Source organism: Saccostrea cucullata, unplaced genomic scaffold, assembly GCF_032062105.1.
Source record: "Saccostrea cucullata isolate Sc308-1 unplaced genomic scaffold, CSIRO_AGI_Scuc_v1 ctg2855, whole genome shotgun sequence".
In the NCBI taxonomy this organism is placed as follows: domain Eukaryota; kingdom Metazoa; phylum Mollusca; class Bivalvia; order Ostreida; family Ostreidae; genus Saccostrea; species Saccostrea cuccullata.
In genome coordinates, this window is record NW_026939560.1 from 1 (window position 1) to 72,089 (window position 72,089).

Sequence of the window (72,089 nt, forward strand, 5' to 3'; positions counted from 1 at the left end):
TAATATTTGTGAAAGGACATTCTCAGACGGCTAACCTTAATGACGACATCTCTGTATCCATGGCAATGCTGTTGTCGGCCAGCAATAGGACCGAAAGCAAAACACAATATCAAATATCCATTGGCAATTATAATCATGATTTTTAACGTTGTCTTTGATACGAATGAACATGGTCCGTGTGGAATGGCAAAAAAGGCATTGCTGGTCTTTATGAATTTGAAATGGTTTATGCGAAATAATGCACTAGAAATATAAATTTTGTCAGTTTTAACTACACAAGGGTATCTGATAAATGAATTATTTGAAGGACTTATCAAATTCAGTCTGGTTAATCCAGATGGTAGATCATCACACTCTACCTATATCACTGTGTGTTGAGAGATGCAGTAGATACCGATCTGAGAGAGATCACAGATAACCTTGTGGTCTAGGGGCCAAAACATCCAATCAATATCTGACTCTAAAAATCTTCATCCCTCACGTTTACTCCCACTAAACATTCTGTAAAGTCCTCGAATGATGTCAAAAGGCTTTCTCAACATCTCCACGGTGTCCATAACTTCCCTCCTGATCCTCACTTCTGTAGGACTCCCTTTTTCACGACACAATAATCCTACATAGACCGCATTTTATAATGGAGGTATGTGATTCTTTTTCTTTTAATTACATAAACGTAGAGAAAAAAAAAAACATTTGTTAACACTTGTTTGATAATGTCGAAAGGAACGTTAAACAACAAAGAAACAACAAATGAACATTGATATTTTCAAAAAAGATAGAAGATATAATCGTATACAATCCATAAGTGTATACCCTGAAGGTGACTTTAGAAGATTTACTAATGCGATGGGAAATCCCCATTTGTACCTCCAGTTTGTAATATCTTGTATTTACTGGTACTCTATCAAGGAGTATTTTTTAATCATCAAAATCAATTGCGTAATTTTTAATAAGGAAGCAGAGCAGAAGGGTAAAAATTCACATCATTTTTACGTTCCACTATTTTATTTAATCACTACAGGTGATAATTGAATATAGAAGAGCAAATAGATCACGGCTCTGATTTAAATCAAATTGGGAAAATTTAAGAAATCAATCTTCACTCTACAAAATTTACATATACAATTCCTCCAATTTAGCCATATAAATACACATTCATGACGCAATATTAAAAACTTTCAACTGAGGAAATAATTTAACAACATTTTGAGAGGTTCTATTCAGATTAAGATGCAAGGATAGATCGAGAGCAAGATGACTTAATAACTCTTTTTACAGATCAAAATGTTTTTTAAAATTCGTTCAAATGTTTCCCAACAAAAAGTCATAAAAGATTGCTGCCTGTCTCCCTAAAATAATCCGTATGTGGAAATATTCAAACAAAGGGATGTAAATTTTTTGGTGAATGTTGCTTTGAACAGATGTAATCTCATATTTATTAGCCCCAAAACAGTTATAACGCCTAGTAGAACAACAATTCTGAGATGGGTCTGGTAACAATAAAAACTCTTTGCGCCAACCAGCACCGCACTGCAATTTTAGCATCCTGTGAAATGGAGCTCTGCATCTGCCTGACATTGTTGCCACATGGTACCTTTCACGAGGTGACAACAAACTTCTTCTTGGAGGATTCTTTAGTGCAAAACTGCGCAAGTGCCGAGTATTATTGCTTCCATGTGAGATAAAGACTTTGTGAATTGGCACCGCTGTCAAACACTACACTCCTTACATTAGTTTAATCTTTAGAGTCCTATTGTGTCATCACAGAATTTACCTTGTGTAATGACGTATGACAAACTTTGCAGTGGAGAGTTTTACCGCCAGTAGTTTTTATAACCCTACCTTACTTATTAATATATGAATGATATTTCAGTTCAAAATAAAATCTTAAGTATTTTTTTTTACCAAAAAACTGTTAACGATGATTGCAAAAAATATAAAGAATTCCACAAATTCTACACATTTTTATTATATAATTTAAATCAGTATTTAATAATAAATCATATAATGTACATGCCTCTATATTCATAGAATCATGGAAAGGAAAAATAAAACAAAACAGGAAAATCTGAGAGAAATCACTGCTGGTAGCATAGTAATTTCAAATTCAACATCCGTCCGTACTTTGTGTAAAATGTCTTCATAATTTAAAATAGCATTTAAAGGATTTTTTTTCCTTGTCAATTGTTCTTTGCTTAAAGAAAACCTTAACATACGAGAAAAATTCTTGGACAACTGTCATATTTTAAATTTGGAAATTTACCGTATCGAATCAATTGGAAACATAAAACTATGCATACTGAGGATATGGGTAAATTGCTGCATAAATAAGGAAAAATAGAGGTAGAAAACTTGAAATTAATGATTAATAAGTAATAAAAAAGTAAACTTTTACTATTCACATCTTTGGAACTTTGAAACAACTTAATTGAAAGTTTTAAACAAAAACTAAGAATGGTTTATTCATTTCCATCAATACTTGCCTTTGGCTTTCCTTTAGAATCTACGAACTCATCCCTTAAATTGAAAATACAAGTAAAACAATGATAATGACAGCATAGAGAAATATGTTGATAATAAAGATGATATTTCCACTCATTGACATTTACAATTGCAACTGTAAATCTACTTTATATGACGTTTAAAGAGGTTATTATCATTTAAAGGGTAATGTCCGTGAGTTAAAGCTCTAAGATGTTTCTAATTGGTAAAAGTTGCACACTACGGGAATTTCATTCGCGCACGATTCATTTGAATATTCTTGTCCATCTTGTCAATTTATCTTCTTCCCGTCTTTAATCTTCTGCGGTCCATAAGATTATTCGCTTTTCTTTTACCTGTATCATTCATCACTGAGAACATCAAAAAAAAAAAAAGAAAGGAAAAAAGAAAGAGCCACTTATGGCCTTTTTAGCCTTGTGAAATTTTGAGAAATCAAAACTGATCAAGTTGGGTTGAAAACGCAGTATTTATCACTAAGACTGTTTGTGACCATGTATCTATTAAACATGACGTACGTTTCACTCTAGTCAATGCATTATTACGTCAGAAAAATGTGCCATTGTCCTCATTTTCTGTTAATTTGTTTGAAAATGGCCAAATGTTGAAGCGGTTTTTCAATATATCGTATAAAGCACAACCTCTGATCCAAAGTATATAATCACACAATGAAAGATCTATTTCAGAAAATTAAAGAGCATGTTTTTATTTTCGGATCGTAGACTGTGCTTATATTTCAGTTCTTTGCTGATGGTTGTCATATATACGAAAGCCCAGAAGGCTCACTTGAGATTCAAGTTTCGAAATACGAGATTCGAAATTCGAGTTTCCAGATTCAAGATCCAGACTAACTAATCAAAAGCGGGTTCAACATTTGATTACTCCCTTTTTTATGTTCTTACTATCAGGAATCGTAAAATATATTTTTAAAAAAATGGGTCATTTGATAATATTAAATGCAAGAATGAGTGTTATCAATATTAGAAGAAGAAAAATTAAATAATTATTGGATTTTTGATCAATAAGATATTCTTCAATTTATATTATAGCTGCTTAGATATTAAACAGATTACATATATCATATATATATATATATATATATATATATATATATATATATATATATATATATATATATATATATATATATATATATATATATATATGTCCATTTTCTCAAAGCCTGTTTTACAACATTAAGATCAAAAAAGAAAAAAAAAACGTATAGGAAATGAAATTAATAAGTCTCTAGTTTATTATGATATATGAAATAGGAAAGAGGATGATAGTTTATTAATTGATATATGGACAGCGCCATTTTATGCATTAAGTTTACCTAGCTCTTTCTGCTTGGTTATTCATAATTTATTACTTGTTCATACATAAAAACATTTCCGTTATAATGTTATATTTATTTTATTATCTTCCTAATAACAAATAATAATAAACAAGAGTGTTATCAATGGATTTTAAATTAAGAAGAATTCTTGATATTTCCAACTATGGATACATTGATTTTGGCGGTATTTGAGTTTCGGTACTTTAGAAAAATAATAATTCTATATGGGTATTACATGTACTTTATATTCTTTTCAAATCGGTATTTTTATTAAATTGTACTTCATTTGTTAATACATTCCAGCCGGAAATTCCTTTAATGAACTGGAAAAAATTATTGATTTTAGTATTACAAGCTTTGATTTGTCCTTAAGGGCTTCCAATCCTCTTATGATGTCATAGGTTTTGCAAAAACTCGTATTAATTTAAACTCATTCCAAATAAAACAAAATATTTTTAAAGAATGCTTTTCAATAGGTGTAATGATAAATCTTGTTTAAAAAAAATTAAAATGTTTATTTTCGTTATTTAGTCAATTAATCAATCTTTTAAAAAATGTTGACAAGGCAAATAACTTCTTCTTTTATCTTCATTCCGACATTTTCTCTATTGTACTTCTAATGTTACATAATTCCCTGATACTCACAATTCAAAGTATCTTATACGTAGCAAGTATTTTGGAATTTCAGCATCATAATTATGCATTTGAACCAGTTTTTACATTATCATTATTATAGCATAGTTTACAAAAAAAGATGTAAGACTTTTTCAATGTTGACAAATACTTCTGTTTATTTATGACTCATATCTTATATAATATTGCGACCTATATTTTTTTTGGTAATTATTGGTAAATAAAACGTATATTAAGGTGGGTCCTTACTCCTGGATTTTTCTGTTTTAGGTAGCGTTTCTTGGTTAGGAATCAACAGAATAATAGCAATGGTAATTAAGAATTGCAAAATAATTGAAATGTTTACATACAAAATTCCAAAGGAGACTCGACTGAAGTCATATACCCAAACAAAGATTTTTGTGCAAATCACTGGTAAGGTTTTTTGTTGTTATTGTCGATTAAAAACAACAGTTTATTTTGAAATTCCACTAATTAACAAGGATACATGTCAATAAGAAAATCACAAGTCATTTTAAAAATACATGTGTATTTATTTACGTGTATCAAGTTTTTAGAATAACATCTGCACATTTATTGAAAAAGTGTTACTCTACGAATTCTTTAAAAAGTTGAAAATTCGGGCATAATCTCACAATAACACGTTTTACATATATTTTTCTGTGTTTAAATAAGCAGATATACATCTTTTCCACGCATTTATGAAAAAAATCTACAGCTTTCCATGTAATTCAAAATCTATAGCCATGGAGTATGTGTACCCTCATATAAAAAATCAGAAATCTGGCACTACAGAGATTAAAATTCGTTAAAAATAAATATTTGATATATTAACTTCATATTTGGTTTGCATACCCTAATTAAGTTCTTTAAAATGACACCAAGGTCAATGACCCTGTGACCTTTTAAATACAATGTCATTAAAATCAGTTTCAGCAGTTATGCTCCTTAAAGCAGATCTGGCAAATCTAAATACAACAAGAACAAGCAAAGTCGTGAGCATTGTCTTTTTCAGGAGTGTATTCATCGAGATCCTTTCTGGAGTTCTCTGTGTCTGATGTTATCACTTTTATAAGGTAACATATTATTGGATCCATCCTTCGTCAGAATCACCCCTTCTGATTGGAGGCACTAAATGAGTTTCAGAAATCAAAATCAAACAGAAGGTGTTTCTAATATAGGGAGAATGGTCTCAAATTCTATAAATTGAAAATTTAACTACAAAAATATTTTAATTTATTTTTGATATAGTGGTTTAAACCACTGAAAAATCTCTGCATGTTTATTATATGTATATTCCAAAAACGAAAATGGAAAACATATTTTCCCGCTGTTTCTCATTATTAAGGTCTCTCATCGAAATTTACACTGCATGAAAAGTCGGGTTTACTTTTACCTTAAATGCAATTTAAATGCTGCGGTTTTTTAATGTTTAAATGCATAGTATAACATATTGTGGGATCGTAAACGTTAGAAAATAATAAGCGTTTAATACGAGTTTAATGGAAAATTAAAAGAACAAATTTAATAAAGTTTGGAAAATTGTAAACTTACTAATACGTTCGGATTTAAGTTTCCCGTAAACAAATATTATACATCGAGTATACAAAATGTATAATTATTATTAAACATGCCGATAAAATAAAAGTTTTATGGTTATATTAAATTTGATCGTTTAATAAAATTTAATGTAGAACATTACCTCATTATTTTTTTGTTTAATTCACTTTTTACTTTATAATACTTCCAAAAATTAAGTTATATACGGAGAATTGTAAACTTACTACATGTAATACGTTCAAATTTTAATCTTTCATCAACTTATATTAAATCTCTTGTATATGTGATGAAATATATGGATAAAACCTTCCCATATCATTAAGATTTATGGTTGTATTAAATGAAATTTCATATAATTATATTATTGCATATTATTTTTTTACTTATTCCATCATTATTTTGTATGGTTTATAATTGTGTTTTTGCAAGTATTTTACAATACACAAATCCACTTCTCATTCAATTTTATTTCATGCTATCTCAATAGTGTACAAACAATGAGTTTTAACAAAGTATAAGATATTTCAAAATTAATGCCTAAATGTCAGCATTTAAAAATTTACAATCATGAATGTAGCTCAATTATAATGGAGTAAATATTACATACTAGTTGTAGGTACTAAATAATATTTAAGTAAATGAATAATTTTGTATTTTACAAAACACTTAATATGGAATTAAAATTTTATTAATTTAAGATACCCTGACAACGATGGGTCATCATGTCCAAACAAATCAATAACAATATAATTATAAAAATAGAACTGTTTGTAAAATTTAAATGTGCAATAAATCAGAACACAACGTGTAAAAAATGCAGTCATTCTTGACTCCAAAAGACTGCAAGATCTGTGACTGAAACTGTCCCTATTAAAACTGCTGCATGGGTTGTAAATGGTTTTTCAATTTCTCACAAAAAATCATATCATACTTTGCATAAAAGAATAAAAGTTGGCAATAAAAATTGCCCATTATTTTTACATGTACATCTATTAAGACACACTAAGCCACTGACAGAGAAGCCTCACTCGCCCACAAGCAAGAGCAAAAGGATCGGTCAGAGACGCCACCTTTCTCTTACTCGGGTATCAAGATCTGCAACTTACTGCCAGCAAAGCTCTTCAGACTACCGTTATATTGTTTCCCAAGTATTTCCACAATAGATGTCCATGCACTAATTATCAACTTGTAAAAACATGGCAATAAATCAGAGATTAAAAGTGTACGTACATGTGTGCGACACAATAAGCCAGTCGATCTGGCATCATTAAAAAATATGACAGCTTTTAAATCTTTAACCGAGTACAGTAAATACTTTATGTTGACTGTGTAAAATACAACACCAAAAAAATCTTATATATCATTTGGTTATGTCAATTCAAATTAAAGAAAAGGCATCACAATTACACAAAATAGTAACAGCTGATAATTTGTCTCTAATACCCCATATCTGTTCCAGCTGCTAGGTTTGTTGCTTGATGATTATAACTTTAACATATCCTCATTTTACATTGGAATGCAAGACATTTTGATAGTGATAATTTTTTTCAGTCATTAATCTTCTACACTTTGCCTCCAAATTTCAAGAATGAGCTCTGAAACATGTACATGTACATATAAATTATCCTGTATAAACATATGTACAAGTATATTTAACAATTTTTTTAGCCATAATTACAATTTAATCTTAATGCAAAAAATTCATGTCATAAACTCTTTTAGTTCATATGGAAGGAAACAAATTAATATTTCACTCTTGCAATTCTCATTACTCTTGCAATATAATATTTATTAAAATCACAATTCACCCTTTTTTACTCAGAAATGTCTCTACATCATCTGCTTAGTGAGCCTCAGTCTACTTTTTACATCTATGACACACTAAGCCACTGACAGAGAAGCCTCACTCACCCACAAGCAAGAGCAAAAGGATCGGTCAGAGACACCACCTATCTCTTACACTGGCTGGAACGTTATTGTTGACAAACCAATCGTGTAGAATCGTTCTTGTATCGTGAGTGATCGTTCGTGTAACGTATGAGATCGTTCGTGTATCAGACTCAATCGTGTGCGTTTTTAATCGTGCGAGATCGTGCGTTTAGAATCGTGTAAATTTTTGTAAGTTTTTATCGGAATGTTATTTGTAAAATAAACATTTCCCTTGTTTGTTTTTCTAAATTTATTAATTAAAATCCAAATAAAAAGAAAAAGAGCAATTTACATAATAGAATGCAGAACGAACTAATTTTCGCCCTTAAACAAGCAATATAGTAAGTCGTACAATATTAAGTTCTCGTCAAATAGCGCGATCAATATTGTGATAAACCGTACTTAGATCTCTAACGCCTTTTTGAAAAATCTGATTTTAACTATTATTTACTTCTTATTGTGGTCAAGATAATCTTGAAATCAATTCATTGAAAATAAATATTCTTTTTTACAAAGTTATAAACATTTCTCAATGCTTACATGACTAGTTAGTCGACAAATATACATGGACACGGCATGATTTTCGGGAGTTTTGATTATCTGTGTTTATCTCTTGAGCTTATTTGTAATTAATTAATTCCAAATTTCTGCAAATAAAAAAGTTAAATAATTGGCAAGTTTATCAGACATTGAATCAATGGAAACATAAGGATAAAATTTGAAATTGTATTTTAAGTCATTCCATGCTGCCATTTTTGTTCAATCGTATCCCCCTTTCTGCATAGCATGATATCCAATTCAATCAAATTATACGACCCACATACATGTACATCGTCTAATAGAACGAACAAAACCCGTTTTTTAATCGAATAAAAACATTAGAAATAATTATTTTTAATCTAAAATATTAAGTCTTGCTTATATTTAGTTACAGAAATATCAATTTCCGTTTTTTTTCTTGTCTATAAATAAAATTGATAATTCTTTGAAATCTTAAATAAGTAATAAGCCGTATTTCGTTATGAAAATATTGATTCCTAAATATTTTTAACTATTTTGAGTGAAGAAACGTGCGTTTGCGTTAACAATCGTGTAAGATCGTGTAACGTGTAGATTCGTGAACGTGAAAGATCGTTCGTGTAACAGGTTTAATCGTGCGTTAATCGTTCGTGTAACGTGATCGTTCTTGTAAGTTGTCAACAATAACGTTCCAGCCACTGTACTTGGGTATCAAGATCTGCAACTTACTGCCAACAAAGCTCTTTCAGACTACCCTTGATTGTCTTATTTTTTCCACAATAAATGTCTATGCACTTATTATTTAAGTCAAACTTGTATATATATATATATATATATATATATATATATATATATATATATATATATATATATATATATATATATATATATATATATATATATATATATATATATATATTATAAATCAAATTTAAAATGTATGTGATTGCATACTACACAATAAACCAACATTGCAAATATAAATGCAAATAATAGCATTTACAGCATTTAACATGTTAAGACATACGTATCTATAGTTTCAGACCAGCAATCGACAGCTTTTGTGGATGTACATGTAAATTGGGGACTAGTGACTTTTTGCCATCTTTTTTTGAGCATTTTACCAGTGTTTACCTGCTTGACCTTGAATATGTTGAGGTGCCCTTTTCTCCATGTTCCTCCACAATATTTTATTTGATTTAGCAGAAAGATGCTATGGATAAAAAAATATGAAAAATCAATAACAGGTATGGCATTTCATAAAAAAAATGTACAAACAGATGTATTTATGATTAAAGCAATTAGATAACATTCATACAATAATAAAATCCTTAAACTTTTGTGATCAAGTTCACCGAATTATTTCAAAAACATATTATAATATGTATCAGATCAAATTTAGAGACGACAAAACATGATACGAAACGGATGTACACAATGGTGCACCATACTCGGAACACATGGAATTTAAGAGTTTACAAAAATGCAAAGGTTAGCATCTACAGCATTCAGCATGCAAGTTATTGGGATAATGAGCAAGTGATCTAACATAAAATGAAATATATTAACAACTTACACTGTAGATAGCAGGGGTTTAAAGTGGACAGGAAATTCAAAGTTCCAGTAAATGGTGGCAATCTCATACACAATAAGTCGTACAACAAATGATTAGTTCGTACCTCAAACTGGGTAGCCAAATATCTGGTCATGTCACTTTAAGAAGGAAGGCTCAGCAAGTTCGATGTTGTCAGATCATTCCCATAGATACTTCCAACTTTTCTGGCACAATTTCTGAAAGAAAAGTTGTATCTTGAAGGTTTTTTGTTCAAATTAGGATTAATTCTGATGAATGTAAAAATTTGAAAAGTTTACAGATGACAGAGCAGACACTGATCAGAAAACTCGCTTGGGTCTTAAAATAGCTCAGGTTAGCTAAAACAATTCATGTGATTTTATTGATCTTATCAGAAAATTTAAGAAATCTTACCTTTTTGTTAATTTTCATTCTGCTTTTGTCCTTCTTGTGAGCATTCAGATTCCTGTAAATAATGCATGCATAATTGTGCATCATAGAATATGATAGCTATTTTTTATAATTTATGCTTAAGTATTTAATGTAAAATAATTATGCATAGCTCTGTGAAATTTATAGTATGTTTAAATTATCTGTTAGAGTTCATTGCTATTGCATTTTTAGCATAAGGAAATTAAGAATATAAACTTCATCTTGTTTACTTGGTAAATAGTAGTTCAAGTTGTTGCAATATTTTTTATAGTCTTATGCTAATTAAAATATACAAGTTAATAAAATCAATGTTAGGTTATTTGTGTTAAATGAAAATTTGAGCAGCATGGTTCTCACCATTTTCACAAGCTGACTATATACGCCGGCGCTGTGGGGAATCGTCTCAGGCACAGTCCACTGCAACTATTAAAATAATCAAAATATGTGCTGAATATGATCTTGAACATGCATTAAAAAATAAATATATTTTCTTTACATTGAACAACATACTCTGTAAATGTTGAACAGAGAAACACTAAAATTCCTGAACCAATCCCAAACGAGGATATTCTGGTTAAAATCCATCTGACAGATGTTTTAAAGTGTTAAATAATTATTGCAAAATTTAAATAGCGCTTGCCCAAACCTTCTTACGATCAGGCATTTTATGTGTAGTGCCCAGACTAAAAAACAGTACAGGCACGTAGCATCGTTTTTGAAAGTGGGGTGGGGGGGGGGGGGGGGGGGGGGGGGGGGGGGGGGGGGGGGGGGGGGGGGGGGGGGGGGGGGGGGGGGGGGGGGGGGGGGGGGGGGGGGGGGGGGGGGGGGTGGGGGGGGGGGGGGGGGGGGTGTAGTGGCCACCTTTTCAAATTTTGTTACTTTCACTTCCATTTTTTAAAATTTTTTTTCGTAGAATTTCTTGATATCAGTATAATATGGTAAAAAGTGGGGGGCCAACCATCCCTTCAATGAACATTTTCTATAGTAAAGGTAATGTTTGGAAAAAAAAAAGTGGGGGGGATCAGGCAACCCCAGGCCCCCCCCCCGCCTGTTGCTACGTCCCTGCAGTAACATTGACAGTAGCAGAAGCAATTATTCATTCAATGACACATGATAAAATTTTATAAATTGTTCCTACCGCAGTACAGGGTCGTAAAATACCTTCATCTTCTGTCAAAACAGAAATTCCATCCAAAGCTAATCATGCTCCTCCTTTTCGCGACACTCTCTTTCGCACTTTCCTTCTGTACAACAGCATGATCAAGTTCAACATGGCTGCGTGTAACCCCCCCAAAAATTGAATTTTGGCGCGGTGTATTGTTTAAATTAATTGATTTTCGAGCCCGACTTCGAGCCCGATGTAATTGTACTACGGTATTAGTCGACAGTTTTAGAGAAAAATCTAAGTTATATTCCACAGTTTTGAAAAATCTACATAAGGGTTAGATAATTAAAAACGAATAAATGAATAAATAAAAATTAAAATAAATATATATTTTTTTAAATGTTTCAACATAAGTTTACAAAGCAACATTGACGGTTCATTAATGTCGGGCCAACATTACAATGTCGGAAGTTTTAATGTAAATGTTTTTGTCATTTTTCAATAATAAAACTGTAAACAACCTTTGATTTTGATTAAAATACAGAATTATTTATGACATATTTAAAAACCAAAAACATACTTAAACTTTAAGTATAAGCATATTTACTTTTACATGTCGATATTCTTAAACAAAACGTATAATTTTCTCTATTAAACTATGTTATTCTCGACGTATTTTGCATTAAATATAATTATACTTATTTGAAAACTGTAGTTAATTATATCACAATATATTTCATGTAAAATGTACCGTTATACATAAATTAAATTCAATACAAGAAATTTACTGGAGTAAACGAATTTCTTAAATCATATTAAACGCGACTTTTCATGTACTGTTAGTCCTAATTTTTCTGGTGTTTCTTTTTAACTTTTCCTATTATTATTATCCTTACCGATGTTGTGCAAACAATTTCTGGTAAATGCGTGGATGGATTTTCATGAAACTTTCAGCAAAGATGCCGAACTAAATGAATTTGAAAGTGTTTTTTTTTTCTTAATTTGATTATATCTCTTCAAGTCACAGTTTTTGCCGATTTTTTTTTTAATTAAAAGTGTCTCGTAAAAAAATGATGCAAGAATCAGTCATTAAACTTTCTGGTATAAAAAATAATGATCTGTAGTTAATTAATTGAAAGTAATTTTAAAATATGATTTTTTCTTTATGTTTCAAATATTTATAACAGAGCAATGAATGCTGTTTCAATCAAGTCATTTCATATCCACCAGAAATTGTTTTGCTAAAAGAAAGATGTCATTAAATGCACAGAATTTATCTAAACGTCAAGGAAAGATTGCACACATTCATTTTGGAGTATATTTTTTGATAGAATGATTTGATACTCAGAATATAATTACATATAAAACATGAAGAGAAGATAATATTGTCATCATGCGCATACCTGTACATGCGCAGGTGTGCAATGGGTAAAATGTCTAATATAATTAATATAGCCTAAATTCTTATGAAACTTTGATATTCAGAATATAAAAAAAAACTGAATTAAAAGGATACACAAGTTGACAGGGTCAGCTTGTACATAAATGCACGAGCATGCGTTTGTAATGCGCAAAACTCAATTTACACTAATGTTATGATGCACCAAGGGAATAATACTTTTTAAAGGAGTTGGGGAGTGTTAGGGGGAAATCTTTAACGATCTCCGTTAAAAACTAATTTTTGTTCAAATTGCATACATTTAATTATTTATGGGAATAGAAACCGTTTTGTAAGAATAAAACTTAATAGTCATAATATAGCTTTGATATATTTTCTTTTTATTTATTTTTAGTCTATCTAGTAAGGCGATTTTCCTGCAATGGATACCATGGTCTACTGAAAATAGAATGATATTCAAATTGCCTAAGTATCTGAAATCTGATATTCACACTATGATCTTCCTTGTCTATTTATTTGCAGTTTTATGATGTTTGCAACGCAATCCTCGTCCATTTGTTTGTTCCAAATATATATGATTGATTGATTGATTGAATGTATATTGTTTAACGCCCCTCTCCAGAATTTTTCACTCATATGGAGACGTCAACGTATGCCGGTGAAGGGCTTCAAATTTTGACCTTTACCCGGCACTCAGGGCCATTGAGCAGTGAGGGATCTTTATCTTGCCAACGCCTGCCGCTGACACGGGGCCTCGGTTTTTAAAGTCTCATCCGAAGGACCCTCAACTTTCACTTCAAAGTGCCGAGTGCATGGAAGGAACAGTTGCTACCCATTTTTTATCGACTTGGGTCAGTCGCGGCCGAGATACGAACTCACGACCTCCCGATCACGGAGCGAGCGCTCTACCGACTGAGCTACCGTGAACGGGCCAAAGATTTATGTAAGCATTAATGAAAAAAATGCAGATATATCTTCTTAATTGAAGACTTAACCCAAACGTGTTTATTTTTTCGGCCCAGTCAGTTGCTGGTATAGGACCGTTTACATCTAAAAAAAACCCCAAAGAATTTAATTGTTCAAATCATTTATCTTACTTTAAAACACAGTATGATTCTTTCATGCAATGTATACCTTGAAGCACAATACATCGATAAATTAAAAGCACTGTGAGCCAATAATAACACTTTTGTTGGTGTCAAAATTTATTTATCCAAATTAACAAAATCTCCGTGGTCGTGTAGATTTTTAATTGACAGTTCAGAAAGATGATGAGAAGAAACCAATACAATTTTTGAACAAATGTTTAAGATCTGTCCCAAAATATATAAGACCGTAGAACTAAACTCCAAAAAAAAATGAGAGTCCGAAAGATTAATTCCAAAAATAGTCCAAAAAGAGAGGTAAAGTGATTCAAAGGTATTCAGAAAGAACCCAAAGATGAATGATTCCAAAGAATGACATTTCCAGCAAAACGGTATTTTGTGCTCAGAGGGTATTCATAGTCCCGGATATAAAGGTACATTTCATTGTCTGTCTTACCATTACATACCACCTAAGTTTTGTCCGTAGGTTTTTTTTCCGTTGACCTATGAACCCCAACATGGCACCACCCTAAAATACAGGTAAACATACATAAGTAATATTTATGAACTCAGTCCCCATCTCTGCACCACAGGAGTGCTAAATCTTATATATTTTGGGACAGATCTTAAACATTTGTTCAAAAATTGTATTGGTTTCTTCTCATCATCTTTCTGAACTGTCAATTAAAAATCTACACGACCACGGAGATTTTGTTAATTTGGATAAATAAATTTTGACACCAACAAAAGTGTTATCATTGGCTCACAGTGCTTTTAATTTATCGATGTATTGTGCTTCAAGGTAAGTTTTGTCCGTAGGTTTTTTTTCCGTTAACCTATGAACTCCAACATGGCACCACCCTAAAATACAGGTAAACATACATAAGTAATATTTATGAACTCAGTCCCCATCTCTGCACCACAGGAGTGCTAGCACTAAGCTCTTTTCCTTTTCTACTTCAAAGTCCAAATTTTATTAATCTTGGTCAAGAATCTTAATAGTAACGTTGAATTTTTCGTAAGTTTTATTACTTAGTATCGATGGGATCTATTGGTCTTTTCTGATTACTTCCATTACAAAATGATTTACAAAATATAGTTCGTTGTAACAACAACAAAATCTACTAAGATAACTTTAGTTCATGGAACATAAGTCCCTTTTCCAATTATAAAGTCACTGTATGTGGTACACTTATAATGTACATCCAGGTTTAATAAACTTCTATTTTATTGTACTGTCTCAACTAAGTCCACTATTAATAACTAAAACTGAAGTTTAAAATGTTCAAAAAATAGCCGTTCTAAACCCTATAGGTTTACAGCCCTCTTCATCGCAGGATAATGTTTTGAAAACAGTTTGTTAAATAATTACAATTTATTATGATGAAGATAAAAAAATGATCAATCAATGGTATCAGTTGTCTAAGAGGGGAAAACATCCCTTCAAGTTGCTGTGACCTTTACTTAAAAATCAGATATAAAGACCACTCTGAAGTCAAATACAAGCAATGACCAAGCAGATGGTGTAAAACATGTCAGACTAAATACATCCCAACAATAGCTTCTTTTTTTTTTACAAACAATGTCAATATAACTATCAAAAGGAAATGAAAAAGTAATATTTTTCTAGGGAACAACAGACTCTCTTGATATAAAATTAAATTTGTTTTTTAGGAAAAATATTCCGACATTTCAAATAAAAGCCATGTATCGTGTCTTTGGAGAAATTTATTGGACTAATTACTTTATTGCCGTAAAGATAAACAAAAAAATAATTCAAATATTTGAATTACCGATCAAAGAAAATATACAATACTGACATAATGTATAATAATTCATTCAGATTCAAGTAAATGTTTGTATTATGAGCAATGGCAAACATCGTCTTATTGATGAATTCACTTGTCGTTAGAATGAGTATTTTTATCGTTGATTAAAACTCTAAGGAAATAAATATAAACAAATGGTTTTGTATGATATACTATTAAGAGCAAAATTGACGACAGACAGCTACCAAATACCCAAACATTAGTCTTTATTTTAACCAATAAAATACATTTTTATCCTTATACAGTCGCTTTCTTCATTATGTTTTTTTTTATAGAATGGAATCTTTAAAGAGGTAAATGCACGAATCCACCCAGTAATCAAAATAAATTACACATTAAACTCTATGATTCCTATGTTATAAAACATCTTAGTTTTATTTTTAAGAATATCTTTTCTTATGTTCTTTTTACAGTCGTTTTATTGAAGCAATGTTTTCTTAATCAATGCTGTCACGTCTTACGTTAAATTTGTAATGTTTATTGATTTTAATCTTGAATAATGACCGCTATTTTTGAATATCCCATGCAGTGGCGAGTGCACTTTTGACATTTCTATCTTGATTGTTCCAACATAAAAAATGATTAATTTTTTTTTTATTTAAAATGTGTATTGGCCATATCGTTTTTCTTTACGGCACCTGATCCCACCTTTGTTGTTTTAGAGGTCTGCGTTTGCCCTGCACCTGATATGTATTGTTTGAATGAACTTTTGAACATAATATTGTTCGTTATCTCAATATTTTTCATTCTTAAAAGAAAAAAAAACGTTATGAATATATTGTATATATTTTTTTTCACTAGAAAGATTTCATTCTAATGTCCATTTAGAAATATTCCTCTGAAAGATATATTTCTATTTAGTTCAAAGTTTAAAAAATAAAGATTATGCACGATCCTTTAAATTCATATGAGTATGGAATACCCTGAATAAAAAAAAAAATAGCTTGATATTTTATTTATTAATTTATTTTAAAGGCTGTCTTTTTTTCAAGCGACAAAAATTATCAAACAAATGACATCTTCATATAAATAAAATATTACATTAATACACGAGGAAGTGTGTTCATTCTTAACAGAGTTGCTTCCTGGATCTTGTGAGCGGGATATTGCTCTAATGAATATTGATACGACTGTAGAGATCCTAAGAAGTCTCCTGTAATTTGTTGACATATTCCTAGTATTTGCCAGGAAATATCTCTGATGTGAATTGGTACATTGACCTCATCATAGAGCAGCAGAGTGCGTAGATCCTGTAGAGATTGTTGTGACCTGACTGTGTCACCCAGTCTGTGGTGATTCAGTATTAGCAACATATGTAACATCACTAGAGGTGGGATTTGTAATGTTGCCAAGCCGTTCTCGTTATTGATCTTTTGTTCTAACTCTAGCTCGTCAATATAATTTAGCTTATGATGTAATCTAGTATCCAACACTACGACTCTCCTGAATTTGTTACCCAGGGATATCCGTGCAGTATAGTGTTCGTACATAACATTATTTACATTATCTCTGTACACAATAAAAGGGCATGTCATTCTCTCCTGTGTTTTCTGTAAACAACTGAGTGATTGTTCATATCTACGTGCTCTGTAGAAGACCATAGCAAGGTAGAGAGTCAATGACATATTGCCTATTTTACATGAAAAGTTTAACAAAGTGGTTACTTTACTGTATTTACCATAGACAATACGATTTCTATTAAGAAATGTGTTGTTTTCTATTAATTGTGCAGTGTCCTTTAATACATTTGATGTCAAACATTGTAGTGTAACTACCTCATAAGGTGTCAGTCTTTTTCTTTTAAATGCCTCTATTCTATTCATAAAATCTGCGAAAAACTCAAAAGAAAGGCCATATGTAAAGGGTGGTAATTCTTCAAATAAGCTAATATCTAGCTCAGTGCTTGTCATGAAACTGCTCTCGTCGGTAGAGACTCTCAATGTTCTGTATAAAATGGCCTTACTGATGTACGGACTCAGGGTTGAACTTAATACCAAACATGAAATTCCCTTTTGATACAAACCATACAAAGCATTGAACAAGACATTTTGTACGGAACCGGTGACTTTTACTCTAAACATGTTGTTTTGTGGAATAAAAAAGTTTGGACATTCTCCAATGCGCACCCAGTAAATCAATAATTTAAAACATTTCCAGAAATAGTATAGTAAGTTATCTGGTTTCCAGGGAAAAGAATGATTACTCTGAATTACCCAAAATACAATTGTTTTCATGAAGTATGAACAAAGAACTGGATAATTGTTTTGAAAATCAATAACTTCCTTTAAAAACAATTTCAAAAGACCATAACACAAAAACTGACAATGATTCATTGAATACACAAGCTTCTGTTCTGCTCTGGAAAATGAAATTCTCCATTCTTCATCATTTTCAGGTATGCTGCCGATAGGAACAACATGAATTCCTCCATTTATTATTTCCGAAATTACAATCTCAGAAGGCCATCCTTGTTGATGACATCTCTGTATCCATGGTAAAGCTGTTGTCGGCCAGTGGTGTGATCGAAAGCAAAGCACAAAATCAATTTCAAAACCTTGAACTTTGACATTGGATGAACAGGGTCCATGTGGAATGGAAGAAGCGAAAAAGGTATGGAGAGTCTTAATGACCTGTAAATTGTTACGTCGAAATAGTGTACTAGAAATAAATATTTTGTTATTCTTAGTTACACATGAGGACCTGATTACAAGATCATTTGAGGGACTTAACAGGTTCAGTCTGGTAAATCCTGGTGGTAGATCATCACACTCCATCAAAATCACGGTTTGTTGTGGGATACGGTAGAGACTGATCTGCGAGAGATCACATATCACCTTGTGGTCTTGGAGCCATAACATGTAATCAATATCCGAAGTTCTAAGTCTAAATCCTTCACGTTCACTCCCACTCTTCATTTCGTCTTGTTCCTTTATATTATTCTTTGATTTCATCATCTCCTCATAAGTGTCAATTACTTCCCTCCTGATTCTCACTTCCGTTGGACTCCCTATTTTATGACACAATCCCACATAGATGATCTCTGATAGTCGAGGTATGTGATCCATTACAATGTACTATAGAATAATTATATAATCTGTAAAAATACACACCTTAACAATGGATTATTAGATGCTTTTCTATTATGTGTATTTTTAGGGCAGTATCTATGAAGCTTTCATCAATGCCGTAATATTATAATACCGTATTTCCAATTTGAAAACTTAGACAACTAACTTGTCTCTTCAATATTTCATATGAAAGAAAATATTTCCATTGTAGGAATATTTTAAAGGAAAATGTAAATAAGATTAAGAAGTTCGAAAAATCGTATCCGTTCTATAGTTAAATTGAATTTAATATTAGTAATGATTTCAAAAACGACATACCTCTGTATTCAAACAATTACAATGATAAACTAACGGGAAACGTGAAGATCATGGTGTTAAATGACTGATGAAACTAATTGATATAAAATTCAATATCCGTCCGTGTTTTGTGTAAAATGAATATAAATGTACAAAATGTGCTTTCCATCACAATCAACCACTTCGGATACTTTCGGATAGAACATTTTTTGTTTGTTGAACTTAAACTCCCGAGAGTAGTATACGTCAATATAGCCTTGCTCATATCGCAAAATGCTGATGGTTTGTGTTTACATTTAAATTCAAAGTGACTTTGAGAGCAGTGCCAAATTTGAAAGTTCATGTATTTTTTTTAAATGTTTGTATCTGTATAATAAACAATTTATTGCATGAATGTTCGGGAAACATGAAGATTTATTCAGCCAAGAAATGTGATATTCCCCTCGAGCAAAGCCCTTTGGGAATATGATTTTTCTTGGCGGAGTAAATCGTCATATTTTCTCTACATTGTTCTGAAAATAGATCGGGAAATTCCAAATTGATACAAATTGTTTTCGAAAGCTATTTCAATTGCTATGACTTTTTCCTCATGTAAACGATACATAAGCAAATATATATTTTCAGGTGGGGGTGGTAATAGGGGATACAGGGATCCCCCTCCTACACTTTAACTAAACAGTTTTGTTTTACTTTTTTAGCTGTCATTTTTTCCTGATAATACTTCTTCCTTTCAATGTGTATCCCGTGAAAATGTTTGTCATTATTTAAGGAATCACTGTCTACTTCGTATCGTATGCCAGGGCATCAACGATGATGGGAAACATGGGATAATCTGCATATCGGTTGAAGCCCGTTATGTATAAATTGTCCCATGTTTCCCACTTTCGTTGATGTCCCTGGCATACTATACGAACTAGACAGTGATTCCTTATATTTCCATTTCATTGTGAAATAAAATTGTAGATTTATATATTTTTAAAATGTAAACATAGATTTAAATTACACGAGGACTTCTTTGCCAATTTCCATAGCCCTCGCCCACTGACGTCAAACACAAAGGCAGCTGCACGAGATTTTCATGCATATTTGGCATCCTTAGCGTTAGACACAGAGAGAGAGATGCCCACGAGAGTTGGATGCATATTAGGCTTCCCTAGCTCCTGACCTTACATAATTTACATTCTGGCAGATTTATCAAGAAATTAACTCTGTTACGTTTCCAAGAGTTATCACAGAGACAAAAATAAGAAATGGAAATATATCTTTTTTCATTGCAGCTACAATAGATTTAAAACATTTTGAATTAATACGATTGGCAAGGTTTATTTACATTTTGACTTTGCTTCTCTCTTTGTAATTAGCTACAACTTAAAATGCAAACAAGTAACGATTAATTTAATATTATCAGTGAATCAGATAATAAAAGAAACGTCAAGACAAGATGGATGCCATTTTTTTTTCTCTTTAAAATTTGACTTTTTTCCATAAAAAATCGTGTTTAAAGAAACACAAATTTCACCGTGAAGAGTTTTTGTAAGTCACCTATGCTAACTACCTTCCATGTTCAGATGAAGAGTGCTAAAAGATAAGGAATGGGAAGTAGTGATAAGCAATCAGCTGATTGCGGTAAACAAACGGATTGCGGTAGGAGATCAAATACCTATACTACTCTACATGTTTACTCTCTTATCAAGACCATCATATATCAATGTATGCTGCTTCTTGTGTTTTCTGTTGCTATCTGTGCGTTGCGTTCTATGTGCTACCCCAGAAATGTATGACAAAACATACAAAAATGAAAATTCTTCAATAACTGTAGTTTCGTTGAACAAGTATCAGCCTAGATTTCACATTCAGCTAAAGGGTTTTAAACAAATACACAGGAATGATAAATGTAAGAAAATATTTCTCACACTCATATTGATGCTCTCTGGGGATGTACATAGTAACCCCGGGCCAGTACAATACCCGTGTGGGGTTTGTGAAAAACCAGTCGTAAAAAATTACCTAGCATTGGAATGCAAAGGTTGTCAATACTGGGTCCACATTGAATGTGCTGGTATATCTCTCAAGGAGTACACACAGTATCAGACTAACAAACTACTATCATGGGAGTGCCCACAGTGTATACTACCTAACATTTCACAATCATTTTTCCTTGATCCAATGGAAACATACAATCCATATGACTCATTGTCGAGTGCATCAACATCATCAGACCTGTTGACACCAGACTTAGCAAATCAGGCAACAACTACATCTCTACCGAATTATCCAAAGTATAGAAAGAAAAAAAAAACACTAAGAATATTAAATATGAATGGCAGAAGCCTAAGAAGCCAAACAAAACGCCTCAATTTTTCGGTATTAATAGATCATTACAATCCACATGTTATACATACAACTGAAACCCACCTTGATAAGTCTATAAAAACATCAGAATTCTTAGATCCAGACTTTTACGAAGTGCAAAGTAAAGACACATTTTTTACCGAAGGACATGCAGGTGAGGGGGGGGGGGGGTGGTGGGGTACGTAATGCTGTGCGTAAAGATATCATAGTTTGTGGAGAAACAACAATAGAGACCAAATGTGAAATAGCATGGACAAAACTACAAGTGCAGAGCAGTAAACCCCTGTATACAGGGTGTTTTTATAGGCCCCCAGATAACGACACCGAAACATTAGAACGGCTTAACATCTCCCTAAATAGACTCAATCGTGGAAAGACACTACCAAATCTACTACTGACAGGAGATTTCAAACTACCCAATATTAATTGGGCTGACAATGCAGCAACTATAAAACCACGGTCACAGTATAACTACATGTTTGAAATCAATAATACGTTTCTACAAGTGGTAGGGGACCACAAACCAGATCAGTGTGTCAAAAAACCAACTCGTGAGAACAACATCTTAGATCTTGTACTTACCACCAACACCAAACTAATTAAAAGCATACAGTACAGGCAACGCGGATCCCGTATTAGACCGCGTCCCCTCCGCGGTGTATTAATCCTTTCCGCGTTACACCGTCGCGGGTTTTGATCGCGGTGCTACCCGAGACCGTGTTTACACCGCGGCGGGGCCCGCTGCCGTTATTCTTCAGCTTAGATGTTCTTACCTGTAAAGCATTGTCGATTTTTAATCGTGTCGAAATGAGGGGGGGGGGGGAGGATTACGACCACATTAATATTAATAGATTTATACTATTACATGGATTCTTTAAAAATTCATTTTTAAGTTTTATCAAATTGTTTAATATAAAACATCTTTCTTTTTTTTACCAGTGGTCACTCAAAATTAATTAATTCTCAAAAAAGTCTGTTAACAGGTATACATGTATAGTATAGGATGAAATAAAGCCGAATAATTTATCGAATATATTAACTTAAAGTTTATTTTCAAAATCAATAATGCCACCCCAAATGATCTTCAAATTGCTAAAAAGGTACAATTAAAATTTAAAGAATGCCATGATATCGCTTCTTTTTATATGCACTGTTATCTGCTGTTCACAATTAGCCCGTGCAGTTGCAGTTACATGTAGCTATGTGTTTGTTTATCTGCGAGATTATATCAGTCATTTGGTTTCATTTAGAAAAGTACCATTACTTCTGTATACATATCTGTTATAAATAATAGTATGAAAAACGATGATAGATAGTGATACATAATTACAATTAAATTTTAACAAAACACGCCTAAGTGTAGGAATACCGTTGCTCCATTATTATGCGCTACACTGTAAAACTATGAACTAAATATCGACGATTTTTTTTGTGGGGGGGGGGTTCTTGTTAATAAAATAATCACAGGTATTTCTATTCAGAATATCAATAATATCATAGCTAGTATTTGAATGTATTTCTATTTTCTGCTCTTTTCGAAAATTACTAAAATCATGTTTATGAACATAAACAAATTTCAGATTTCTCCGGTTCAAATAAAACACAAACACAAATATGGGCCCTTAAAATATTTGAACGCACAACACAGAAATTAACTTATTTTAATCAGCAAGTTGCCATGCTTCAAGTTTTCAGATGTCTGTGTAACCGTTCGGTTTTCCTCAGGTAAGTTTGGTGTGAAGTGGAGCTTACTCGAAGCGGATGAGAAGCCCCGAGGGAACGACGCTGTCTAGTGTACATACTACCTATATACACAGGATGTTACCTGAGTGTATTACCTGTATGCGTTTTCCTACGACATTGTAAAACGAAGCCGTTTTTAGCCGGGCTCATTGCTCGTAGAGCAATGCCCGGCTATTGCGATGGTGAGCAACAGAAAATTCTGCTTCTTCACCGCGAAATTGAGTTTACGAGTAAAAATATAGTACGTACGGCCCGCCGCTGTTGAGAAAACAAAATCCATTCAAACACCTTAAGAAATAGTAAATTGAATATTTTTATAAAAATATTAAAATTGTTTAATATTTTTCCTGGCTTCTTTAACTAATATTTTATAAAGCAATTCAAAAGTAGCGAAAGGTTTTCACCAGGTATCCCTGTCTGCGTCATATTCTATAAATAAAGGTTTTACTATCAGGCTAACACAAATGCAGGGAACATCATCAATGACTTGATGCAAAACTCCCCGCTGAGGGCACATCAGTGCAGAGTCGTTTGACCTTAATTAATCTTGCTGCTTCGGTGTTTATTTATAAAACCGGTTACCCCGAAACGATACATGTGATAAATATTTTACGCTGTTAATTTCTAGCTTCATTTTATTTCATTTTTAAAACTCTTCTAACTGGAACAGATATAAACAGACACGAAATAGCATAGTAATGGATCATTATTTGATTTAATTAATATCAAATACTTCATTAATTTGTTTTAAAAGTTTTTTTTTACTTTAATTCTTTTTATACACTCCGTTTAAAAAAAAAGCAACAATAATATGACATAAATTCCAAGGCTTATGTCGCATCTGAAAATGATATCGATGAAATAATAATGAAACAATGAATCAAATGTGTTGTTGAATGGCTAGACAACGATGTGCACATCCAGCGAGCGTTACCCAAGGTATACTATAAGACAGGTGTGAAACCCCCAGGGCATGTCGTTTCCTGCTCAGGCATCGCTAATCCCTATACACAGGAAATGATCGCGGCTAATACTTAATGCACAAAGAAACAGAATTTGTCAAAGAAAACAAAAATATATGAATTTTTGCATTGAATATTTATTAATATAAACTATAATTTCGAATGTGAAGTTTATCATTACACCTGCACATCCTATCTTATCTATTGAACACGAAAATCGAGAAATGTTAAAATTAAAAAGAAGGACATTGTATTAGAAAGTAAAACATGTTAATGTGAAGGTGAAAAACGATATTTTTTCTTGATCTCTTGTATAAAGTTCACGTGCTCAAAGTTAACTTTCGTCATCGAATGCTTTCCGGTCATTTGACAATTTGAGAAAAATGCCTGCACATTTATATAAAAGAGGGAAATACATTAAAGAAAATTAATTAATTAAATTAACTTAATTTGGCAACAGAACATAAACGATAAGAAATAAAGAAGAATAGAACTTTTTCTTGATATCTTGGATAAAGAAAATTTAAGTTCACGTGCCCACTACATGTAACTGCAAATGCTCGTCATAGGATGTTTTCCGGTAATTTGACACTTTAAGAAAAAGCCTGTACATTTTATATACAATAAATCGAAATTAATTAATAAACAATATGAAGATGTACATTTTTAAAAAGATGTACCGGGTACATCTTTTTTTTCAAAATGAATGCTGAAAATCGTTCATCGAAACTTAAACAGTCCGAGTTCAACATTTATTACAGTTTGCATATAACATGTATAATATGAAGATTAAAAAAGAAAAACTAATTAAAATTTCTAGTATTTAATATTGTTTCTTGATAGATTCTTAATAACACAAAATAATTAACCAATTGCAAAGACGTAACAATTTAATAACATTTTCTATTCAATTTCAAAGATTGATATGTAATTTTAGAAACAAAAGTAAACTTATTTTTTCTTAGTTTAAATTCTATTCATAGCAAAATTTATTAAAAAACACACGGGTTTTTTTTTTTGTTTGCTTTTTGTTGTTTTTGTTTTTTTTTTTTTTTTTTTTTTTTTTTTGTTACAAGGAAAATTCGCAAATTACAATTCGGGGGGATAACTCCCGTTTGTTTACGATACTAATTGTCAGTAATTGATCGATGATTTAACCGCGGCGGGGACAGGTAAGTGATGAATTTCCCGCGGAGGGAACGCGGTTTACCTGTCTACCTGGCCAAATACCGCGTTGTGATTATACCGCGGCGGGGACGCGGGAAATACGGGATCCGCGTTGCCTGTACTGTATCTGTTGAGGACCGTATGAGTGACCATCAGGCAGTAGTACTAGATATAGACATCCAGACAAGACCAAATATAACAGCCACCGAGGAAAGTGTATGTATATAAGAGTGGAGACATGGAAGGGAGTAGGAAAGAACTGGATAGCAGATATCACAATTTCAGTAATGATAATATCAATACACCAGTAGATGAATGTTGGAGTTCTTTTAAAAGCATCCTGACATCATTAATGGATAAATATTTACATTTGCCAATGTCTTTCCTTATATGACAATACTAAAAAAATGACATTCAATTTTCGATGACATGCAGTCGGTCACATGACCAGACTTTCTTGCGTATGGAAAGCAAACTGCACGTGCAATTTGGAAAGTTCCGACTGTGACGTCACATAACGTCGTAGTAACGTTACGTTGCATTTCAAAATCTAAGTCTAAATAATGCCTATATTTGTTTGTAAAATGAATGAAAACGTAAAATATAAATATAAGAAATAAAATATCATTTTTTAGAGTTTCATTGGGGTATGACATGAAGTCGGTACGTGATCAAATCTACTATAACGCCCTTCGGGCGTTATAGAATTTGATCACGTGACCGACTTCATGTCATACCCCAATGCAACTCTAAAAATGATATCTTATTTCTTAAGTACATCCCATCCAAAATGCTAACTACCAGACGGAACATTCCCTGGATTAATAGAACCATCAAGCAACTAATCAGGCGGAATCAAAGATGCTACAATAAAGCTAGAAAAACCAAAAATTAAAGGAAGATGACTGGGAACAGTTTAGAGAACTACGCAGGCTAGTGAAAGCAGAACTAGAGAAAAGACATCAAGAATATATCGGGAACCTGTTGAATACATCATCAGACACGATCAACTGTGAAAATAACCCCAGTGTGAAAGCTGGAGTCAGCAAGAGATTCTGGTCATACATCAAAAATGCAAAGAAGAATAATAGTGGGGTGTCCACACTCAAGGTAAACCACACAAGCACAGTAGGCAGCAAACAGAAAGCTGAGGCCCTGAACAACCAATTTGAATCAGTTTTCACAATGGGAGACCACCAATCAACACCAGACCTTGGAACACCGGTAGCACCAGTCATTGGAGATTTACACATCAGTATAGAAGGAGTGGCAAAGTTACTGCAGAGTGTCAATGTAGCAAAGGCTAGTGGACCTGACCAAATATCCTGTCGGATCCTAAAGGAAGCTGCAAAAGAGATCACACCTTACCTGAATTTTGTATTTAAGAAAACACTCTAAACAAAGAATGTTCCTGATGATTGGAAGACAGCGAACATCATAGCTTTATTTAAAAAGGGAGACAAAAGTAAACCGGAAAACAATCGGCCAGTTTCACTGACATCAGTCCTCTGTAAAATAATGGAACACATGATGTTTAAGCACATTATGGAACACCTTGAAAAACATTAAATACTAGTGGAATTTCAGCATGGATTCAGACAAAGAAAATCATGTGAATCTCAACTTATGATAACAGTAGAAGAAATATCACTTAAACAAAAACAATAGGTAGACCTCTTGATATAAGACTTCAGCAAAGCCGCACAAAAGACTTCTACTGAATATGGACCATTACGGCATCAGTGGAACCATCAACAGTTGGATAGAGTCATGGCTGGTAACAAGGCAAAAAACGAAATATCATAGATTTCCTTTACCACATGAATGGACATGTTCTGGATAAAGTAGACCATAATCCATACCTTGGAGTAGAGCTGACATCAACACTCTCATGGGACCATCACATAAACAACATAACCACCAAAGCAACAAGATTTGTCAGGAGAAATCTAGGGAAATTTCCCCAAGAAATAAAGCATCAAGCATACTTGGCTTTAGTAAGACCACATCTTGAATATGCAAGTAGTGTATGGGATCCTTATCTACAAAAACACATACAACAACTGGAAATTGTTCAAAGAAGATCTGCCAGATTCATTGCAAGGGATTATTCAAGAGACCCAGGAATAATCACATCACTTTTAGATAAATTGAATTTACCAACTCTTGAGTTAACTCTTTACAACTTACTGAACTTTTATGCAACATACGCTTAATGTCCACGTCATAGAAGTAGAAATTTACCATTTCCCCGCAAGCACCTTTTGGCGTGGTACACGTTTCTCTAAAGTTTAGCGTAAATAATATTCTGACGTTATATCTTAATACAAAAATAACTTTTCTTATTTCATGAGATTTTTGCAAGTATAAAATAGAAGGAAATTGGCATTGAATTAAACATTAAATGAACTTTTTAAAGTGCGTGAAAATGCGTGATTGCGGGGAAACGGTATATGCGTGATTTTGCGTTAGAAATAGGAAATGGTATATGCGTTAAAATGCGTGACTGCGGGGAAGGGGGTTAAGGGGAAAACATCACGTCTTCTCATGTTCCATAAAATACTACACCAAGAAATTGAAATACCAATACCTGACTATATCCTAACATCAGAAAGATGAACTAGAAGAACACATCGGAAACGTTTTATTAGGCTAAGATCCACTGGAGAACAATATAAGAACAGCTTTTTTTTTCAGAACTATCAAGGATTGGAATGATCTGCCACCCGATTTATTGAACATCGATAACTACAAGTCATTTAAGACAAGACTCGTAGTACATCTGAATTAAACACCTGAGCCAAAATTGTTTTTTATCCTGTACTACTAATGTAAATAGATGATTTTAAAATGCACCTCTTGTCTGACGTCAAACTTGTGTGATGGGTCGGTGACCTCTTACAAGTAAAGAAGTAGAAGAAGTAGAAGAATAAAGCAATTCTTGTTAGGGTATAGCCATCTTCCAAGTACAATATTCACCGAGCCCAATGTTGTACTCCTATGGATGAATCATTGTATTGACCTAAAAAAGCAATAATTGAATCATATTGAAAAAAAAGATAGAAATATATATATATATATTACTTTATGGAATAAGAAATGTTCAGTCTTTCATATTTAAACGCTTAACGCCCAGTGACGCCTTTTCAGCATCACAGATATTTAACTGTTGGCGTTTTTGTGAATAATTTGGATACAACTTAACAACTATTTCCCTAGACTAGAGAAGAAACTGAACATTTTTGCTAGACAAAGTTTTTCTATGTAATGTTAAGAAATTATCGTAAACTTGGTTTGAATATTGCATATCCTACCAGGAAGTTGAGGAAATTACGCATAAATGACTGATTTTGTGCTATTTTCTGTTGGCTTTATCTTAATTCCAACACATAATAAAATAAAAAAAAAATAAATGCCAATACCCGAAAATTGGAATTTTCCCTAATTTTTTTTTATTACGGACATTATAAGGTACATTCATCCGTTAAAGAGATATTTGTTGTTGAATATTGGATATTTTATGAGTAAAACACACTACATGCACCATGATGTCATTGGACGTTTTACTTGTACAATGAAATTGTTTATGAACGCAATTTAAAACAAACTGTTTCTTTTGATACTTGGAACAGATTTGTTTTTTTTTAATGATTTATTTGTAAAGAAGAGTTTATGTTCGACATGATGTGAGCCATAAACATAAAACAACATTTTCCATAGCCTTGAGAGAGATATTATATGTACATGTAGTAATGGTTATTGGCTCAGCGCCCCGATCCGCGATTGCGCACACCCTTTGTTACAGAAATCCCTGTCGAATTTGTGTCATTTCTACATGTATTTAAATTTACACAATTAATCAAATAATTTTAAACTATTCTACATATCATTTAAAATGAAAAAAAAATGCAAGCATATCAATATTTCCTCAATCAACATTTAAGGTTTGTTTATTCGAGTCCTTATATTTTAAAATAACGTACTTTAATAAGAGAACTTTTTATGAAGGCGACAGGATATAAACTATATCGCAGTTATCCTTTTTTAAATGATATAATCAAAAGAATATATCAAAAACATTCATGGTTATTTTGAAATCACGGGGAATACGAGCAGGTCTTATTTTTTTCATGTATACGGGGGTTATATTTTTGATATATACATGGAAATGGGGCTATAATAAAAAAAAAATCGGAAAACTTTCTTTGGAATTGTTTCTCTTTTTGTTACCATGTTATTATGTACACAGAGGAGAACAAAGCTTGAACGTCCATGTAGGATCGATAAGCGATTCAGATTCTGATATTTCTAACGCGAATTTGAATAAAAGAAATAGAAAACAGGAGGCCCATGGGGCTTATAGTTCACCTGAGCATCATGCAACTACTTTCCAACGATCGAATTTGGCTTATTTTTAAAAGCTAGACGTCATGACATTCACAATTTTGAAAGAGGTACCATTACTTATCATATATCATATAAACACTTTGCATGCTTACTTTGGTTACTTAATACCCATAGATAAAGTAGGGGAACAAAAAAATGCATTTCGACTAATCAGTAATATTCAGCATAATCAGTAGTGCCACTAACACACATGAACCCCTGATCTTTGGTCCATACATTTCACAATTATGGAAAAGACACCCTTCCTTATCAAAAATGTTTTGATTAATACCAAGGAGCAGATTTCAAACAATTACCCCCCCCGCCCCCGGTACGCCTGACCCAGGGGTCTGAGAAGAAAATTTTCAAAGATTTAACGTATTTTCACTACAAAAATCAATGGAGCCCCACCCTAAGACCAGAACCCCTGACTTTGAGGTCATAAAATTTACAGTTTCGGAAAAGGCATTCTTGTGCATCATAATTATATATTTAGTTAGTTTGTTTAATACCCAGGGGCAGATAAGAAGATTTTTAAAGGAACAATGCGTTTTCACTGTATAATCAATACAGCCCCTACCCAAAACCAGAACGCCTTACCCGGGAGCATAAAATTGGAAGATGTGGTCTTGCTCATTATAACTATATAATTAGTTAGTTTATTTAATACCCAGGAACAAAAAAGATTTTCATAGAGATAATGCACATTTACTATAAAAACAATAGATCCCGCTTAAGCACTAAATCTCCTGACCCTGGGGCCATGAATTTCGAAATTTTGCTAGAGGACACAATGGTCATTACATTCATGCTAACAGTTTGACTGTCCAGGCGTAAAGGAGAAGATTTTTAAAGATAGTATTAATGTTAGTGGTTTGGGCCCCACCCCTAAGGCCCCAGTGGGCAGGGACCATAAAATTCAAAAGTTTTGTTCCCTTCCACCCATAGATGCTTTATGCTGAATTTGTTGGAAATTGGTCGAGTGGTTGCAGAGAAGAAGTTAAAAGTGTTCAAATGTTAACACACGTAAAACGACGCACGACGGAAACCGCACGACGATGGACGAAAACAGATTGCAATAGGTCACCTTAGTTTACTCATGTGGTAATGTAGATGTGTGACATGCGTATTAACTTTCAAACATAGAGAGAGAAATATCGTCACCGAGTCGCACGAAACTCGTTTGTCAGTGTAAACCATTATGAAATGGACAGGACACCCCCTCTGAAGATTAAATGTATTCCCATTACTAGTATTTTTCAGATTCAATTTCACAGTATATTTTTACAGAACTTTGTAAAGGTTCCTGCTTCTGTATCTACAGGATGTATCACAATATATGTCACATATCGAAAGATAGATAAATTACAAGAATAGCTACATATACATTTTATTTATCATATTAATCAACATATATTCAAAATTATTATTTCGAGTCAGAAGTATCCAACATTCTCAATTTCATTTACTATGGAAACAAATTCTAATATTTAATTATCCACGTGTTTTCAAAACATTGTCCTTAATAACACAAAAGACTCATGCTTTTTTTTACTCTAAAGTTAAATTTAAATAAATGTGTAATTCCAGAACTACTGGTATGTGTTGGTGTCCACTTCTTTCGCTATTCATTTCAATCAATCTTGCTCTGAACGTCAATTGGCTTTAAATGCAGAACTATTGTATGCATACACACTCAATTCAAATCTAAGATTTCTAAATTACACTCGATACACTCACCGGCATTGTTACAAACCATTTCCCTAAACTCAGATCTGATTTCTTGAGGTTTTCTCAATGATTGACTTCACTTTGATATTGTTCTCATCTCTTCTTGATTTGTTTTGTTTTGTTTTTGCTTTTTCTTTGGGGGGGGGGGGTGATGGCAGACTGTCTTACATCTTTAATTTATAATTTTGTTCAAACTATCTAATTATTCTTAATGTATGAAAACTAGACAACAAATTCTGGTATAGATATTATTAATCATCACACCCTGTACAATATGTAGGATATCGTTCGATCTTTAATAAAATAGATTACAACAAATTTTTGCTGCAAGTTATACTCCGTTTTGAGATCAGCTGAAATTATGACATAACTGATTATATAATCAGTTACTTCATGGTATATTATAATTTTCCAGATCCTTTGTAATATCAATATGCTTACTTATAGTTTTTAGATATTTTTTGGATTCATGCTTGATAGTCAGATTATGCCCCTTCTGATATGTGACATATGTCATGAAACACCCTGTATCATGTGTGTCTGTTGTTATATTAACCTCATATCAAACACATCTACATTATCACTATATACGAGGGTCATTCAAAAAATACGTAGACAATGTTCCTTATCATCACATTATTTTTACAAATCTTAATATCAGTACATTTTTAAATGGAAATAGATATATTTTATAGATTTCTGAAGTTTCATTCTATTTGATTAAATGGAACTCATACTAGACAATTTTAAATGCAACATGTTTTGTCGCCACGGAGCAATGTCAAAAACAGTGTAACGTCAAAAACAACGTTAAAGAACATTTCTCGAACGCACAGTGCCTTTTCATTTTATACATGGTTTGTATCATATTCCTCATTCATTAAAACGTTTCCCAACACTTGACACCTAGTATGCTAACAATAATTTGAGTATGATTTAAATAAGATTGTCAATGTTTTCAAATCCTTTACCATGTAAATCTGCTCTTACAGGTTCCGCAATAGTGAAGCCCACATCACGTTTCATGACGTTACTAACTCTTTTGACAAGATTTTGAACTATAACCTGTTTCTTTGCAGAACGCCCATCTCCCAGTTTAAAGTCTTTACCCCTCAAAAATGGTCTGTTCCATTATAAACAAATACACGGCTCATTTTATGTAATTTTCCTGGTCTCTCCAGCATTTTGGGAGTTTGTTTTAAAAGTTTCCAAATGCAAAACAAAATTATATTGCTACTCACTGCTCCGTGACGTCCTTCGACGTCATGATTTTTTGCTTTTTTAAATCAAGACTATCTGTCTATAGAAATGGATATCTTTCAAACAAAGCAATGTATTACATTAACTTTTTGCTTTTGAGGAAAAGAAACAATGCTAAATTTAAGTATGTAAATTTTATTTCATTTAAGGACATTTTTAAAGAGGTATGGCTATAGATATGAAAAGTGAATAATCAGTCAATAACTCAGTTTTGACCCTGCTCCGTGACCCCATTTTTGCTGTCTTAAATCTTTGATAATTTTCATAAAAATCAAGATATATTCCAATTTCTTTGCTAAAAATATTTGAATCTGTTGTTAAAATATATGTACCAAATTTGGTTTAAATTTGACGTTAAATAAAAAAGTTATGACAAAAGTCTACGAACTTTTTGAATGACCCTCGTATAATACAAGGAATTGACCTTCTCTCATGTGCTTTCTGTAAAATAATTAGTGCATGAATGTTCCTATCTACGTATTCTATAAGGAAGATAGCAAGGCACAACATGTCTGATGCACAAACTTTATTGTTCACGAAGATGTAACAAAGCGGCTAGTGTATTGGTTATAAATTAACTACGGTTTTTATTTGGAGATCTTTTATCTTCTAAAAGGGGCATAGACACATTTTCAGCTAAACATTTTGAAATTTATTTTTCCATTTTTACAAATATTTAACTACGGTCTTTCTAATGATCATCAAAAACTTCAGTTGTTCAGATACAAGACAGATTTAGATCTCCAAACCTTGGTAAGGTAAACAAAGTCTGTGTCATGTTTTGTTTACATAGATTAATAATCTAATATTATTTGTTCTTTCAAAGCAGATAGTTTCAATAAAGAAGTTAATTTTAAACACATTTAGACAGTTTAAAAAGTGATTTGCATAATTTCATTTTGCTATAAATAAGATATTTTCAATATGTAAACAAAACAAGGCACCAGCCTTATTTACATTTTATAGAACTTTAAGTTCTGTATCTCGTTTGTTAATCAATGATGAATGATGTTCAACTTTTTCCTGATCATAAGTTGATGCCTTGGTTAGGAATTATAAGCATTAAAATGGGTTTAAAAAATCAGTTAAAACTGTGTCCATGTTCCAGATGCAGAATTGTTTTCTGAAATAACAAAAATATTCATGGAAATTAGTTCCACGTACCAAGGGAGAAGAGAAACAGGGCGGCGATCAATCCTTTTTAAAAGATTTATTCTAGTTCGGTAACTTAAGCGAAACTAAAATTCTATTTATTTGCCTTCACATTTAGATAAAATATACATAATTCATAGATTCATCATTGTTGAAAACATTTGCTAAATATACCCGTAAAATTTCTTTCGAGGTATGATTATTACTTGTCATATTTTCATAGCCGTATTGCTATCAAAAATATGGAAAAATGTTGTTGTGATAATTCAATTAAAAGAATTAAGTAATAATTGAAGGTTTAAATAGCCCTCAATTCTATTTAAGCACCTAGTCAGCTTGAGAACAATGACCAAAGTCATTATCAGTAAATTTCAGCATCGACAGCACATCAACAGTATTTATTAGAATCAACAGTAAAAACAACAATAATAATCAGTATATATCAGAAACAATCATGATTATTAGCAACGACTGTAATAATAACAGTCAATACAGGCACATAGCCACGGGAGGCCAAGGCTACTTTTACTATTCAAATTGTTCATTGAAAGGTTGGTTGCCCCCCCCCCCCCCCTCCCCCACTGTATAGTAAAGTAAAGTAATATGAAGAAATTGTAGTATTGCGGAAAAATTGGGTATCAGAAGGAATCGGCATAGGGGAAAATTTGCCTCTACACCCCCGCCCCCCCCCCCTTCCCATAGAAGAATAGGATTTTCGAGTTTAGGCAATTTTGCTGAAAAAAAATTCTCTGGCTGCCCCCATTCAAAATTGATGCTACTTGCCTGCAATATCAGTATTTCTTATCAAGAACAGCACCGTATCAGTAATTTTCAATATTATCAATGAAATTTGGGATTCTCAGCACTTTTTTCGTCTATTATTGAAGAGTATGCTATTCGTATGAACAATTTCAAAAGTTACTGAGAACAAGTTGATGAAACAAGAATATCAACGGTCTCGATGAGAGTCATCATTTCATGAGTCCTATGGTCAATACAATGATCTTGTCGGCAAAATCAATCTATCCTTAGGTCAAAAACTTAATGAATTTTTCATTTAATTTTTAGACCATTATTTCCATACTGAATTGTCGATTGAGTTTTTGTTATTTCATGATAAGGCGTATGCGGTCGGCAGGGGCTGCTCGCTCCTCCATGGCACCTGATCTTACCTCTGATATCAAAAAAGTAAGCGCTTTCCCATCTTCTGATTTTTGATGTTTAAGTAGACATTTGTGTTTGAGTACTGTTCGTTATTTCCATATATTTCAATCAGATAAATTGAAAGGAAAGAAATAAAGGCGGGTAACGAAGGTTTTGCATTTAAAAGAAGGACACTAACACAAATAACTCTAACCCAAGTAACTCGTAGATAAATAATAGAAAAAATGCAATGTCTCAAATACGGAATTTTTTTTCATACCATTATTTCTTCCCCCCTTTTTTTTATTCCTGTCAGAGTTTTTATGTTATTTTCCGTTTGACTGTCATTTTGATGACTTTTCCCTGTAATTTATTTTAGGATTTTTACTTTCATCAAACGGACGTCACGTACTCATGATTTGTTTAAAATGATTTTTTTCTATTTTAGCAATCTGTGTTCCCTTTATATCTCTACATATTTATCTTTTTTAGGACATTTTCCTTTCTTAAGCTCTTTTTCAGATACCGTATAATCATTTTTTTTTATATTATATGGCGTGTGATATGAAAACGCTTCTTTCTAAAAACCAATCTTAAAAGTATTCCTCAATTAGTACTCAAGGACGTACGTTCATCTGCATTGGATTCCAAAGTGATAGAATTTTATATGTACTTTTCCTATCAACTTTACAGGGGTCCGCACTTTCTTGGTATGGGGGGGGGGGTCCAAAATCATTTTTACGTCACCTGAGTTTATCGTTTTCTGTTTTCGTCCGTCATCGTGCGTCGTGCGTTAATATCTAAACATTTTCAGTTTCCTCTCTGAAACCATTAAATAAATTTTAACCAAGTTTTGTATATAACATCTATCTGTGAAGGGAACTAAACTTTATGAAATTCATTGCCCCTGTCACCTTAGAAGCTAGAAATAAAAATAAATAATGCATTTTTTAAAATCTTCTTTAGTCCTGAACATCAAGCAACCAAACTGTTAGCATGATTGTAATGAGTATTGAGTCCTCTACCAAAATTGTGAAATTTATTACTCCAGGGTCAAAAGTTTTGGTGTTAAGTCATGGTTCCGTTGAATATATGGTAAAAATGCATATTGTTTTAAAAATCTTTTTTCCCTGCTCCTAATGAAACAAACTTAAATAGTCCTGGCCTTGGGGAACTGGAGGAATCTTGCACACGCCATCAATGATATACTTTAATTGTATAATAATGTACAGCTTCTAAATGCCCTTATTTTGATCAATAAACATCGGAAACTCATAATATTGGACTGCGCACTGGATCTACTCAAGAACGCACTGACGCCTAGAGGATGCAGGAGAGCAGACATCCACAAAATGTGCCTCGATAGGGAAGCGGAGTTCCGTAATAACATTGAAACTTCAGCTATGAAGTCGATTGAGCGTAACTTTATCGATGGTGATGATTTCAATTTGGCTGATAGAGAACTAGAGAAACTGAAATTATTGAAGCAGTTAACAAATTAAAAAATGGAAAAAAACATCTGGTTTTGATAACATTGTAAATGAATATATTTTTTCAACAGTGTATACCTTTTTACCTGTATGCAAGATGTATTTTTAACATTGTTTTTGATAGTGGACTGGTTCCAGATGAATGGATAGTGGGTATTGTTAAACCGTTTTACAAAAAATAAGGGCGATCCGACCTCCCCCGAAAATTACAGTCCTATTACTTTATTGAACTGATTGGGCAAACTCTTCACATATATACTAAGCAAGCGATTAGGAATGTAAGCAGATAAGATTGAACTTATTAAGGAGAATCAAGCAGGTTTTAGGAAAGAATACTCCACTCTAGACCATATTCTGACTTTACATTTTTTATCTAACACACTGATTGAGTGTAAGAAAAAAACTTTTTTGTGCTTTTATAGATTTCAAGCAAGCGGTTGACATTGTTTGGAGAAACGGTCTCTGGACTAAACTTTTGAATTATGGAATTAAAGGCAAATGCTTCATGTATATTACAAATATGTATCAGGGAATTAAATCACTTATAAAGATGAACGGCACAACAGCCAATTTTTTCTTTTGTAATGTCGGAGTCCGACAGGGGGAAAACTTATCTCCTTTTTATTACCGTTGTATATTAATGGCCCAGAGACTTATCTTGTTGATAAAAATATAATTGGTTTACAAAGCCTTACGAGTTCAATAGGAAATGATTTAAGAAGAAACAACTGATGATCTACAAAATGCTTTGAATGAATTTGAAAGCTACTTCCCAGCATGGAAATAACAAGTAAATATTAAGAAGACCAAAATATTAATTTTCTCAAAAGGTCCTCTAAATAAAAGAGAATTGTACTATAATAACAGAGTCTAGAAACTGTCAAAAAATTTAAATATTTTGGTAAAGATCTGGCTCCTTTTTAAAACCAAAGAAACATCTCTGTGACCAAGCCAAAAAAGCAATGTATGGTGTTATCAGAAAAACAAGATAATTTAGCCTCCCTGTAGAATGTCAACTTGATTTGTTCGATAAAATGCTTTACCAGTGTTACTTTATGGTTGTGAAATTTGGGGTTTTGAAAACTTAGACATTATTGAGCATGTTCATTTAAAATTTTTGAAACTTATTCTGTACTTGAAAAGTAGTACCCCTTACTATATGGTTTATGGTGAAACAGGACTTTTCCCACTATCTGTCCTTATTTATTCAAGAATAGTTTCATACTGGTGTAAATTAAAAATAGCACAGATAAGAAATTTTCATGTTTATTATATCAATATTTAATGCTAACACACAATCTGAAATTGGTAAGAATCCTTGTACTGACTGTGTTCATCGTATTTTTGACTCATGTGGACTTTATATTCAGAATGAACATTTTTATTATAATCCTAATAAAAAATGAGTTACAACTGTTGTTAAACAAAAATTACAAGATCAATTTATACAAAAATGGCATTCTGATAATAATAGTTCTTCTATAGGTACTTTGTATGAAATTAAAATAAAAAAAATTTTAGTGTTAAAATTATTAAAGTATTTTGCCATTAAGATTTAAAAATATTCTTGTCAAATTCCATACTACTAATCACCGTATACCAATTGAGCTGGGAAGATTGGCATGTATACCATTAAGTGAAAGATTGTGTACACTTTGTAATGCTAAACAGATTGCTGATGAATTCCATTTTATACTTGAATGTACTACACTTCCAAACATCAGGAAAAAGTATATTAATGAATACTACTTTACTAGACCAAATATTTTTAAATATCCTCAACTGATGACAAAACAAAATGCTATTTCACTTAACGTAGGTCGCGGGTTTGCAGGGCTTTTAAAATTGTCCGAAAACATACCGTAAAAATTACCTAAATGATTTCCTTACCTTTGATTTCTATTCTCTGAAAATTTTACAAAATTCGTCTTCACCGTTTCTTTTGTAATTGAATTCCAAAGATGTCATTGTTGTAGTAACATTTTCGACATTATTCTATTGAATTGCATAGGAAAAACGGGGTTTTGGCTTGTTTTCAGGCAAGGTTTTGATTTAAAAAAAATCAATAACTTTTAAATTGCGCAGACGATTTTGTTTATCCTTTGGTATTTAAAACTAGAATTGATTTGAAATAAATCTATGTGAAAAAAATAATATGTCTTCGGGTTCATTTTCTCGTAATATTAATTTAGATAATTGCTTTTATATTGAAAAATGTAGCATTTTTAAGAACGACGTCATAAAGTATCGCGACATCAGGCTTGACGTCTTGAATATCGATTCATGGAGAGGGCTTATATAGGCTATGCCTGCTGCCCAATCCATTTATGTATTTTACATAATAAAATATGTTCAAATCGAATATCGATCCGGTGTACAGAGCAAAAATAAACATATAAACAAATTATACTGATTTAAAAAAAAGAAAAAAATAGGAAATTCACGTCTAACTGCTTTCAACTGACCAACATCATAAAAATTCAATAAACCAATAAAACAATTATCAGACATTTTTCTCTTTACGTCTAATATACTCACCGTCAATGGAAACGCAACACCCTAATTTTAGGATGAAAATTATATACAGGTTATAACTATGTACCAAAAAAGTTAGGACATCTTTTACTTTGCCAAATCAGTAATTTAACGGTTGAATGAATTTCTTTCCATTACCGGAAGTTGCTTTTTAGCCCTCTTAACAGAATTCAAAATTTTCCATTTTTAATAAAATTTTAACAATATTTTGGGTTTCCAAGGTTTTGAAACTGTTAATCATAAGTATTGTTCTAAAAGGCCGGGAAAAAATCCTTCTTTCTTTACCAGATGTAAAGCCTATATATTACCTCAAAATGACTGATTTTCATTGCTAATGCTAGAAATTCTCAAAATGAAGAAAATAAGAGCTGCAGATGCAAATATACACTATATAACGACCCATCAGGTTCATGTGTTTCAATAGCATAAGTGGCAGTTTCTTGACCGGAAGTCAAAAAGTTGCTACACAACCCCAGGTTAGAGAAAATTCGACCGCAATATCTGAAAAACATGTATTTAAAAATGCCCAAGAATATTCATTTCGCTTAGATTAAGACATTAATAAACTTAATGCATGGTAGAAATCGGGCTGCATTTGTTGTATATGGCGGACTAGTACGTTTTCATTAAATGGTCGGAAGGGGGGATGTTTTAAGATTTAACGGGTATTTGTTTCTTTCTAAGGTCTAAAAATAACATTTAATATTTAAATGGAGCATTAGTTTTTTGTAAATTTACTTTTTACCTAAATATATTCATTTTTGATGTTATCATTAAACTTTTGAAGGTAACACGTAACTCATAAAACATCCCCCCTTCTTGCTATCAGTCATTTTGAGGAAATATAGGCAGCAAATCCGGTAAAGAAAGAAGGATTTGTTCCCGGCCTTTTAGTACAATACTTATGACTAACAGTTTCAAAACCTTGGAAACCCAAAATATTGTTAAAATTTTATTAAAAATGGAAAATTTTGAATTCTGTTAAGAGGGCTAAAAAGCAACTTCCGGTAATGGAAAGAAATTCATTCAACCGTTAAATTACTGATTTGGCAAAGTAAAAGATGTCCTAACTTTTTTGGTACATAGTTATAACCTGTATATAATTTTCATCCTAAAATTAGGGTGTTGCGTTTCCATTGACGGTGAGTATACTAGTGAAAATTCTCGAAATAGGCGTAAACCAACAATCAGTTCTTATTTCTTTCTTTTTCTTTTCTTTTCTTTTTTTGATAATTTCTTAATGTGTTGATTTCTAACCGTTTCTTTTCTCTTTGTTTTCCTCATGCACGGATTCTTGCCGGATTTGTAAAAATAAAAATGACCTTGTATCCCCCCCCCCCCCCGTTACTTTGAAATCGCAGATCTGTGATAAGTTTATCTGAAAAGTCGTAGGTATGAAGATAATTTAGAAGACAGGAATAACCGACCAACCCCCGACAGATGTTGGTTTTGTTTATATTTTTCTTAAGAAAATTCAGCAGGGCACCCAAATCAACAAAAACTTCGTATTATTATTATTATTATTTATGAATTTACGCCAAATACCGTCCCGGGTATAAATACATGTGTTAATGCATTCAGTGTATATATTGAAAATGTTTTTATCTAAGCTTACATAGAGGCAGGAATTAACTAAAATAAATCTTACCTTGATTTTATTTTATGATTACACGTACATGTACATGTATAAGGATTGAAAAAAAAAAAAAAAAAACGTACGGGGAATTTTTAGAGGAGTACATGGGACGAGAATCTAAACATATAGCACAATCGCAGGGGCGGCTATGCCCCTGTGACATAATCAAACAGATGTACATGTTACTAACAACGTATGCCGTCACTTACACAGGCAATTGGGGTATCCCCCCTCCCTTCCGTTTTTCGGGGGGGGGGGGCTATTTTGGATTTTAATACGTATTGCATGTTTTTAACAATGTTACACTCTTCTATCTCTTTACGCTGTTTTTAAATACATGTATTTCGTTTTCGACTGATACATAAAAAGAGATGACTTGTAATTTGTTTTTATTCTCGTCGTCTGCCTCACTTAATCTTCACTTGATCACTTTTTAAAGCGTGGGGAATCATGGAATATGCAGATATCAATAAATTTGAAACACATTCTTCTTCCTTTTAAGATTTCCATATAATTTATTATGTGCGTCCGATTAGATTAAATCAACCGCATATACGGTAAAGTTAAAATTAAAAAAAAAAAACTTATCCCCGGCTTTAGCAAGAAATAAATGGAAAGGAGGGCGGTCAAATCCTACGTACTTGTGGTAATTTACAAAAGGTCAATGCCAATTGTTTATGTTTCATTAGAATTAATATCTTAGCAGTTTTTAATTTGTGACCAACCTCAATATATATTTTTCAAATGTTCTTTTTAAAAATAAAGGTCAAACGTTTAATGTATCGGCGCATTTGCGATGTTTGATATAATGCCTTCTTATTGATTATAGATTATGAACTTTTAATTTGAATAGGGGAAAGAAATTTATCACAAATTTGATTGGCTAAAAACCTGTATCTAAGATTACATGGGAAAAACTTCATTGTGTTTTTATACAAAATAAGACTTTATCAAATTTTATTTCAATGCAATTTTAAAAATATGGATTTGAATTTTTAAACCCATCTATTTTTTAATTTTTTCTTTGTCCGAGATTAGCACACACCATTTCATAACTGAGTTCAACTTTCCATCGGCGAGCAGGATTTTGACGCTGTTTTCGGAGATGAAAGAAAACAAACACATGTATGCCATATATGGTTATATTGATAAATTATCGTAGAAGACAATGCTAATAAACAGTTTGTTAGTGCATTTCCTCTGAAAGTGTAAATGAGTGCGTTTCTGAGGAAGGGGTACTAAGTGTAATTCGGAGTTAGATACCCTGTGTTATTATCATACTAAGGGTTAAAATTTATTTCCGAAACAAGTGCATGTGCTCTCAGAATAGACCTGAGAAGATACGATTGAATGATAACACATTATGAAACGCTCTCATAATGCTTTCAGTGTTGGTCATTCGAATCGAATAAGTAACTTCAGCATGTTCTAGGAATACTGTTACACAAAACTACAAATTTCAACAAAAGTTAAAGCTATAGATAATGTACTGAATTTTCCTATTTTTTGTTGTGACGTCATAATCAGATGTGCACAAGAAAGTCGCCCAGATCATATAAATTGCGTACCCAGTTTTAATGACGTCTGCAAACCCGCGACCTACGTTAAAACTTCTGTATGTTTATATTAGAGATATATGATTTAATCTGTCCTCCATATTTTTTTCCTCCCTTATTTCATTATTAAATGTATCATATTTTTTTTCTTCCCTTTTTTAAATTTTTTTCTTCATTTTTTTCTCTCCATTTCCTTTTTATTTCCCTTTTAAACCCATGTCATTGTCTGATTATGTATATCATATACTTGTACCACTAACCCAAATGTATATATGCTGTACATATTTTTCATTGTCCTCATGTACCATGTATTTTAAATGGTTTTGAGTGAATAAATAAACTTGAACTTGAACTTGGAGCGATTGCTCATAGAGCAGTAACCTTTCACATATACATTCCTCATAATAAAAGATTTTCTTTCTTACCCCTATGTTTTGTTCTCATGACATGGCACCCTGAGCTATGACACACTTTTTGAAAACAAACTGTGGTAATATTTTCTGAATAGTTGTCAGTAGGGTTATTAAAGATTACTGGTGCCGGACATCTCTCGGAAAACAGTTTACCGGCAAAAGTGAAATTCACAGAAGCATGCAAATTCGCATGCAAAAAATCCCTCCAAAATATAGACATCTTATACATATATCTATTATCATCAATTAAAACACCTCAGTACATATTAAGCATCCTGAATAAAATGCAGTTCATGTTGTCACATAGGGAGATTCTGACCAGAGAAAAATTTTATAAACGATTAAATGTAACACATAGGTAGATATTAACAAAAGTATAATTTTATTCATATTTGAATGTAACACCTAACAACAACAAAAATGGCTGAGAATGAAATATAATTCTGTTAATATAATTTTACGATATACCGATAGTAATTGTTTTATTGACATAATCATAATACGCTTTTTTTTGAAAGATTATTTTAACATGAGTTATCTTTCTTCATTTAAACTCACTTTTAAAAGGGATTTTGATTTTACTCATAAATGAAGATTAATGATATTTAATAGTTATGGCTATAATTCCTGTTTTTATTTGATAAACTGCACATTGAATTGAAAGTTAAGTCACTGAGAACAAGTTAACGAAACAAGAATATCAACAATCTCGTTTAAGATTATCATTTCATAAGTTCTATAATCGATAAAATGACCTAGTCGGCAAAAACAATCTATCATAAAGTCAAATGCTTAATGAATTTTTCAATTAATTTTTAGATCATTATTTGCATAGTGAATTGCCAATGGAGTTTTCGCTATTTCATAAAAGGGGTATATGGTCGGTAGGGGCTGCTCCCTCCTCCATGGCACCTCATCTCACCTCTGATATGTAAGACGTCAGTGTTTGCCCATCCTCAGATTACTATTGTTTAAATAGACATTTGTGTTTGAGTACTATTCGTTATTTCCATACATTTCATTCAGATTAAGTGCAAGGAAAGATAAAAAGGCGGATAACGAAGGTTTTGCATTATAAAAGGAGGGCACTAACACAAATAACTCAGATACAAGTAACTCGTAGACAAATAACAGAAAAAATGCAATGTCTCAAAAACGGATTTTTTTTTTTCAATCCATGATTTTTTTTTCTATTTTTACATCTGTCATGGTTTTTATGTTATTTTCCGTTTGACTTCCATTTTTATGACTTTTCTCTGTAATTTATTTTAGGATTTCTACTTCAATCAAACGGACGTCACGTAGTCATTTGTTTAAAATGATTTTTTTTTCTATTTCAGCAATCAGCGTTCCCCATATATTTCTTCATATTTATTTTTTTTGGACATTTTCCGTTCTTATTCTCGTTTTCAGATACCATATATAACATATCTTTTTTATAGTATATGGGGTGTGACAAGAAAACCCTTCTTTTTCAAAACCAACCTTGAGTGTATTCCTCAATTAGTACTCAAAGAAGCAGGTTCGTCTGCATTGGATTCCAAAGAGACAAAATTTTATATGGACTTTTCCTATCAACTTCACAGGGGTCAAAATTTTCTTGGTTGGGGGGGGGGGGGGGGGTGTCCAAATTCATTTTTACGTCACCTGAGTTTATGGCTTTCTGTTTTCGTCCGTCATCGTGCGTCGTGCGTTAATATCTTAACATTTTCAGCTTCCTCTCTGAAACCATTGAACAAATTTTAACCAAGTTTTGTCTATAATATTTATCGGTGAAGGGAACTAAACTTCATGTCCTTGTCACCTTAGGAGCTAAAAATACAAAAAAAAAAAATAATGCATTTTTTTAAAAATAGTCTTTATTCCTGAACATCAAGCAACCAAACTGTTGGCATGATTGTAATGAGTTCTGAGTCCTCTACCAAAATTGTAAAATATATGACTCCAGGTTCAGGAGTTTTGGTGTTAAGGCATGGTTCTGTTGAATACATAGTAAAAATGCATATTTTTTTTAAATCCGTTTCCCTGCTTCTAATGAAACTAACTTAAATAGTCCTGGCCTTGGCCATGGGAACTGGGGGAATCTTGCTTACGCCCTCAATGATAAACTTTAATATATAAGTTTAAGTGTTGGTTTATGGGGATTGGGGCGGGAGTAGTTATTCAGAATTAAAGCTTTTCAAAACATTGAAAAGATTGTTAATCAGTATGTTCCTTCCTTTATAAATTAGGAGATACAAAATACATTTACTTCCATAAAGTGAATCTGTAAAAATATATGTTTTTCATATTTAATATATAAAGTTGCTTATCATTTACTACTGAAAAAAATGACAGGTCCCTTTTTTAGAACATCGAATTTTACTTCTCGCATAAATTGTACTCTGCACAGGTCGTGTTTTATATTCGAAATTGAAAATTAAAATACATTTTTGAATGTAGGTGATGCACGTTTCTAACTTCTATTTATATTTTATGCAGACAACATTTACTTGAGGAATTGATCAAGTTTTAAATGGTATCGTTTTAGTTTGATTTTTATCCTACTACGAGTTTTCAAAATATTCGCCACTATCGTCTCCATCAATTAGACGCATGCGCTTTCACACATATCAAAGCGATTTGATTAAGACTTATTTCCATTGTTTACTTTATATACTTCCCGGGCGACAATTGATGGTTACATTAATGTTTTCTTGTTTTAACTTATGTTATATGATGTAACATAACTTGATGTAGTTTTCGTTTTTTTTTTTATAAAGCGCATTGTGGTTTATAAAGCGTTAACTGCCCCAAGTTATGTCATATCGTATAACAAAAGTTGAAATAAGCTTCATTCCTTAAATAATGTACAGCTCCTAAACGCCCTTATTTTAACAATAAACATTGGAAACTCATAACATTGGAACGATTGCTTCTAGAGCAGTATCCTTTCAAATAAACATACCTCGTAATAAAAGGTTTTCTTTCTTACAACTTGGTTTGGTTCTCATGATATGTCACCCTGAGCTATGACACACTTTTTGAAAACAAACTCCGGTCAAATTTTTTGAATAGTTATTAGTATTGCTATTAAAGATTACTGGTGCCGGACATCTCACGGAAAGACAATTCACTGACAAAAGTGAAATTCACCAAAGCATGCAACTTTGCATTCCAAAAACATCCAACAAAATATAGACATCAATTTATTATCATCATTTATAACACCTCATATACATATTAAGCATTATGAATAAAAATCATTGATATGCAGTTCATGTCGTCACATAGGTAGATATTAACAAGAGGAAAGTCATATACATGATTAGATGTAACACATATATAGGTAGATATTAACAAAAGTATTATTTTATTCATGTTTGAATTTAACACCCCCCCCCCCCCCAAACAAAAAATGAATCACTGAAAATGAAATGTAATTCTGTAAATATAATTTAATGATATAGTAATAGTTTTATTGACATAATCGTAATACGCTTTTTCTTGAAAGAATATTGTAACTTGAGTTATCTTTCTTCATCATTTAAACTCACTTTTAAAAGGGACTTTGATTTTATTCATCAATGAAGATTAATGATATTTAAAAGTGATGGCTATAATTCCTGTTTTTATTTGATAAACTGCAAATTGAATTGAAAGTTAAATCAATACTATCACACTTAAATCTCCCAATACAAACAAAGTTCTTTTAGCCAGGAACATGGGTTAAGGAAGTACCCAATAGATAGGCCAACTTTTTCCTCAAATTTGTTTTTTACCTCCATTACGTGAGAGTTCCGCTAAGTTACGTAATCATAAAATAACAATGCAATGCTGCTTAAAACTTGAAAATTCCTTAATTAAAAAATACAATATAATTACACAAAAAAATACGAGACAGTAAGTTTTTTTGTTTGACTTTTATTTAACGTCGCTTTAGAGACTTTTTCACTCCTATGTAGACACCTCAATTCATTTGCCGGTGAAGAGCTGCAAATGTTGACCCATACTTAGCAGTCAGAACCATTTAGAAGTGAGGGATCTTTTTTTTCTACCACACAAGACTGGTTTTTATACGGTCTAATCCATAGGACCGGTGACTATGTCCCACAGCGGTATTGGATCTTAAGGTCTTTCCATACTCAGAGTTATATGGGTTTAAACCCAAATTTGTTTTGCATACTAAAAGTAGGATATATAAGCAACACAAAAAGCAAATAAAACTAGCACATTGCCATATTAAGTAAGTATATCAATGAGATCAACATATATCTGATTTTCAAATTTATTAAAATTCATGCTGAGGTACTTTTTATGTTGGTTGCTAATTAATTGGCTAAAAAGTAGCTCTTTTATTACAATAAATAAATTGAAATAATATTTTTAAACAATTATTTTAACAATACAGTCACATATACATGTTTCAATGAAAGAAAAGCATTTATGTTGTTCCGCTAAAGTTGAAAAAAAAATTAAAATTATCAGTAAGTTCAGGTATAATAAGAAAAATATGGGTTTAAACCTAATAATTCTTTTTAAAGAAAGTAAATAAGCATCTGACAAACTGATAAACATAAAAAAATGTATACCTTTCCATATTGATAAAGTCAGTGCAGTCTGCTGTTTACCCCACCCCCTTTCTTTTTCCGCGAATATAAAGAAAAATGCAGAATTACCTTCATGAAACTATTCTTTTGATATCCATTATATGTACTAAAGAAGTGTGAAACATGAGCAGGCACTACTATAGAGTGACCCCAATGACCTTGACCTTTAACCTTCCAGTAAATAAGAAAAAGTTGGAAGACCCAACCACTTACTGGTACTTATAATGTACTTGACCCTAAATATCTGGACCTGGGATTTCTGTAATATTCACATCAATAGTCAATACATGGTACACATGTGTAAATTTTCTCATTATGCATTCAAATAAGCAACAACTTTGTCAATAACGTTTTTGGATTTTGATACTCTTGGGATCTTTGTTTCATCTGAACGTTCACTGAACACATTCCTGATTCCATTGTATGGGCCCGTTTGTGAATACATCTCAGCTTTGATAGACTAAGGGAACAATCAACAAGCTTCTTCAATGTTTGGGGTGAAATAACTTTAGACTTCACTAAGGGGTCTAATGATGACTTACATGCATAGTAAGACAGAGCGAACACATCATCTGAAGATGAGAGATCAGACATTTTTTTTTCTCATAGAGTTGCATAAGTGACTGGACATCAGCCACTGCATTGTGTGCATCATACTCTATCTTCAGATGCAATTTCACTAAAGTTTCTTGTTTATAATTCTCTACATCAATCCACTTTTTCCAGATTTTTTTTTTGCAAGTTTTAATGTATCAATAAATCCAGAAACATTTTCTTTGAAATGTTCAAATAAACCATATTTTGCCAGCTGATTCACTAAGACTGGGACATCAAAATTCTGCACATTGTGGCCAACCAAAATGGGCTTGGAAAATTTCTTCAAAAACTCAAGGAAATATCTAAGACCATCCTCTGGAGAAACTGATGTCACTGTTTGTCCTTTATGTTTAAGTACTCCACCAATGTACGTCAGCCCAGTGGCCGATGAAGCTTCAAGACTAATCTGAGTTGTGGGTCACATATAGACATTCATCTCTTCATTCCCTGACACGGCAGCAATTTGTAGAATATCTGATGTTCTGGATACAGTAATGATTTTGACAATTAGAACTTACAATATGCAAAGCTGTAAATTTACATATACAGACAAATAAGAAACAATTTACAAGCTGAAAAAAGAAATAGTAAACTTACCAAGCCCTGTTGTTTCCAAGTCAAAAAATATCATGGGACTATGATCTGGAGAAACTTTGTCTTGCTTCAAATCAATGTCCTGGAGATCAGTGTGATCTTCAAGAGCAATCTTTGATTGGTAAGTATCACCTGTTCAAAAAAAGGCAAAAAAGGTGAAAATGGAAAAAAATACACATATTTATGAAAGAGGAATTTCCTAAAACATCATTTGATTAATGTCAACAATATCAGTAATATAAAATGTACCTTCCAGCACTGACTGCGTCCAAACGCCTTCGTTTAGTACTAATCAAGCTTTGCCTTTGACGCAGTTTTTTTTAACTTGTTCGCCATCTTCTTGACATGCTTTTGAGTGAATCTCCCAGGGGACATGGTGCACTTCCTGTTTAGCTATAATAAAATTTTATTTAAAGATGTAAATTAGAAATATGTATTTGAGTTCATTGATTAATGAGAATTATACACAGAAAGGAACATCCAATATTTCAAATTCTAGAAATGTCTGACAAATAAATACCCGGGTAACAGATCAACAAAAACACACAATCTGATCAAACTTAAAGTAACAAGTTAGTAGCTTTGAATGCCAGAATACCATAATAAACAAAAGTCCAAATTAGAAAAAAAATGTTTGTTTTCTGCTTCCCAACTTAGTGTTTAAATTTGAGTTATCAACAGTTATTCTTTTGTAGGTTCAGAGAGAGCAAACAAACATTTTTTTTAAAGGTGTCAAAGGATACTTCTAATAAACAACACAAATGTAACTTTCAATACTGGAAACTCAATTACCACACCTCTGTAATGTAGTTATAACCGTCATTTTTCTGGCATACAGAAGCTGACACTCTAGATCGGAGACTTTCTGAGCCTCCATAATACCTGTTATGATTACCATTTTTTTTTATAAATGTAGAAAACACGTACAAGAAACATTTCCCATTAACTATAATATTCTATGATCCATTTACAAATATATTAAACTTACAATCTTTTGGGTGCTTTACTGGACACCATGTAGTTGAAGTTTTCATTAAGCTGAGTCGATACCCTGGCAGACAATTCATCAGCCTTGGCTGCATAATTAGAAAGGAGTTTTTCTAAAGCATTTCGAAGGTTCTGATCAGAGAGGGGCTTTCCGTATGGCAAGTTTCTGGGCTTGTAATCTTTCTTTTCATTTCTACACCACAATCCACAGGAATCATGTTCTCCTACAACAAGTATTATACGCTTCTGATTTTTTTTTCTTTAACGGAACAGTATAATAAATTTATTTAACAGTTATATAATTTTTTTTAAAACTTACCATATAAATGTGGTACAATTTTCATCATATTATTTGCCAAATCTTCAGGTTTATTTTTATTCTGGCTTATGCAGTAAATAAAGCACTTTTCAATGTGATTTCTAACTTTGTTGTTTTTCAAAATCTTGTGTTCCCTGCTCAAATCAAACAAAGAACTTGTAAACGCCTTCTTCGTATGATTCCTGTCTGCCTGCTTGGAGATGTTCTTATCAACTGTTGCTTTAATGCGGGCAACTGTAGTGGAGTCATTATCCATAACAAGATTTTCAACCTACAAATAAGATAATGACATATCATTCAACTGTTTACTCTTACTCACATCATTCTAGAATGTTTTGATGCAACTGTAAATATTTTACTCATTTTACTTGCCCTCAATTCAATTAGAAATAGAGGAAGGGGAGAGAAAAGCAGTAGCTGATAAATACTGTAGTACCCTTGATCCTTCATTGATTATTCCTTGGATTATTTCACAGGCCATGGCCGGCTCCATAGCTTTGGCAGAGCCAGACCAGTTACACTGACATCTGTGCTTACGTGGAGGGACTCCTTTCGCTTTTGCAGCAGAACAAATCCTACACTTTTCCCCTTTACTGCATAACTTACACATTTTTTGGTCTTTTCTCCAAACAACGTTGCATGACCTAAACAGAATTAAGAAGTCTGAATACAAGTATTGAATATTTTATGACATTAACTGTAGCAAAGGTTCCTCTTTCATTTCTATATCATATTTAAAAACAAGAGGCCCATGCCATGGGCCACATCGCTTACCTGAGCACTAAGGGTAGGAAGAAGTAGAAAATGGCTTTTATTGTAAAGTTTAAATCCAAAAGTAGTCCCATAACCTATCATGGATTTGCTACTTTTTAGAAAATAATTTTTTAAAGAATTTTCCTATATATATATATCTTTAAAAAATTTGGTCGGCCATTTTGGCCCCGCCCTACCCCCGGGGGGTCATGATTTGAACAAACTTGAATCTACACTACCTGAGGATGCTTCCATATAAATATGATCAATTATAGCTTTGCCATTCTTGAGAAGAAGATTTTTAAAGAATTTTCCTGTATATTTCTATGTAAAACTTTGGTCGGCCATTGTGGCCCCGCCCTACCCCGGGGGTCATGATTTGAACAAACTTGAATCTACACTACCTGAGGATGCTTTCATATAAATATGATCGATTATGGCTTTGCCATTCTTGTGAAGAAGATTTTTAAAGAATTTTCCTGTATATTTCTATGTAAGACTTTGGTGGGCCATTGTGGCCCCACCCTACCCCGGGGGTCATGATTTGACTACCTTGAATTTACACTACCTGAGGATGCTTCCATATAAATATGATCAATTATGGCTTTGCCATTCTTGAGAAGAAGATTTTTAAAGAATTTTCCTGTATATTTCTATGTAAGACTTTGGTCAGCCATTGTGACCCCGCCCTACCCCCGGGGGTCATGATTTGAACAAATTTGAATCTACACTACCTGAGGATGCTTCCATATAAATATGATCAATTATGGCTTTGCCATTCTTGAGAGGAAGATTTTTAAAGAATTTTCCTGTATATTTCTATGTAAGACTTTGGTGGGCCATTGTGGCCCCACCCTACCCCGGGGGTCATGATTTGACTAACTTGAATTTACACTACCTGAGGATGCTTCCATATAAATATGATCAATTATGGCTTTGCCATTCTTGAGAAGATTTTTAAAGAATTTTCCTGTACATGTATATTTCTATGTAAGACTTTGGTCAGCCATTGTGACCCCGCCCTACCCCCGGGGGTCATGATTTGAACAAATTTGAATCTACACTACCTGAGGATGCTTCCATATAAATATGATGAATTATGGCTTTGCCATTCTTGAGAAGAAGATTTTAAAAGAATTTTCCTATACATCTCTATTTAAATATTTGGTCGGCCATTGTGGCCCCACCCTACCCCCAGGGGTCAAGATTTGAACAAACTTGATTCTACACTACCTGAGGATGCTTCCATATAAATATGATCAATTATGGCTTTGCCATTCTTGAGAAGAAGATTTTTAAAGAATTTTCCTATATATTTCTATGTAAATCTTTGGTGGGCCATTGTGGCCCCGCCCTACCCCCGGGGGTCATGATTTGAACAAACTTGAATCTACACTACCTGAGGATGTTTCCCTATAAGTTTCATCTTTCCTGGCACAGTGGTTCTTGAGAAGAAGATTTTTAAAACATCCCACCAAATTTTTAGCTCTAGTGGTCAGAGACCAGAAGAACTTATGCGATAGTAATGCGTCCGTCGTCCGTCCGTCTGTCTGTCTGTCCGTCTGTCTGTCTGTCTGTAAACAATTTTTCAAAATGCTACTCCTCCTACAGTTTTGGTCCGATTTCAATATAACTTGGCACACAAGTAGACTGTACTATGATACATAATTCTGTGCATGGGTTTTTGATTTCGATGAACGATGTTGCCATGGTTACTAAAAAAAGAAATTTCTGTGAATTTCTTTCAAAATGCTACTCCTCTCACAGCTCTGGTCCAATTTCAATATAATTTGGCTGACAAGTAGACTACACTACGATACATAATTCTGTGCATGGGTTTTTAGCTCACCTCAACGAAGTTGGGGGGAGCTTATGTGATACCCTCGGCGTCGGCGTCGGTGTCGGCGTCGGCGTCGGCGTCCCAGGTTAAGGTTAAGTTTTTTGGAGCAGTTTTCTTTTTAATTACTTCTGTGTCCTATACTGATTAGACATGCATGGAAGATGGTTTTAGTGTGTTTTATTGTACCAGATAAAGTTTCGGATGCTGCAATTTCAGCAAAGGAATTACCAGGTTAATGTTTTTGGAGCAGGTTAACATTTTTGGTGCAGTTTTTGGTGTGGGTTTCATTTCCAAGTAACTATAAGCCCTATGTTGACCAAACTTGCATGGATGATACATCTAAGGATGCATACTACCGGGCTTGCTTCGGATGCTGAATCTGACCTACATTTACCGGTTGAGTGATTAGTTAAAAGTTTTGGTGCAGGTTTCATTTCCAAGTAACTATAAGCCCTATGTTGACCAAACTTGCATGGATGATACATCTAAGGATGCATACTACCGGGCTTGCTTCGGATGCTGAATCTGACCTACATTTTCCAGTTGAGTGAACAGGTTAAAGTTTTTGGTGCAGGTTTCATTTCCAAGTAACTATAAGCCCTATGTTGACCAAACTTGCATGGATGATACATCTAAGGATGCATACTACCGGGCTTGCTTCGGATGCTGAATCTGACCTACATTTTCCAGTTGAGCGAACAGGTTAATGTTGTTTGTGCAGGTTTCATTTGCAAGTAACTTTAAGCCCTATGTTGACCAAACTTGCATGGATGATACATCTAAGGATGCACACTACCAGGCTTGCTTCGGATGCTGAATCTGACCTACATTTTCCGGTTGAGTGATTAGTTAAAAGTTTTTGGTGCAGGTTTCATTTCCAAGGAACTATGAGTTCTTTAATGACCAATCTTGCATAGATGATACATCTAAGGATGCATACTCCCAGGCTTGCTTCAGATGCTGAATCTGACCTACTTTTTTGTGGATGAGTGAAAATGTTAGTTTTGATGCATGTTTCATTTCCAATAAACTATGAGCCCTATAATGAGCAAACTTGCATGGATGATACATCTAAGGATGCACACTAATGGACTTGCTTCGGATGCTGAATTGGACATACATTTTTCAGATAATAGACAAGGTAAAAGTTATGGTTGCAGGTCTATTACCAAAAACTATAAGGCTTATATAACATTGTATAAAGTATAAACCAAACTTGCACAAATGCTGCATCAAGAGATGAAAACTCTCAAATTTGCTTCAGATGCTGGATTTTCATTACATTTTCATGAAGAAGAAGTAGTTTAAATTTTTATGTAGGTCTATTTCAAAGTATCAGATCAAAATTGCTTTTAAAAATATTTTCATTTTTGGAATGTATACTTTTTGTTGGTTAATTGTTTGACTTTGCTTTACTTAAAGACAACATTCGTTGAGGTGAGCTCTGTAATCTCTGATTACCTATGTTTGATTTCAATGAACGGTGTTGCCATTGTTACTAAAAAATAGACATTTCTGTGAAATTCTTTGAAAATGCTACTCCTCCTACAGTTTTGGTCCGATTTCAGTATAACTTGGCTGACAAGTAGACTACACTAAGATACATAATTCTGTGCATCAGTTTTTGATTTCAATGAACAGTGTTGCCATGGTTACTAAAAATAGAAATTTCTGTGAAATTCTTTCAAAATGCTACTCCTCCAACAGTTTTGTTCTGATTTCAGTATGTCTTGTCACACAAGTAGACTACACTAAGATACATAATTCTGTGCATCAGTTTTTGATTTCGATGAACAGTGTTGCCATGGTTACTAAAAATAGAAATTTCTGTGAAATTCTTTCAAAATGCTACTCCTACAGAATTTGTCTGATTTCAATATAACTTGGCACACAAGTAGACTACACTAAGATACATAATTCTGTGCATTGGTTTTTGATTTCAATGAACGGTGTTGCCATGGTTACTAAAAATAGAAATTTCTGTGAAATTCTTTCAAAATGCTACTCTTCCTACAGTTTTGGCCCGATTTCAATATAACTTAGCACACAAGTAGACTACACTAAGATACATAATTCTGTGCATCTGTTTTTATTTTGATGGGTGGCAAGGATCATTTTTCTATTGATTGCTGTTTTGAAGTCTCAAGTCACAACTGCTACTTTTCCTTTGTTTTGAGTATAAACCAGTAGAGCTACAGTCTCGACAGAGACTTCTGGTCATTAATTCCCAATTATCTCCCCTTGAATGAGGACCTGGCCCTTCATTTGAACAAACTTGAATTCCCTTCACCCAAGGATACTTTGTGGCAAGTTTGCTTGAAATTGGCCCAGCGGTTCTTGAGAAGAAGTCGAAAATGTGAAAAGTTTACGGACAGACGGACGGACAGCTAGACAGACAGCTAGACAGACAGACGGACGCCGGACAAAATGTGATCAGAAAAGCTCACTTGAGCCTTCGGCTCAGGTGAGCTAAAAAAACAGAATAAACAAGTAGAAACATACCTGTCAAACTATTGTATGCATGACCTGTGCCACGCTTCTGCCATGCTCCGTCAAATGACACTGTCAGGTTACCATCACTCCTTTTAGAAATTAATCAAATTTTGCATAAATATTTATAAATATAATATATACTGTACTATGAAGTCAAACAATTTATATGACTTCATTTTATACATCATGACTCAACAGTTTATCCAAAGGATTTTGTGGATTCATTAAATTGAAAATATTCCCTCATCAGTTAGGAAAAAAAATTCCATAAACCAACTCTCTTATTTCTTCATGAAGCTGTTTCCTGCATGCTTCTTCAGCCATTTCCTCCAGGTGAACTCCCACTTCCCGTTCCCTATCTTTCAGACTCTTTTGTGTTATGTTTGGGATGTTCAATGCCGCAAGCATGTTGTTTATGTGGGTTTCCCCAAAACCCCCATTAATCATTCCTAAAATTAAAAAAAAAAAATTAACATTTAAATCTTACAGGCTAACATGCCTGTAAATAAAGAAATTTCCATTTTACACATTTTACATCATTTTCCCACTGTACAAGAAGTTAGGGATATATTATCATGATTATGTTCACAAACCTGCAGCTAACTTTGTATTAACATCCCAGGCTTGGCCACCATTTACTGTAGGATGTTCTCTGCCTGTTGGTATGTCATTTATTAAACCACAATCCGGATACTGACATTTAACTTGTAAAATTTGAGCTAAACCAAATTTTTTCCCCCACGCAGTTTGAGAGATGTAACGGCTGGCTGCATAGATTACAAGCTTTAAGTCCATCAGCCAGGGTCCCAAGTTCTACCACTTTTCTACCAATACGCCATTCCCTATCGTCTAAATTATCTGTCACATCCTCCTGTTTAGCAACATGATACACAGGTCCGGCACAATGTCTTGATTAAGCTATATAGCTTGATTTAGCTATAAAGCTTTATTAAGCTATTCAGAATAGCTTGATTAAGCTATTTTCTCAGACTTTTTTCTCAAATGTGTTATTTTTTCAACATGTGCAAAAAGTCGCACCTAAGTGCAGTGGAAATATTAAACTGTGTTTTCTTCTGAATACAATGCATGTAAAAATAACTCACCAAACTGCGTCTCCTTAAGAGACTTTGTACTCAAAGATTTAAAAGTTTTGGGGCTATTGATGAGTGACAACACAGTTATTTCTTGAATGAAAGTATAAAAGAGGCCAGTTATGGCCAACAGGTTAATTGATTAGTAACAGTTCAGCACAATGAGAAGCAATCATACTTACCCATGCCTCACCGCACACACAGTTACTCAAACAATGGAAATTCTTATTTTGCTTAAAGTATTCAACAGCAGCAATGTAAGAATTTTCTATGATTTAGGTTGTATTTTTGGTAGTCCATAATACATATATGAATAGTCAAATACTTGCGACTTTTTGTTTATTTCTTTCAAAAAACGGATTTGTGAAAAACTGCATATAAATAGCTTTATCAAGCTATTCTGAATAGCTTAATAAAGCTATATAGATTTTTAAAGCTATATAGCTTAATCAAGAGATTGTGCTGGACCTGATACACGTGTTCATCCACACTTTCTACGCTTTTGACATTATAATCGTGGTCAATTATATGTAAGGCCGTAATAGGGACAGAATTTGATTGATCCGTTGGGAAGCGGGTTTTTTTTTACCTTTATCCAAGGCGGTTACTTGATGTTTATCGCTTTTTTTTTTTTTTTTACAAATCTCCCTTTTTTGTTTCGCTCCATATTAAAACCGGAAATGAATAACGATCACTAAAAAAAGAGTCAATACGGTCGGAAAATTTTATTACAATATTGTGACGTAATGCGAGTATGGAAATTCCTTAATTTGCCACGTGAAGACCTTACCCCGTGACTCTAGAGCTGATGCTCTTGCCGCTGCACCACGTAGGCGACAATACGCGAAATGCAAAATAAGTAACAAGTTTCTTTTTAAAATAACAAACTGTAAATGAATCTAAGAAATCACAACAAATCTAGAAAACTCATCAAGTAACAAAACATTTAATAAACAATATCAGTTTAATTCAAACAAGTCAATTTTACAAACTTCTATATAAAAGCATATACATTCTTAAGAGAGTTGCTTCCTGAATTCTGTTAAATGGATCTTTTTGCAACTAAAGTTGATAGGACTGTAGATACCCCAAATGGTCTCCAGTGATTTGTTGACAGATACCCAGTATTTGCCATGAAATATCCTCGAAGACAGTTTGCACGCAATCATCGTCATCAGAGAGAAGCAGAGTTTTTAGATCCTGTAGAGATTGTTGTGCCCTGACTGTGTCACCCAGTCTGTGGTGATTCAGTATAAACAACATGTGTAGCATCACCAGAGGAGGGATGTATAATATTGACCTGCCATTCATGTTACTGATCGTTTGCTCTAAAACTAGATTATCAATGTAAGTGTACTCATAATCTAAAATAATGCCAAACATTACTGCTTTCCGGATTCTACTATCCAAAGACATCCCCGCTGTGAAATGTTCGTACATATCAATATTCACATTACCATTATATACAATAAAGGCTACTAACTTTCTCTCATGTGCTTTCTGTAAACAACTGAGAGATTGTTCAAATGTACGAGTTCTGTAGAAGTACATTGCAAGATACAGAATGTCTGACACACAACCTATTGTACACACAAGTTTTAACATTGCAGTTATTTTACTGGCATTGTACTAAGCATAGCGATTTTAAGTTGTGAATATATTGTTCTGTTTCGAAAGTGCAGTGTTTCTTAATATACTCGTTAGCTACTGAGAACAAGTTGATGAAACAAGAATATCAACAGTGTCGTTAAAGGTCATCATATCATAAGTTCTATAATCGATAAATGACCTTGTCGGCAAAAACAATCTATCATTTAGGCAATTGCTTAATGAATTTTTCATTTAATTTTTAGACAATGTTTTGCATACTGAATTGTCGATGGAGATATCGTTATATCCCGATCATGATAGGGAGTATACGGCCGGAAGGGGATGCTCACTCCTCCATGGCACCTGCTATGTAAGAGGTCAGTGTTTGCCAATCTTCTGATTTGTGTTGTTTAAATTTGAGACATTTGTGCTTAAATACTGCTCGTTATTTCCACACATTTCATTCAGATGAAGTGCAAGAAAATATATAAAGGCCGATAACGAAGGTTTTGCATTATCAAAGGAGGACGCTAACACAGATAACTCTAACACAAGTAACTCATAGACAAATAACAGGAAAAGTGCAATGTCTCAAATACGGATTTTTTTCCATACCATGATTTTTTACTATTTTTACCTTTGTCATATTTTTTTATGTTATTTTCCGTTCCGTTCGTCATTTTTATGTCTTTTCCCTGCAATTTATTTTAGGATTTCTACTTCCATCAAACGGATGTCACGTAGTAATGGTTTGTTTAAAACGATTTTTTTTTCTATTTTAGCATTCTGCGTTCCTTTTATATTTCTATATATTATTTTTTTCACCAACATTTTCCTTTCTTAATCTTGTTTTCAGACAACATTATATTTGTATTTTTGTACCCCCCGCTTGAAAAGTGGGAGGGTATACTGTAATCGGTATGTCTGTCCGTCTGCCCGTCCGTCTCTCTGTTACGTTTTTGGGTACCGATCTCATTCGCTACTCCTCTTATACCACTGAGTGAAATTTAATGAAACGTTCACAGAAGCTTTATTACATATTGCCATTGCGTTCCTTTTATTTTATTTTTTGATCTGATACATATTTTGGGTTTCCCGGCCACAGCAAAACATGGACTTTGCAATTATATCTATATGGAGGCGGGGGTATCATTAAGTGAGCTCATTGCTCAAAGTACCTCTAGTTTTAATATTATATTGCGTGTGACAAGAAAACCCTTCTTTTTAAGAACCAATCTTGATTGTATTCCTCAATAAGTACTCAAGGACGTACGCAATTAGTTCAATAACATCTATGGGTGAAGGGAACTCAAAATTGTGAAATTCGTTTCCCCTGTCATGCTTGGGTTGGGAGATAAAGATGAAAAAAAAATGATAAAATTTTTAAAAATCTTCTTTACTCCTGAACATCAATCAACCAAATTGTTATCATGATTGTAATGAGTATTGAGTCCTCTACCAAAATTGTGAAATTTATTACTCCAGGAGTTTTGGTGTTTAGGCATGGTTCTGTTGAATACATGGTGAAAATGCATATTTTCAAAAAAATCTTTTCCACTAATAATTTAATTTTAGTCGTAACACGTCATTTGATTGGATAACAGATTTTATCCATTTTGTATAACATAACTTGCCTACGGCGCAATAAGTTACATCAAACAAGAGGCCCATGGGCCACATCGCTCACCTGAGCATTGTGGCTAGGAAAAGTTTAATTATTTTTGAAAAGTTTAAATCTAAAAGTAGTTCCAAGACCAATTGTGGCTTTGCTATTCTTGAGAAGATGATTTAAAAAAATAATTCCTATATATGCCCATGTAAAACTTTGATCTGCCATTGTGGCGCCGCTCTACCCCCAGGGATCATAAGTTGGACAAAATTGAACCTACACTACCTGAGGATGTTTCCTAATCAAATAAATTTCATATTTCGTGGTACAGTGGTTCTTTAGAAGAATATTTTTAAAACATGCCACGAAATTTTTCTAATTCCCAATTATCTCCCCTTGAATGGTCCTTCATTAGAACAAAAAATTGAATCCCCTTCACCCAAGGATGCTGTGTGGCAAGTTTGGTTGAAATGGGCCCAGCAATTCTCAAGAAGAATTCGAAAATGTGAAACGTTTACAGACAGACGGACATTCCTCGTAATAAAACATTTTCTTTCTTACACTATATTTATTCTCATGACATGGCACCCTGAACTATGACACACTTTTTGCAAACATACTCTGTTCATATTTTCTGAATATAGTTGTTAGTAGGGCTATTAAAGAATACTGGTGCCGGACAACTCATTAAAAGACAATTCACCGCCAAAAGAGAAATTCACCGGCGCATGCAAAATCGCATTCATAAAATAAACAGCAAAATATAGATATCTTATACAAATATTTATTACTATCAATTATAAAACCTCAATTGATAATCATCATGAATAAAAAGCTTTGATACGCAGTTCATGTTGTCACATAGGTAGATATTAACAAGAGTACAATTGTATTCATGATAAGATGTAACACTAAACACGACTGGGTGAAAATGAAATATAATTCTGTACATATAATACAATGATATTGGAAAAAAGTTTTTCTTTATTAACATATTTTTAATATACTTTTTCTTCATAGAATATTTTAACAGGGGTTATCTATCTTAATCAGCAAAACTTATTTCTAAAAGGGATTGTCATTTTCTTGATCAAAGAAAATACAACGATTTTAAAATGTTATAGCTATTATTAAATTTTAATTTGATAAACCTTGTCTTTAAAAGTAAATTGAAGTTATTGAAGTTAGTATTAGTAAGAATTTATCACTCCTAAATCATTAATGGTAGACATTATAGGAGTAAGAATGTGTTAAACTACCAGCAAAAACTTACATTCTTTTAGGGTTACGTTCTGAAATTTTGCATCATGAAAGATACGTCCAACCGCAAAATTTTCAAAGTTTCAGTCCTTAAATGTAAAATAATTTTCTTTTCAATTGTAGCAATTTGCTATTTTTAAAGAAACCAACACTTTATTATCGTTTCTTCTGGCATGTTTTTATACACAATGTCATTTCTCGGCGATCCTTTTCGAAAAAACCAAGGCGAGTACGGTAGATGTGCAAAGTATTAAGAACAAAAACTCATCTAACAATTTTTCCTTTATGTATCAAAGAATTTGATTGATTTAATTCGTAAATATTTCTTGTTGAATCATATAGATATAACATAATACCATTTATTAATAAAGTTCCTTTTGAAAAGAAACTAGATCCATGTAAACGTCTACCGACACTCTAATTGAAAAAAAAAACAAACATGATATTGATTTCTATCAAAGTTTTGTTTCAGGAGTATGCATAGACAAAAGATGATATTAATATAAAATGTCATAGTTTTACATGTATTTGAATTAAAATAACACTTTCAATTAAGTGGGGATCCAGAAAATCTAGATTCGAAAATCAGCTAAAAGATGTACATTATTTCAAAAGAATAATGCGGACAGTAACTAAATCAATGAATGTCAAAAGGATCAATGATCAATGCAGGCCCGTAGCCCCCCTCCTCTTGCCCAATGAATAAAACGAAAAGTCTTCTTTTTTTAAATTAAATCCCCCGTCTGTCTTTTAATTTTGGTTTCTTCTTGCAAATGCTTGGATTCGGGTATGTTTAACTGCACAAAAACAAATATGTGCGGCCTCCACATAATTAAAAGTTTTACATAATATGAAAACTATAACAAACACCTTTCCTTAAAAGGGGCACCCACGGCCTCACCGCGCGCCATGAGTTTATTAAAATTATTCTAACTAATTTGAATAAATTACATGAAAATTGAATAAAACACATCTAACCTAACAGTTTAATTCTTTAAATTAATATTAAAGAAAGTCAGGGAGTCAATGTTAATTAAGAAAATATTATAAAATGCCTGACATGTAATAACATTGTTTTATTATAAAAAAGAAAAGACCTCTGTAAAATTTCATATCTCACTACTAAAGGAAGATTTTTTTTTTTTTTTTAAATTGCTTATCTTTTTGAAGGTTTTGAAATTTTATCCCTTCTCTTGAAAATATTTTTTTTACAAATCAATTTTCTATAAATCGATCAAAGAAGTTTTTTTTTTTCAAAGATATCATCTGGACATAGTTAAAAATTATATGAAAAAACAAATAGATGAAAAAATAATCTATGTTCAAATAAAATAAAATCAATTCCACACCACTGCAGCCTCCCCGAGAGCGAGAACAATAGGGACAGTAATTATCAGTAAATCTCAGCACTTGTCTATGTTTTTCAGCAGGGACAGTAAACGGGTCAGTAATTGTCTAAGTTTTTCAGCACCGACTAGGATCGTCAGCACTTTTCTAAGTTTATCAGTACCGGCAGTAAAAAGGTCAGTAATTGTCTAAGTTTTACAGTAACGACAGCTTATTGTCAGTAATTTTCTAAGTTTGTCAGTAAAAAATGGGAATGTCAGTGCGTTTTTGACTTAGTAGTGCAACCCGTTTTACATCCCAATAAAACTCAAAAAATTATACCATGTTTCTTATATTTATATTTGTGACTTATTCATACTTTAAATTTGCCTGATTGTGACTTTTAACGCGTGAAATGCGTTATTTTTCAAACCCAACGGCTTTACGTCGAACGCTCATCCATACGCACATCTTTGACCTCTTGACCCCGTACCTGCATTTATACAGTTATAAAAACGCTTGGTTTCAGTAGTGTTATATGAAGGGAAACATTTGCAAATGTAAATATTTATAAATATTCCCGCTGTTATATCAACTTCTTTGGCAATGGCTTGCTGTGTTTTAGAAATACCGTGTGTTGAATATGCTTCAATTAGGAAACATAAATCTACACATGCATAGGTTATGTGTATATTGCTGCATAAATAAGGAAAGATAGCGATAGAAATTTTGACAATTATGATTAATAAGTAAAATATCATTGACATTTCATCGAAACTTTCCTTAATGAATCCGGGGGTGGGTGGGGGGGGGGGGGGTGATATCAATATAACAAGCTTTGCTTGGCCCTTGAAAATTAGATAAGATTTCATCTTGGAAAACCTGTTTTGTGGGTAAACCTTTCCTCATAAACTCTTCTGTATATAGTTTATTATACCCCCTGTTTGAAAAGTGGGAGGGTATACTGTAATCGGTATGTCCGTCCGTCCGTACGTCTGTACGCCCGTCCGTCTGTCTTTTTTCGGTAACCAATCTTATCCGCAAAATAAGAGTGAAATTTTATGAAACTTTCACAGATTCTTTATTACATACTGTAAAAGCACAAATATTCGTGGGGCATTAAATTTCGTTTATTTCGTTGTTAACAATAATCAACGAAATTAAATCCCACACGAAATTTTATATGACTATATATTGAATAGGGTTACTTTCAAAACAACGAAATTAAATCCCCACGAAACTATTCTAGATGACAAAACAACGAAATTTTATCCCCACGAAAATTTGTGCTTCTACAGTATTGCCATTGTACACCTCCTTTTTTACTTTTTAATCCGACACATATTTTGGGTTTCCCGGCCAAAGCAAAACATGGACTTTGCCATTATAACTATGTCGGAGGCGGGGGTATTATTTAGTGAGTTCATCACTCATAGTACCTCAAGTTTACGTTTGTGGTAATGAAGGTTAAAAACGGACAGGAAACCAAAATTAAGAAAATCATTGATCATATATATTAAAATGTATGATCATTTTCTATAAGGCATATTTTCGCAAGGATAAGAAAAAGTGATAGAGATCGAGGCTTGGAGAACCGTCTGTCACTTTTTTTACCCGAGCCCAAAGATCGCTTATATTTCAAGACACAATGACCATTTATTTTGTTTATCCTGCTAAATATATTTACATCTGACCTCCAAAATGAATTATTTCAACCCGATTTAGACACATCTCTGCAGTGGCAACTAAGACACCATTGCGTAAATATTGCAATATACAATTGTGGTAATGAAGGTTAAAAACGGACAGGAAACCAAAAATAAGAAAATCATTGATGATATATAATTACATGGTCATTTTCTACTAAGGATATTTTGGCAAGGATAAGAAAAAGTGATAGAGATCGAGGCTTGCAGAACACTCTTTCACTATTTCGACCCGAGCCCACATATCTATTATATTTCAAAGCAATGACCAATTATTTTGTATTTTGTATTTATTCCTGCAAAATATATTTACATCTGACCTCCAAAATGAACTATTTCAACCCGATTTAGACACATCTCTGCAGTAAAAACTAAAACAGCATTGAGTAAATATTGCAATATACATGACGTCATAACGCTTTTAGAACGTGGGAATACATGCACTAGCCTTTATTAGGACATTGACTGAATAAAGCTTTAGTTTACAAGGTTACCTTTATTAGGTCAATGCAAGGGGTAGTTGCAGGATAAAATTCTTTTTAGAACATTTGTTTCATATTTTGATATTTTACAAAAGATAGACTGAATTATATTACAAAAATGCTTTCTGATAAACGTGATGACAAAAACCTGCTTAAGGTATTATTATCTCTCAATTAATTAGATACGCAAAATATGTTCTACGTATGACGAATTTCTATGACCGCGATATAAGTTACTGAGAAGTCAATGAAACAAGACCAGTGTCAAATAAATTCATAATTTCGTTACTTCTTTGGTCTATCTAAACACCTTGTCAGAAAGTACAATTTATTTTGAAGTTAACTGCTGATTGACCTTATTTTTGACCATTACTTGTACAGGGATTTGTCAACGGATGTTTTTTTTTTTTTTTAATATATATTTTTCGATCATGATAAGGAGCTCGCGGTTGGCAGGAGATGATCACTCCTCTGATGTTTTAGAGATCAGCGTTTACTTTGCTTCTAATATGTATGTTTTGGATTGACCTTTGGGCTTGAACTATGTTCGTTATCTCTTAATAATTCATTCAAATATAGTACAAGGAAAATTATCAAGGCGCATCAACGGAATTTTTCATAACATTAGTTCGATATCTTTGTTATTTTTTATTCATACCTTTGTCATAGATTTTACAGTTATTTCCGTTGAATTGTCATTTTGTGCTTTTTCTTCCCTGTTAATCACTTTAGAATTTATATTTTCATCAAACGGACGTCACGTAAAATATATATATTTTAGGATTTTTCTGTTTAAGCATGATTTCTTCCCTTTATATCCAGTATCCATATTGTTTTTTTCCGACATTTTCCATTCTCGATCTCGTTTTAAGATACCATATCCTTGTCTGATAAGATAGTATGTGACGTGTGACAAGAAACCCCTTCATTTATAAGGACACATTTAGAGTGTGTTACTCAATCAATTCTCAAGCCAGTACTCACATTAGCTGAGACTCGAAAGTGACAGAATTTGTATCTATCTAGAATTTTATGTTTCATATCTATCGCCGTATAGTGTTTATATTCAAAATCTTACATAATGCTATCAAAATACAGGTCGTCAAATGTTTTGAGGACATTTTTGGGGGGAACTTTTTATCTTCTAATGAACTGTTTTGAATTTAAAAAATGCTAAAATATTTGCTAATCTTCATTTCATATCATGTCTTAACATTTGCTTATAGTATATATGTGACTGTTATGAATAGCAGGCACCAGACGAGCAGAATAGACATGTATGGTATTTTCGAGTGAAAGGTATCCAATCCATGTTTAATAAGAATACACAAGCTTTACATTCAAAAATACTTTTGAATATTTAAATATTGTTTATTCATAATTATTTATAACATCAGTAAGCTTTCATTTTAGCTATAAAAAGTGGCAGATATGGCATTTAATTTAAATTCATGCACTTTTCAATGATATAATAACTTCGTCGAAGTTTGGAAACATACATTTTATACTTTCTTTATTTACACTCCTAAAACATTTTGTCATGCTTTTATGCACCGGTAGATTATAAACAGTTTGATCTTTTCTTGTAAGTGTGAGTTGGCCTAGTTTTAATTGGTTACTAATAAAAACCACCTTTACTTCTCCGTAGGAGTTTTATACTTTATCATATTAGATTACAGAAAACGTCTTCATAAAGGTTAATATTGGAGATCATAAGGTACCTACCTCTTTAAAAAGCAGCCACCTTAGTCTTCAGTTGAGTATGCTTCCATCTTGTATTATTCACCATTAAGAGGGCTGTTCAATAAAAATGTCCTTGGTGCTCGAAAAGAAAGAAAATTGCATTTCAATCCAAAAGAAATATTCACTGACATATGTATAAAAATTACAGGAAACAATGTCTGTTTTATAGACACCTAAACAGGTGAATTTCATTGTACAGAAAAGTAAAATTGGCATCAAAAATTTACAGCAACCAATGTCTGTATAATAGACACCTAAGCAGGTGAATTTCATTGTACAGAAAAGTAAAATTTGGCATCAAAAATTTACAGCAACCACTGTCTGTTTTATAGACACCTAAGCAGGTGAAATTCAATGTTCAAAAAAGTTAAATTGGCATAAAAAATATCTACCCTCCGTGACGACAAGGACTTGCAACAAACAATGTTCTGTTTGCCAAAATTCAACAAATTATCACCGATGATGTTTTATTTACTTTCAAACGCATAGCAAATTAGATAGGCATCATTTTTGGGGGTAGTTTTCATTGTTTAAAAGAAACATTTTACAGTTAAAAAGCTTGGTACTCAATGGTCACTCTATGTTTTGAAAATTGAGTGAAAACGACGGCGTGTAAGAATATCTAAACAATTATTTTTTTTAAAAAATCAGCAATTGTAGTTTTCAAATCAACAATAAGATGCACTTGACAAAAAGAGTAGAGGTCTAAGAAGAGCAAAGAAATGCTAGAACACAAAGACAATTTCATATGCCACTTTCTTAAATATTAGTAGTCTTGTTGTTTAAATTCTTATACGAGGAGGCAGTTCAATTTTTGGAAGAGTCCAACTTTTTGGCAAAAAATCGAAAAAGAAGGAATTAGGATAAGGAATCCACTACATATAATTTCTTGATGACAGCGTCCAAACCTACACACCCTGAATAGTAAAGTGGGTAAACAAAACGTCGCCACTGTTTTGACAGATCAACTATATTCTGCAGATCTTTCATCCTTTGATTTGTTTCATTGTCCAAACCTGAAAAAAAAAACACTTCCAAAAAAGAAGAAACAAGTCTAGGAATCGTAGGATCTGCTAAATTCCATAAAAATGGTTTAAGCATATCTTCTCATAAAAAGAGAATATTAAAGTTTAATCAATGCAGAGCGTTTTTTTTTTTTTTTTGATTTTGTTTTTGTAATTTTTTTCTTTTCTAGCACCAAGGACATTCTTTATTCTGTCGTTATTGATACTTTTCTGTTGAGATAAATCTAACAAGGAGCAACTTGAAACTATCATCGTTTATTGTTTAAATCATAAACAATGCAATGAAGTTTTGCATGTAGACCATCTGTAATGAAAGTATTACATATAGACCATCTGTAATGAAAGTATTTCATATAGACCAACTGTAATGAAAGTATTACATATAGACCATCTGTAATGAAAGCATTACATAAAGACCATCTGTAATGAAAGTATTACATAAAGACCATCTGTAATGAAAGTATTACATAAAGACCATCTGAAATGAAAATGTGAGTACAAGTCTCACAAATCTCACAGGTATTGAATTTGTAATCAATGTTGCCCCAATTTAAAATCACCCACTCATAGTTCTGTTTAAGAAATTATGCTGTGTAATTTGTATTCGCCCCGTTTTAAATTCGCCCAATCAAAAATAGGGGGAAAGGGGCGAAAATAAAGCCGGGGCGGAAATCCCTCTGTATACAGTTTTTTAAAAACAATCAAAATAAAGTAAACATGTGCATTTTTTTTTTGCAAATAATATATTGTAAGAAAAATCTAGGTGATAAAATAAATTTACAAGAATGCGAGAAGATTCTTTTTAAGATTACAAAATAAAATAAACAAACAAGTGTAATTCTTATTTCAACAGTTCAGTATCCCATAACTCCACAGGGAAGTATACTCATTCTAATAAGAGTTGCTTCCTGGATACCGTGAAAGGGATCCTGTTGTAACGAATATTGGTACGACTGTAGAGATCCCGAATAATCTCCAGTGATTTGTTGACAGATACCGAGTATTTGCCAGGAAATATCTCTAAGGTGATAAGGTACATTAATCCCGTCATCATAGAGCAGCAGAGTCTGTAAATCCTGTAGAGATTGTTGTGACCTGTCCGTGTCACCCAGTCTGTGGTGATTCAGTATAAACAACATGTGTAACATCAGTAGAGGTGGAATATTTAAATAAGACATGCTATTCTCCTTAAAAAAATGTTTTCTAACACTAGCTCCTCCATGTTATCTCCCTTATAATTTAATACAATGTCATTCACAAGCGCTTTCCGGATTTTTTTTTATCAAGAGACATCCCTGTTGTGAAATGTACGTAGAGATCTATATTAATGTCACTATCATACACCCTGAAAGGGACTGCTATTCTCTCCTGTGCTCTCTGTAAACAATCAATTGAACGTTCATGCCTACGTAGTCTGTAGAAATACATAGCAAGATACAGAATGTCTGACACCCATCCGATTCTACACGACAGTCTTAACATTGAAACTTCTTTACTTGTATTGTAATAAACAGTTCGATTTTTATTTGAATATTTACTATTCTGTTTCCTTAGGGCAGTTTTTCTTAATAAACTCGATGTCAGGCATTGTAATAAAGCCATCTGATACGATGAAAGGTTTTCCCTTACTAATCTCTCTATCTGATTCATGTAAACTGCAAATTCCTTAAAACTATTAGCTGTTATTGACTCTTTTATCTCTTTAAAAAAGCTGATTTCTACATCGGAGCTGGTCCTGATACTTCTCTCGTCTGTACAGACTCTCAGTGTTCTGTTTAATATAACCTTACCGAGGAAAGGCCTCAGGGTTTGACTTAATAGTAAACATGATATACATTTACGGTACAAATCATGCAAATTGACGGAACATTGATACTTGTACAGAACCGGTGAATTTCAGTCTAAACAATTTTTTTTTGGAATAGAAAAGTTTGGACATTCTCCAATACGTACCCAGTAAATCAATAATTGAAAACATTTCCAGAAATATGAAAATAAGTTCTCTGGATTCCAGGGAGAAGAATTATTTTTCTGAATTATCCAAGAAACAATTCCTTTCATGAAGTATGAACACAGAACCGGATTACCGTTTTCAAAATTAATGATTTTATTTAAGAAAACTTTTAAAAGATCATAACACAAAAACTGACAATGATTCAATGAATACACAAGTTTCTGTTCTGCTGTCGAGAAAGAACTTCTCCATTCCTCTTCACTGACAGATGTACTACCGATTGGAACAACATGGAATCCTGCGTTTAATATTTCTGAGAGAACAATCTCTGATGGCCAACCTTGTTGTCGACATCTCTGTATCCATGGTAAAGCTGGTGAAGGCCAGTGGTGAGACTGAAGGCAATGCACATATTCAAGTTCAGAACCCCGTCCCTTGATATTGGAATAACAGGGTCCGTGTTGAATGGAAGATGCCAAGTTTTCATCACTTTTCGTTTGGAATTGCCAATGTCCTAATCCTAATCCTAATTAAAAAGATAACCTTTGCCTTTTGTAGTACTTTTTGTAAACAGTATAAATGAAGCTTTTATTTGTGTCTTGATAATCTTAAAATATATTGCCAATTATAATTCTGGATAACTAGCTTGATATTTCTATACACCAGATGAAAGAGAGGAAAGTATTGTATTTTTCTTAAAAATTATTACCATTGTAACAAATAAGTGAGTTAAGGCTAAATATGAGCTTTTCTATGCAAATGAGCCAATGAAATGCATAAATTGTATATTTCATATACAGAGAAAGTTCAAATTGATTTTCTTAAACATACGGAGCACCCACAGTACATTAGTGCAAGTGCATATTATGACGTCATATAATGACGTCATAGTCTTTTCCCATTTAAGATAATGAACACATCAAAAAAACAGCGTCGGCGCAAGGGCATATCTTATTTAATTTAAAATAAATAAAGTATAATATTAAGGAGAATATTCTAAAAATTAATAAAATTACTGCACAAATCCTATGCTCTTCTACCATCGATAAAAAGTTTACTAAACTTACGCTGGGCTGTGCATTGTTACCCTGTTTCAACTTTGATGTGTACGTATAATAATAAAACAATTGCAATGTCGACCTTTGTGCAGCAATATCATAATTCCTTGGAATATTCTGCATCTCTTTGTACCCTGTTTCTGTAAATAAAGTAAGGTATACCCTTGCGCCGAAGCGATTTAGTTGATGTATCTTATAAACGTGTGTAGTAAGGGTCGATGACGTAATAATATGACGTCATAATGTGTACTGGGAATCGATTATTGTGGGTACCAAGAATGTATAAGAAAACAAGTCGTAACATTTTCTTTGTGGTATGTATGGCATTTATGGGTCTTAATTGATTATTTTGCAAAGAAACCTCCATACTTAGCCTTAACTTACTTGCGAGTACTTTTTATAACGGTAAACCCTACATTACTCAATAATACATTAAAACCATTTCAGTTCATATTGAAATAATTACTGAATTTTTTTTTATTGTTAAAGATGAATGCAAAAAAATTAAAGAATTCCTCAAAGTATAATTGGTTAATCATGTAATTTAAATCCATATCTAAAATAAAATTATATAATTTACATTCCTCTAAATACAACGAATCACAGAATGATAAAAAAAAAAAAACGGGAAAAGCTAAGAGAAATCACTGCTGGAATCATACTAATTTTAAATCCTACATTTGTCCGCTTTTATGTACATTGAAATAGTATTTTTTTTTCTTCTCAACGATTTTTTGCTCACATATATAATTAGTTAAACAAATCCAGGGGAGAGTGTCAATGCCCTTGCCGATCATAAAAGATGACATTTTATGGCCCTCATTTATATCATGGCGCATCGGTATTATTAATTATTATTAAAAATCGTTATTAATCCTCATTATTCGTACATTCTCCGTACAGGACCTCAATTACAAGGCTTGGTTAATCACAGTAATTGGTATTTTTGTTTTCTGATCAGCATTGTCAATCATATTTATAAATATCCCCGCTGTTTCTTCTTTGGCAAAGGCTTGCTGTATTTTGGAAATACGTTTGTAAAATATGCTTCAATTAGGAAACATAAATCTACACATACATAGGATATGTGTATATTTCTGCATAAAGATACTAAAGATAGTGAAAGAAAAGTTGACAATAATGATTAATAAATAAAATATAATTGAAATTAAAATATTATTGTCTATCTTTTCAGTTTATCTTCTTCCCGTCTTTATGCTTAATGTCTTCCATGGTCCACAAATTTATGCCGCCTTTGTTGTTTTATTCATCAACGCGAACATAAGAAATGATATTTTTGTCAAGATATTCATAATTTATCGCTTTTTCAGACATGGAAATAGTTTCACTTATGATGTTATGCTTATTTCATAATTTTCCTAAGTAAGCGAGGGTGATATCCAAGGATTTTAAATTCGGAAGGTTTCTTAATTAATCTCTTGATATTTCCAACTGTGGATACCTTGATTTCAATTTTAATTCTACTTTGCTATTACATGTACTGTATATTCTTTTCGGGTCCGGTATAAATTGAATTGTTTTTTTGGTTGATACAATCGAACTTTTTTTAATGAATTAGGGTATGGGATAATGTTAATATAACAAGTTTTGCGTTGCCCTCAAAAAATTAAATAAGATTTTATCTTGGAAAACCTGTTTTCTGGGTAAACCTATGTTCATGAACATTTCTATCTATAGTATATTTAGGTTTGTGGTAATGAATGTGAAAAACGCACAGGAAAAAAATATGACAACCCTTGCTGCTATATATAACATACATGGTTACTCTCTTGGAATATAAAGGAAATTTGGGCGAGGGTAAGAAAACGTGATAGAGGTCGAGGCTTGCTCACCCCTCCATTACGTTTTTGACCCGAGCCCAAATATCGCTAATATTTCAAGACAATGACCATTTATTTTGTTTATCCTAAAAATTACATTTACATCAGCAGTCAAAATTGAACTTTTTCAACCCTATTTAGACACATCGCTGCAGCTGAAACTAAGATACCATTGCATAAATATTTCAAAATCCGTGACGTCATAACGCTTTTAGAACGTCAGATTACATGCAGGATGCTTAAAAATGCAATATCTAGAGAAAAAAAAACGTGTAGAAAAAAGGGACACTAGTCCAAATGTTCCTTTGTGTGTTAACTTAAAATATACTACCTATTCATCAGTTTTAATTATAGTGAGAAAAAAACATTTCATACAACAAGCTACAATTCAAATAATTATTAATTTCTAAAAAATATTGCCATATGGTTACTGACTAGC

At 32.7% G+C, this 72,089-nt stretch overlaps 1 protein-coding gene and 1 pseudogene across 1 annotated transcript; both read right to left on the bottom strand.

Moving 5' to 3' along the window:
- Positions 1 to 16,939: 16,939 nt before the first annotated feature.
- Positions 16,940 to 18,967, bottom strand: LOC134253198 (uncharacterized). The gene has a single exon (XM_062735710.1). The coding sequence runs from the start codon at positions 18,965 to 18,967 to the stop codon at positions 16,940 to 16,942; it is 2,028 nt and encodes a 675-aa protein (XP_062591694.1).
- Positions 18,968 to 46,900: 27,933 nt separating this feature from the next.
- On the bottom strand, positions 46,901 to 56,441 carry LOC134253197 (uncharacterized; annotated as a pseudogene).
- Between the last annotated feature and the right edge of the window lie 15,648 nt (positions 56,442 to 72,089).

What these genes read in the sequence shown, in the direction of transcription:
- LOC134253198 (XM_062735710.1), bottom strand. Translation starts at nt 18,967, where the DNA reads ATGGATCACATACCTCGACTATCAGAGATCATCTATGTGGGATTGTGT.